At 43.9% G+C, this 72,089-nt stretch overlaps 1 protein-coding gene and 2 long non-coding RNA genes across 5 annotated transcripts; 2 read left to right on the top strand and 1 right to left on the bottom strand.

Annotated features, from left to right (window-relative positions):
• Nucleotides 1-10,075: 10,075 nt before the first annotated feature.
• Nucleotides 10,076-14,796, top strand: LOC109736476 (7-deoxyloganetin glucosyltransferase). 3 transcript variants are annotated; one of them, XM_073508684.1, is made up of 3 exons: nucleotides 10,076-12,239; nucleotides 12,373-13,560; nucleotides 13,676-14,796. In XM_073508684.1, the coding sequence occupies exons 2-3, from the start codon at nucleotides 13,044-13,046 to the stop codon at nucleotides 14,635-14,637; spliced, it is 1,479 nt and encodes a 492-aa protein (XP_073364785.1). In that variant the 5' UTR covers nucleotides 10,076-12,239; nucleotides 12,373-13,043; the 3' UTR covers nucleotides 14,638-14,796. The 3 variants fall into 3 exon arrangements, with proteins under 3 accessions (XP_073364785.1, XP_020151290.1, XP_073364786.1); XM_073508685.1 differs by having other exon boundaries at nucleotides 10,156-10,637; nucleotides 10,706-13,560; XM_020295701.4 differs by having other exon boundaries at nucleotides 10,076-13,560.
• A 4,236-nt stretch (nucleotides 14,797-19,032) lies between these two features.
• On the top strand, nucleotides 19,033-42,983 carry LOC109736486 (uncharacterized). Its single transcript, XR_002226418.4, has 4 exons — nucleotides 19,033-19,530; nucleotides 20,099-20,324; nucleotides 21,654-23,485; nucleotides 39,942-42,983. It is a non-coding gene; the product is annotated as an uncharacterized lncRNA (long non-coding RNA).
• An 894-nt stretch (nucleotides 42,984-43,877) lies between these two features.
• On the bottom strand, nucleotides 43,878-46,542 carry LOC120973500 (uncharacterized). The gene is made up of 2 exons (XR_005768471.3): nucleotides 45,980-46,542; nucleotides 43,878-44,887 (listed from the first exon to the last, which is right to left on the bottom strand). It is a non-coding gene; the product is annotated as an uncharacterized lncRNA (long non-coding RNA).
• Nucleotides 46,543-72,089: the final 25,547 nt, after the last annotated feature.

Genomic DNA, 72,089 nt, shown 5'->3' on the forward strand with positions numbered 1-72,089 from the left:
CTTTGTAGTAGAAGCACTTAGTCTCAGACTTAGGTCTAGACTTGGGCTTTTTCACTTGAGCAACAACTTGCTTGCCGTTCTTCTTGAAGTTCCCCTTCTTCCCTTTGCCCTTTTCTTGAAACTAGTGGTCTTGTCAACCATCAACACTTGATGCTTTTCTTGATTTCTACCTTCGTCGATTTCAGCATCACGAAGAGCTTGGGAATCGTTTTTGTTATCCCTTGCATATTATAGTTCATCACGAAGTTCTAGTAACTTGATGATAGTGACTAGAGAACTCTGTCAATCACTATCTTATCTGGAAGATTAACTCCCACTTGATTCAAGTGATTGTAGTACTCAGACATTCTGAGCACATGCTCACTAGCTGAGCTAATCTCCTCCATCTTGTAGGCAAAGTACTGTCAGAGGTTTCATACTACTCGACACGGGCATGAGTATGAAATACCAATTTCAACTCTTGGAACATCTTATATGCTCCGTGGCATTCAAAACATTTTTGAAGTCCCGGTTTTAAGCCGTAAAGCATGGTGCACTAAACTATCAAGTAGTCATCACACCGAGCTTTGCCAAACGTTCATAACATCTGCATCTGCTCCTGCAAAAAGGTCCGTCACCTAGCTGTGCATCAAGGACATAATTCTCAATGAGGATAATCCTCAGATCACTGATCCAATCCGCATCATTGCTACTAACATCTTTCAACTTAGTTTTCTCTAGGAACATATCAAAAATAAAACAGGGGAGCTAAACGCGAGCTATTGATCTACAACATAGATATGCAAATACTATCAGGACTAAGTTCATGATAAATTAAAGTTCAATTAATCATATTACTTAAGAACTCCCACTTAGATAGACATCCCTCTAGTTATCTAAATGATCACGTGATCCAAATCAACTAAACCATGTCCGATCATCACGTGAGATGGAGTAGTTTTCAATGGTGAACATCACCATGTTGATCATATCTACTATATGATTCACGCTCGACCTTTCGGTCTCCGGTGTTCCGAGGCCATATCTGTATATGCTAGGCTCGTCAAGTTTTACCCGAGTATTATGCATGTGCAAAACTGGCTTGCACCCGTTGTATTTGAACGTAGAGCTTATCACACCCGATCATCACGTGGTGTCTCGGCACGACAAACTGTCGCAACGGTGCATACTCAGGGAGAACACTTATGCCTTGAAATTTAGTGAGAGATCATCTTATAATGCTACCTCGAACTAAGCAAAATAAGATGCATAAAGGATAAACATCACATGCAATCAATATAAGTGATATGATATGGCCATCATCATCTTGTGCCTTTGATATCCATCTCCAAAGCACCGTCATGATCACCATCGTCACCGGCTTGACACCTTGATCTCCATCGAAGCATCGTTGTCGTCTCGCCAACTATTGCTTCTACGACTATCGCTACCGCTTAGTGATAAAGTAAAGCAATTACATGGCGATTGCATTTCATACAATAAAGCGACAACCATATGGCTCCTGCCAGTTGCCGATAACTCCATTACAAAACATGATCATCTCATACAATAAAAAATTAGCATCATGTCTTGACCATATCACATCACAAAATGCCCTGCAAAAACAAGTTAGACGTCCTCTACTTTGTTGTTGCAAGTTTTACGTGGCTGCTACGGGCTGAGCAAGAACCGTTCTTACCTATGCATCAAAACCACAACGATTTTTCGTCAAGTATGTGTTGTTTTAACCTTCAACAAGGACCGGGCGTAGCCGCACTCGATTCAACTAAAGTTGGAGAAACTGACACCCGCCAGCCACCTGTGTGCGAAGCACGTCGGTAGAACCAGTCTCGCGTAAGCGTACGCGTAATGTCGGTCTGGGCCGCTTCATCCAACAATACCGCTGAATCAAAGTATGACATGCTGGTAAGCAGTATGACTATTATCGCCCACAACTCACTTGTGTTCTACTCGTGCATATAACATCTACGCATAAACCTGGCTCTGATGCCACTGTTGGAGAACGTAGTAATTTCAAAAATTTCCTACGCATACGCAAGATCATGGTGATGCATAGAAACGAGAGGGGAGAGTGTAGTCCACGTACCCTCGTAGACTGTAAGCGAAAGCGTTATGACAACGCGGTTGATGTAGTCGTACGTCTTCACGATCGACCGATCCTAGTACCGAAAGTACGGCACCTCTGCGATCTGCACACGTTCAACTCAGTGATGTCCCACGAACTCACGATCCAGCAGAGTGTCGAGGGAGAGTTTCGTCAGCACGACGGCGTGATGACGGTGATGATGAAGCTACCGGCGCAGGGCTTCGCCTAAGCACTACGACAATATGACCGAGGTGGATTATGGTGGAGGGGGGCACCGCACACGGCTAAGAGATCAATGATCAACTTGTGTGTCTATGGGGTGCCCCCCTCCTCCGTATATAAAGGAGTGGAGGAGGGGGAGGAGGCCGGCCTCCTAGGCGCGCCCCAAGGGGAGTCCTACTCCCACCGGGAGTAGGATCCCCCTTCCCTAGTTTGATTAGGAGAGAAGGAAGGGGGAGGAAGGAGGAAGGAAAGGGGGGCCGGACCCCTTCCCAATTCGGATTGGGCTTGGGGGGGGCCCCTCCTTTGCTCCCTTCTCCTCTCTCCAACTATGGCCCAATAAGGCCCATATACCTCCCGGGGGTTTCCGGTAACCTCTCGGTGCTCCGGTATATGACCGAACTCACCTGGAACCATTTCGACGTCCAAATATAGTCGTCCAATATATCGATCTTTATGTCTCGACCATTTCGAGACTCCTCGTCATGTCCGTGATCATATCTGGGACTCCGAACTACCTTCGGTACATCAAAACACATAAACTCATAATACCGATCGTCACCGAACGTTAAGCGTGCGGACCTTACGGGTTCGAGAACTATGTAGACATGACCGAGACACGTCTCCGGTCAATAACCAATAGCGGAACCTGGATGTTCATATTGGTTCCCACATATTCTACGAAGATCTTTATCGGTCAAACCGCATAACAACATACGTTGTTCCCTTTGTCATCGGTATGTTACTTGCCCGAGATTCGATCGTCAGTATCTCAATACCTAGTTCAATCTTGTTACCAGCAAGTCTCTTTACTTGTTCCGTAATGCATCATCCTGCAACTAACTCATTAGTTACATTGCTTGCAAGGCTTATAGTGATGTGCATTACCGAGAGGGCCCAGAGATACCTCTCCGACAATCAGAGTGACAAATCCTAATCTTGATTTATGCCAACTCAACAAGTACCATCAGAGACACCTGTAGAGCACCTTTATAATCACCCAGTTACATTGTGACGTTTGGTAGCACACAAAGTGTTCCTCCGGTATTCGGGAGTTTCATAATCTCATAGTCATAGGAACATGTATAAGTCATGAAGAAAGCAATAGCAATATACTAAACGATCAAATGCTAAGCTAATGGAATGGGTCAAGTCAATCACATCATTCTCTAATGATGTGATCTCGTTAATCAAATGACAACTCATGTCTATGGTTAGGAAACATAACCATCTTTGATTCAACGAGCTAGTCAAGTAGAGGCATACTAGTGATACTCTGTTTTTTCTATGTATTCACACATGTACTAAGTTTCCGGTTAATACAATTCTAGCATGAATAATAAACATTTATCATGATATAAGGAAATATAAATAACAACTTTATTATTGCCTCTAGGGCATATTTCCTTCAGGGTCCACGAAGAAGGAACCTTGTCTATCCCACCATGGCCATCGCCCATGAAGGACTTGCCTCACTAGGGTAGATCTTCACGAAGTAGGCGATCTCCTTGCCCGTACAAACTCCTTGGTTCAACTCCACAATCTTGACGGAGGCTCCCAAGTGACACCTAACCAATCTAGGAGACACCACTCTCCAAAAGGTAATAGATGGTGTGTTGATGATGAACTCCTTGCTCTTGTGCTTCAAATGATAGTCTCCCCAACAGTCAACTTGGAGAAGGCTAGAGATCAAGATTTATGTGGTTGGAATGGAATATCTTGATCTCAACACATGAGTAGGTGGTTCTCTCTCAGAAAATGTATGCTGGAAGTGTAGGCATGTTCTTGTCGGTTTCGGGTTCTGGCAAAACCCTTGAGGTTCGAACACTGGGGTGCTCATGAAGATCTCTCCTCTCCCAAGCTCTCGCACTCCACGATCTCATGGACTAGCTCGCCGAACCCAAAGAACACGAGGACACAAGATTTATACTGGTTCGGGCCACCGTTGTGGTGTAATACCCTACTCCATAGTGGCGGTGGTGGATCGCCTCTTGGGCTGAGGATGAACAGTACAAGGGAAGAACAGCCTCCTGAGGAGAGGTGTTCTTGTGCTTGGTGAGCTGGTGCGCGGGTGAGGATTGCTCAAGAAGAGTTGCCTCCTACGGTGATGACTAGTCCTATTTATAGAGGCCCTGGTCCTCTTCCCAAATATTGAGCGGGAATGGATGCCACAACGGCCAAGTTTGAAAGGGGACAGCTAATACAGCTTATCCTGACAAAAGTGGTCTTCGCCTGCCAAAGGCTCTGGTGGTGACGCCGTCTTGGGCTCCACGGAGACCTCCGTCCTGCCGTCCTGTTGGTCTTGGTCTCGTTGCACCGATATGGAAACCTTTGCCTGATGCCTCGGTACTTTTCGTCTGTGCTTGCCTCCTTAGCACCAAAGGGGAAGCGAGGACACTGTGTGCGCTGGCGCCCGCCTGGCCTTGGTCGTCATGGCTTACGTCATGGGAAACCTCGCGAGGTACCCCCTTGCCTTGATCTCTCCGCCCCTCACGAGCCATCCTGGTGAGGCCGCTCCCGAGGAGGTCTTGTGTCGTCCGCCTCGCGAGGCTTGGCCCCTCGCGAGGGTCTTGAGTGCTTGCTCGTGAAGATGGGCCGTACGGGCCCGCTTGTGGAGCCACGCCATGGGCCGCAGGCAGGCAAGTCTGGGGACCCCCGTTCCCAGAACGCCGACAGTTCTGATGGCTTTTCTCACGAATGAAGGAAGGGTGGAGGGGTATATATAGCTTCCACACAAAATCTAACTGTTACACACAATTCACCAAACTCGGTGGGACCGAATCATGAAACTCGGTCAGACCGATTTAGTTCATAATGTGAACGTTAGGCTTTTCGGTGGGACCGACATGTCAACTCGGTGGGACCGATTTCATTAGGGTTAGGGCATAACGTAATCTCGGTGAGACTGATTACACAAACTCGGTGGGACCGACTTTGGTAATAAGCTAACCAGAGAGTTGGTCAGGCAAACTCGGTGGGACTGATTCGCTCATTTCGGTGAGGCCGAAATGTTACGAAGGGGAAAAAGAGAGTTTGCATTGTGAACTCGGTGGGACCGAAACATTACGAAGGGAAACAGAGAGTTTGCAATCCTATCTCGGTAAGACCGAGATCCCTATCGGTGAGACCGAAGTGACTAGGGTTTCTGGCAGTGGCTATGTCAAATGAACTCGGTAGCGCCGGATAATTCAAATCGGTAGGGCCGAGTTTGACTTTTGGTTTGGGACATATGTGGATATGAGAAAGTGGTTGAGGGTTTTGGAGCATATCACTAAGCATTTTGAGCAAGCAAGCCATTAAGCAACACCTCATCCCCTTTTAATAGTATTGGCTTTCCTAAGGACTCAATATGATCTTGGATCACTAAAATGAAAATGTAGAGCCTTGAGCTTGAGCCAATATGTGTCCTTAGCATTTTGAGGGGTCCACATTCCTAATCCATGCCATGCCAATCATTGAACTTCCTGAAATGATCATCTTGGAATAGCACTAGTTCAATGAGCTATATGTTGTTAGTAATTACCAAAACCACCCAGGGATAGTTGCACTTTCAGCCTGCGCGCGGGAGCCGCCGTGTTGGCCAGAAGCAGGGGGCAGTGATCGGAGCAGGCCGTTGAGGCAGCCATCAGCATGTGATTGGGGAAAAGAACATCCCATTCAGTGTTGCAAAACATCTTGTCGATGCTCACCAGGGTCGGGTCCTCCCTCTCGTTCGACCAAGTGAACCGCCCATTCTTACACTTGATTTCCTTCAGGCCAGCAATGTCGATGGCCCTTCTGAATTGCCCCATAACTCTTTTGTTCAGGTTGAGATTGCTCTTGTTGCGCGCTTCGTAGATGACGTTGAAATCGCCAGTGATCAGGCACGGCTCTCCCCTGGGCGGAGCGGCGAGTGGCAGCTTAGCCAGGAACGCATCTTTGCGGGCGTTATCTGCAGGCCCGTAAACGGTCGTGAGCCAGAACAACGAATTGCCCTGAACTGAAGAAACCTTGGCTGTGATCGAGAAATAGCCCACAGAGTGGGTGGCGACGTCAAGCAGGCGTGTGTTCCAGAGGATTGCAATGCCACCCCTTGTGCCAGCAGCAGGCAAGACCGCGCATCCCTCGAGGGAGGTACCGCCGAGCTCACGAACAATGCCGGCGGGCCAGGTTTTGATCTTCGTTTCCTGCAGGCAGAGGATGGATGGCCTGTGCGCTTCGGCGAGCTCGTGAACGGCAAAGCGTCTTGCTCGTGAGTTCAGGCCCCTAACATTCCAACTCATAGCAGAGAAATTTGTGTTAATCATTGGGCACACTTGATTTCTCCGGCAACTGCAGATTTCTATTGATTGCAGAAAAGAACAGATACACTCCCCGCATAACACTGGTGCGCCAGAGACCACCAATAGGCCCCTGAATTCTCTGGCGCGCAGCAATCCAACTAAACCTATGACAGATGCTACAAAGGACCAACATTGATCCTAACTCGAATTGGCTTATGGCCAATCACTGCCGGAGACTAATACTAATATAGAGGAGACCTAATATAACTAAACTGGGCTGTCAGCGACAACATCCGGGCCGGCCATGCCGCCTGCAATGCGGAGCGCCTCCGGGTCGAGGCGGGTGAGCTTGGCGATGATGGCAATGTCTTCGTCAGTGAGGGGCTCGTCGAAGCGCTTGATGAGGGCCTCAGCTGCTTTCGCGGTCATGGCCTCCTTTGGACCGAACATGCCTAGCTTCTTGACCAGCAACAGAGAGGGGCGCTGCGCCACGGGCACTGAGGAGCCCTCGGCCGCCTGCCGCGCGCTCTTCCTGGACGGTGCAACGCCAACGCGGGTCTTGGGGGGCGGCGGGGTGGGGATGATTGCCGTCGGTGCTTCAGAGAACATGTTGCTGCTTGGCCCTGCGTGTTCGTCCCCACTGCCCAGTTGGAGCTGCATGACCTGCTGCGTCATCGTGCCAACGTGGACAGCGATAGGGATGGACGAGGGAGGGGCACGGCAATCAGCGGCGACGGGCTCGGAGGAGAACTCGAGGGGTGCGGCGAGCGCGTCGGCGATGACCTGGTCGATCTCCTGCAGGCTGCTGTTGGTGTCATTGGCGTGCGGCGGGGGGTGGGGGGAGGGACTTGATCCGCCGAGGCGAAGAAGGCAGACACAGGCGAAGCAGGGCTGTAGGGCACCACCGGCACTGCGATGATCGGGGGCGTGCTGTTGTTGTTGAGCCCAGGGAGCAGTGGGAGCGGTGGCGTGGCCCTGAGGTTGCTGCCGCTGGGGCGGGGCTCACGACGCCCGCCCTTGTGCTGGCGCCTGCCGGCCGGCGTCCTGCTCCGGTGCCTCATGGGGGCTGAGGAGCCGCTCCCGGCCCCATGCTCCCGTGTGCGCCCGACCGAGGAGTGCGTCCTTCCAAGAGCGGCGTCCGTGCTCGCCGTCGTGGTCGTCGTGGTCGCGGCGAGGTCCAAGCTGCAGGCCGCCGCAACCCGCCGGCGAGACCACAGCCGGGTGGCGCCTGGACTGGCCTTGGCCATCTTCCACGTGCATTGCCCATGTGCCCGGCCAGACCGTCGGGCAGGGGCGGTTGTCGTCGGAGCCAGAGGAAGGGAGGCCACTCTGGCCGGAGTGGGAGGAGCGGGGCAATGGGGTGGACCAGTCCTCGACGAGGTCGACGTGGATGAGCAACTGGTGTTGCTTGACGCTGGGAGGCGGAGCCACCTCGCGGCTCGGAGGAGAGGCGCCCAGCATGGTCTCGACGCATCCGGCGCCGCGCGCAGCGCGCCAGATGGTGTGCTTGGTGGCGATGAAGGCGACGTCCCACACCCACACCTAGCACGCGAACGTCCGAGTGTGCCCGCGCTCGTGCGTGCGGGTGTCGAGGCGGTCGATGATGCAGTTGACGCCGAGCACCTCCGCCGCGCCCTCTAGCGACCACATCTGCAGCGGCATCTTCTCGATGACCACCCGCACGTGCAGCATGAAGTCTTGGTGCACCGCGTGGTCGTCCTTGTGCCATGGCTTGATGGTGAAGGCGACGCCGTCGACGTTGAGGGAGCCGAGGCGGACAACATTGCCGTGGTGGGCAGGCAGCTCGAAAAGCTCCAGGAAGTCCTCCGGATCATGGCTCGTGACCTGCAGCAGGTGCGCCGGCGTGCGGAGCGCGACGTCGAACGCGCGGCCCACCGACATGGGGTTCGCCGCGTGCCGCTCGGCATCAGTGGACAGGAGAACGGCGTGGCGACGAAGGAAGGCGATCTGGTGCTCCATTGCCGGCGTCTCGATCACCACCTTGTGGCTGTCCCTCGGGCGCCTGGATGGGTCGGTGTGGCGGCAGCGCTCCATGGCCGGTGCGAGCGTCGGTGGCGTGGGGAAGCGAAGGCGGGAGCGGACCGGGCCGCGGTCAACAGCAGGCCCGCGCCCCACCGTCGACGATCTGCCGCCCCGGGAGTTGCGTGGATCTTTTGGGCAGTCGCGGGCAATGTGGCCGGGGAGCTTGCACCCGATGCAGTGGAGGGGATCTCTACAGTCTACGCGGCGGTGCTCTGAGCTTAGACACCGGAAGCACAACCCCTTGAAGCGCCTTAAGAAGGCCTCGCGCCGGCTTGCGCATTGAATTCATGCCAGTGGCATTGACGCCGGCGCGGCCGTCCGCCGGCATGGGCGCGCGCGTTGGCCCGGCGCGCGTTGCGGGACTGGACCTCGGTCCAACCAATATCACGGCTTGAAGAGGAGGGGGGGGCGCGGGGCGACGGCCTAAGTACACTGGATTTTAGGCGGGGTTGCCCAGAAAGGCGAGGCGATGCATTGTCCGGGGCGAGGGGGGAGGTCGGCCGCGGCCTTGGAGCATTCGCCCCGCAGCAGGATTCACGGCGGAGGGCCGAGGAGAGCCGTTGGAGAGCTGGGAGGCTGACGGAGTGCCCGGATCTGCCGACAGATAGTATGATAGTCGTATCGTTTCTTGATCTTTCCAAATAGTATGCCATAACTTTTGTTGCTTCCTTGCTAACATACGCTACCAATCGGGCGTCTTTGTTGGCACGTTTCTGGATCTCTGAATGCATATTATTGTGGTCTATTTCTTTCAACTGTTTGCTGTAGTTTTCTTGGTATACAATCAGTCGACACATGTTGACACAGTTGCATCCTTCATGCTACAGTTGTAGCCACTATTTTATGAGCCATTGCCAAGAACAACACTTGCTAGGCAAGTATTCTACTCCCCCTTTTCAAATTACTCGTCGTGGTTTTAGTTCAATTCGAACGAATTGAACTAAAACCACGACGAGTAATTTGGAATGAAAGGAGTAAGAAAGAGTGGCATTCGGTTAGTTACCTACATTTTTTTCAGTTAGTATTATGGAAATATGCAATGGAGGTAACTACCGTTTAGCTGGTCCAGTAAGTATTGTCCTACTTTTAATCTTTCCATTTGGGAACAGCCAGATTTATATTTGGTGTCTTTATTAGCTTAACCCTGTGAAGATTCAGAGGAGTTGCTTTGTGTTTTTTTACGGGGAGTCGCTTTGTAGTATTATCAGAGGAAAAAAAGGGAGATGTTTTTCCTTTATTATAGTGATGATGGAGGCCTTAACAGGAAGTAGATGATAAGTGGTATGTACTCCCTCGGTATCTAAATATTGAAAAACAGTATAACTGAGCCACTTAGGCCCTTCCACAGCGATTTGGCTCTCTAAACCGTCCGATTAGCTCATTCAATGTTGTCGATTGTCCCGTTGTTTCACTGTGCATGCCCGACAGCCTTTTACCACTCCACCTCAAGCGTCCCGGCCGGCCCAACACTAAATGGGCTGCTGCTCCGATGAACGACTTGGAGGCCCTCTAATGCACTGACGTTGTGTAGCCTGCGATCGTGAATAGACGGTTGGTGTCGGCGCAGAGGCAGGGGAGCACGCGAGGGCCGCATGCCTCTCGAGAGCGATGGCGGCGGCGGCGGCCTCCTCACACCACCGCACACCTTCCCTGACCGCCATACACCTTCCCTGAGCAGCAGCAGACCACCGCATCCGCTACTTCCTCTTGTCCTCCCATCCTCCATCACTGTTCGAACAACATCGACCCCGCGACGGCAGGAAGAAGATGCCTCATGGTTTTCCGGTAGCTTCCTTTGATGCTAAGGTGCTCGCTGCAGGGGAAGAAAAAGAAGCGATGAAGAATAGATGGTGTGCAGACGCCGCTGGAACCCTCTGGCTATTAGCCCCTCCCACCACTTCCATCTGAGGCTCGGATCCAATTCTTGCAATCGACTCCAAAGGGATCTCTCTGGCGACGGCGATGTATTTCCGTTGAGCGTCATCCAGTTTCTCCAGTGTGCTCACTCCAGGAGACGAACACATGAGGTACGAGCACTGTAAATCCCTTTTTGCTTGTACTTCCTCTGAACTTGAGTCAGACGAGTGTTTTTCAGGTGGTCACTACACCATGAGGAGATACAGACTAGAGTTTTCTCTCTGATTGGGTGAATGTATTTTCTTGACTGATTCTTACGGGCACACAATTCTTATCTGCCCGTCTATTGCTGGCAGGCCTCAGCAGTCAGCATATTATGTGCTTTTCTTAATTCTGAATTTCCAATTCTATTTGGATTGGATGCAATGAGTCATATTCAAAGACATCCTAGCATTCATTAGAACTGAAGTAGTATATACCCATGATTCAAAACAATGTTACCCGTAAAGCACCTGCTAATGGTAAAAATTATTGGCAAATGGGTATGTAGTGTTAGTGTTAGTGTTAGTTCAGTGGATCGGTCAATCTAACCTGACCTTGAATTTGCAAATATGTTCTATCAGAAGGAAGGATCGCATTTCTATATATTCGTCCCTTGGGTGTTCAAATTCAAGCAGAGTTCTTGCTTAATTAAGCAATCTTTCTTCTGTCAAAATATCAAACATTCTTTCTCTATGGCTGTGGACTTGAAGCAATGTATCTCGAACCATTCAAAATATACAATTCATTTTAAATTCTCATATATCATTCAGATATTTCTAATATTATTTTTAAAATGGACGGGCGCGGCAACGCGCGCCTTAATGGTCTAGTAAAACATTTTGGTAGGCCCGTCATGAGATTTCCCGGCAGCCTGTAGCTTGTATCTTGTACATTATCGTCGACTTGGATGATTGGTGGCTGGAGATCGTAAAGGAAGCCCAGCCTCGAGTTTGCGTAGCAGTCACGATCACGGGATACAATTCTTGGCTCTGAGATCCCAAGTGATAACATATACGCCTATATATACTACAAACACTCTGGTCCTTTCTGTTCTGGATTTCAAGGTTCCCTGTCGCAAAATTATTTGCCTTCGTTCCAAAAATCGCAGGCCCAAAGCCAATTAAGCGGGCCCTACATATTGCTTGGACTGGCTTGACTGAACTCCTCTCCATCCAGATTGGTGCAGATGGCATCTCCCGTGCATTATGGGACCTCCCAATCGTGGTCTCGCAGCTTAAATTTCAGATCCGCGTGACCTGCGTGGTCTCGGTGGACATCGCTGGTTCTTCAATGCTCTCCGTGCAGGCAGCTCACATGGGACGAGTGGACCAAAATGTGATCGCTTGTTGATTGATTAACAGTTGTGCAGATCCAGGATATAATACGTTCATGCATCTAGCCAGATCATCTGTGTACTTGCGCCAATCAGCTATGTATTTGAATAAGTGCAACGCGAGTCATGCATTGAGGTTAACTACTATACTTAGTAATACTATAGTGGAGTGATATTATGACTTGCCTTGTTCAGGATGGCGACGTTCGATACATCCGTATCTATATAAATCTAAAACAACCTAATTTGGGACTGAGTAGTGACATGATCTTTGCATTGGCCGGTCGGTCGGTAAGTGTTGAAAATAACGAGCGCCAAGGCGGCGGGTCGGCCGGCACACATCAATACAGCTTTGTGGGCTTGTGGCTGCCCTGTACACAAAGGGTTGTATATATCCGTAAGACCTTGTCTCAAAAAAATAATATATATCCGTAAGACATCACCAGAAAAAGGGCTACAACTTCTAGTAATTCTTGAAAGTGTCATTTTTGAAAAATAAAATGAATATTTGTTGATAACTTTTTTTGCAGATGGGTTAGAGTCGCTCTTCATACACTAGCTCTATAAATACAGTTTAGCTTCACGCGAGTCGGTTGAATCTCAAATTTGGGTTGTCGATTTTTTGGGAAGGAAGCAGCAGCCGCGCGGAGCACCGAGGCCACAGACGGCCGCAGCGAGGCAAGCGAAGCAAGGCCCGGGGATGCCGGCAAGGCCTTGGACAGGAAGGAGCTATAGCCGGCAGCGAGCTGGTATAGGCGAGTGCAAAGGTTGATGGGTGCGGTGCAGGCTCGCCGGGAAAAAAAATCTATTGGTCACCGGTTTAGAGGGATGGTCGGGGGCGGGGCCAGCACAACGGTGGGCGGCGGCGGTGGGAGGGCGGTGCGGCAAGGCTAGCGCGGGCGATGAAAACAGGCGATTGGGCTGGTGGCACATGTGGCAGTTTGAGTTAGAAGATGAACAGGACGGCAGAAAGTTGAAGAAGGCGATCTAGCCGTTCATTTTGCATCAGACGGTTCAGAACAGATGTACTAACCAAATTTGTTTTCCAGTAGACTGACACCTCTACCTGGGTCTAGCATTACTCGTGGCCAGTCCCCTATAAATACCGGGTTCTGTTCCTCAGAGGTCAGCTCAACACAGCCATCGCAACTTGGACTTCAAGTATAGTTTTGTGACTTTGTCCAGCCACCCACGTAACGGCATGGGTTCCGCGCAGGTCGATGCGGACGTCAAGCCGCACGCCGTGTGCGTGCCGCTGCCGGCGCAGGGGCACGTCACGCCGATGCTGAAGCTGGCCAAGATCCTCCACTGCAGGGGGTTCCATGTCACCTTCGTCAACTCCGAGTTCAACCACCGGCGGCTCCTCCGCTCCCGCGGCGCTGGCGCACTCGACGGAATCAAGGGGTTTCGCTTCGCCACCATACCGGACGGCCTCCCGCCGTCCGACGCCGATGCCACGCAGGACGTGCCGTCCCTCTGCCGCTCCACCAAGGAGACCTGCCTCCCGCACTTCAAGAGCCTCCTTGCCGAGCTCAACGCCTCCACCGAGTCGCCGCCGGTCACGTGCATCGTCGGCGACAACGTCATGAGCTTCACCGTCGACGCCGCACGGGACATTGGCGTGCCGTGTGCGCTGTTCTGGACTGCCAGCGTCTGCGGCTACTTGGGCTACCGCCATTACCGCACCTTGTACGACAAGGGCATCTTCCCACTCAAAGGTAATTACTTCGACGACAGATCAATCCTACAGGTTTTCAACAACACTGCGTGCCTCAGTGACACGAGAGGAATTTTTGCGGATAAATTAATCGTGCACATCCTGTGAGCATGCAGCCGCGGAGCAACTGACCAATGGGTATCTGGACACGCCGGTGGACTGGACGGCGGGGATGAGCAAGCACATGCGGCTCAAAGACTTCCCGAACTTCATCTGGTCGACGGACCCCGACGAGTACATGGCCCACTTCGCCCTCCACGTGACGGAGAGGCTGGCGGAGGCGGACGCCGCCATCTTCAACACCTTGGAAGAGCTCGAGCCGGCGGCGCTGGACGCGGTGCGCGCCATGCTCCCGCCCACCGTGCCCGTCTACACCATCGGCCATCTCCCCTTACTCGCCGAGGAGATCGTGCCACAGGGCGGCACGTTGGACGCGCTGGGGTCAAACCTGTGGAAGGAGGACGTCTCCTGCTTCGACTTTCTGGACGGCAAGGAGCCCCGGTCGGTCGTGTACGTGAACTACGGCAGCATCACGGTGATGAGCAACGAGGAGCTCCTCGAGTTCGCATGGGGGCTAGCCAACAGCGGCCAGCCCTTCCTGTGGATCATCAGGCCGGACCTCGTCAAGGGCGACGCCGCCGTGCTGCCGCCGGAGTTCCTGGAGTCCATCGAGGGGCGCGGCGTGCTGGCTAGCTGGTGCCCGCAGGAGGCGGTGCTGCGGCACGAGGCGGTGGGCGTGTTCCTGACGCACTCCGGGTGGAACTCGACGGTGGAGAGCCTGTGCGGCGGGGTGCCGACGCTGTGCTGGCCCTTCTTCGCGGAGCAGCAGACCAACAGCCGGTACAGCTGCGTGGAGTGGGGCGTGGCCATGGAGATCGGCCACGACGTGCGGCGGGAGGCAGTGGAGGCCAAGATACGTGAGGCGATGTCCGGCGAGAAGGGGAAGGAGATGCGCCGCCGGGCCGAGGAGTGGAGGGAGGCCGGCGTCCGCGCCACGCGGCCCGGAGGGCGCTCGCGCGCCAATCTCGAGAAGCTGGTCGCCGACTCCCTCCTCTCGGGCGGCAAACCGCGTGATTAGATTACCACTTGCTACTACGCATCGTATTTCAAATTGGTTACTGAGACAAGATCTAAATTTGCAAGTGCTCTCTCATACTATACGTTCAAGTTCAACTGCATGCAGCGCATGCGGTTCGCTGTACTTTCTGATTTGATACATGGACATCTTTGTCGTCTAGATTGATGCCGGTGACGAAGTTCTATTCCTGATTGCTCCATTTCCTGAAAGCAAATAATGCTCGTCACCTAACCAGCTCGTGCGCTGGAATGGTGCCGTGCGGATCCTCCTGAGAAGGACGCGCGCAACGGATGAGATCGAGACCCTTGCGTCCGGACGGAGCTCGGCCACCCTACGCATCGCCACCACTTGTCCTTCTAGTGCATTCGTCGCTTATCCATTGTATTGTACTAGCGGACCGGGACGTGAATCCTCTGACTTTGCAATTACCCTACTTTTGAGTCACTGACGGGTGGGCCCCATGCTCCGTGGGACTCATGTGTCAGTGACTCAAAGATAGGCTAGGCCACGGCAAGGAATCCTTGTTCGTTGACACGGGACGTGGATCTGCCTTGCCGCGTCATTTTTGGTAGGTGAAGTATTTTTTAGGCGTCTTGTAGTCGACGGGAACGTCCCCTCCGGAAATTTTAAAATATGTTTTTTTATCATTTATGCCACCAGTTGTGTCCCACTACTCAGTTTTGTCACTAGGATTTTCAACTGCTCAAAAGTGCCATCGCTTTGTTAGACACATGCTCAAAAATGCCACTGGACATCATTACTGTGATCTCAAATCTCTTTTGCCATGTTATAATGACGTAAATACCTATGGATCAACATGCCGGCTTTCCCTCTATCTCACTACAATCAAGTGTGGGGCCCACTTGATCCCAACAGCGTTCTTATTTTCCTGTAAAATTATTTGCTTGCTTACTCCTGACAAGTGGGGCCACACTTATCATTGTGAGATAGAGAGAACTGATATGTGGGTCTAGGCTTATTTTTATCATATAATGTGGTAAACGGGTTTGACGTGAAAATAACAATGTCTAATGACATTTTGAGCAAACATCTAACGAAACGATGACATTTTGAGCAAGCATCTCACAGATCGATGGCATTTTTGAACAATTGAAAATCCTAATGGCAAAACTAAGTTGTGGGACACAACTGGTGGCATAAATGATAAAACCCTAAAATAAATACAGGATAAATACGAGCACCAGGACTTGAACCCTGATGGACTAGAATACGACTGTCCCCCTAACCATGTTAGTGCAACGATAAAAAAATGTAGTTCACTTTCAAGAACGCTGCAGCTCACTTTCACCCAATGGGGAGTGCAAAAATATTAGGAAAACAAAAAGTTAATGCGGTTCACTTTTGACAGTGTTCTGGTTCACTTACATCCAATGTGAAGTGCAAAAATGTTAGGGAAACGACAAAATAATAATGTGGTTCACTTTTTGACAGTTGTTGCGGTTCACTTACCCTAATGTGAAGCGCAGTCCACTTCCTCGTGTGGGAAAATTTACATGCGGTACACTTGTTCATGTTTGGAAAGTTCCTTTTTAGTTTACTGAACTCCATTCAACTGGTTCTATCTGATGCAGTTCAGTAGTTGATTCTGGTTCCGCACAGGAAAACCATGTCTGCTTTTTTGTAATTTCAAAATTGCTCTTAAATCGTAAGGATTGAGAGGGTGTTCTAGATGAAAAAGTTATCTCACGTTGTTAACTTTGCAATGTCGTATCATTTGCATCATTCCGACAAGCGTTTTGAAAAATTCCACGAAAATACGCCGCTGCTACTTGACGCGCACCACACCATTTCTGAAATTCATGTAAAACGGTAAGGAATCTCAAAAAGTGTTCTGCATGGAAAAAATTCCGCCTATTGCATAACTTTCTCGCGGTGTATCACACGCCTCATTTCGACAAATGATCAAAAATTATAACAAAACACAATATAAAAAAAACCACATGCAGTTCTCTCAGTCGTCATTGCAGTGCGATTTTCTGTCTGATGCAATTCACTTCGTCGATTTTGGGGTCCGTGAAAAACAGAGTTTTCATGTTTTGGTAAATTCAAATTTGCTCTTAAACCGTAAGGAATTAAAGAGACTATTCTACTTGAAAAAGTTGGGCCTCATTGATATCTTCCCGCAGCGTATCATTTGCAACATTCTAATGAGCTGTTTGAAAATTTTCCCGAAAATACGCTCGTCGAGTGTTGCAGTTTCAAAACTACTATTAGACCATAAGGAATCTCGAAAAGTGTTCAAACATGAAAAAGTTTTGCCTAATCAAAACTTTCCAAAGGTATGTCACGCGCATTGTTCCAACAAATAGATACAAAATTAGATAAAAACAGTAGCAAAAAACACACGTGGAGTTTTTTTTTGCTTGTAGTGTAATTTGCTTGACTTCTGTTGGAGGTATATATATACTACCCAAAAAGTAGTATACATACTACCTAAACATTTTTATATACTACGTACTACACGTACATGCTCTTCGATTTGATAGTACTACATACATCATACAAAACATAAGTGGTGGTAACTACCACTAGGTGGTAGGAAGCATTTTTATCATATATATATTGACAGGGCTATTATTTAACTGTTGGAAATATGCCCTAGAGGCAATAATAAGGATGTTATTACCATATTTCCTGTTCATGATAAATGTTTATTATCCATGCTAGAATTGTTTTGATTGGAAACTTAAATACATGTCTGGATATATAAACAACTCCGTGTCCCTAGTGAGTCTCTACTAGACTAGCTCGTTGATCAAAGATGGTTAAGGTTTCCTAACCATAGACATGGGTTTTCATTTGATAACGGGATGACATCATTAGAAGAATGATGTGATTGACAGACCCAACCGTAAGCTTTGCATCAGATCATATCACTTCATTGATTTGCTATATATTTCTTCATGTCAAGTATCTGTTCCTTAGACCATGAGATCATGCTACTCCAGAACCGCGTGCCTCCCCCCGCATCCCGGCGCCGCCATGCGCAGCCCCCACATCCCGCTGCCCTGCGCCACCACCGCTTCCCGTCCTCGCGCGCTGCAGCGGCATCCTGCCACCGCACTAGCCCTGCATCCCGCCGGCGGCCGGCTCCAGGTCAGTTCAATCTAGGCACTTGGGGTAGTGCCACCCGCATCGAGCGCCGTCGTGGCCCAGGCTCGATGGTCGGTAATTTAGTAGTAGTTCGACACAAAAATTGCATTAGTTTTGATTCTAGGGGCAGCAAATTTGCAAACAAATTTGCTAGCAGCAAAATTCAGAGGAAAAAAACAACTTAATAAATGAAAAAGATGACAAGTTCAAAACTAAGTTGTAAGTTCAAACATGGTGTCCGAGATAAGTTTGGGAAAAAAAAGCTCAAACAAAAAAAACCACGGAAATTCAAATGGTAAAAGTGCAAGTCGCAAAATGAGAGAAGTCCAAAACATCATTGCAAAAAAAATTGCGTTGAAAAAAAGAAACACACAAAACATTTTATTTTTGAAAAAATATCATTCAGCTGAACGATATAAACCATGCAGGTTCGGGGACGATGATACCGTAAACCATTGAAAAGTTATGAGGAAAACCATACGAAAAAACAGAGTAAAGTCTAGTATGTGAAAACACGCTCAGTACAAACCCATGCGGACATCAATTCAAATGCCCTGTTTCTGGAACCATTCAAAATTACTCAATTAAAAATACCTTAGTATGAACACACACATAGATCAGTTCGAGTACTCTATTTTTCTGACGGGAAACAACATGATTGGTATCACTGTATACCAAATTACTCTTCAACATTTGAGAATTTGAGAAAATGTTCAACATGACAAGTTTTGCATTTTTTGATATCCAACTATATGTTATTTGCCCAATTTTGTCAAACTTAAAAAAACCGCATTCAAAATCAACTTTGACCATATTGGAATTTGAATTTAAACCGTAAGGAATTAAGAAAAACTTCTATATGCAAAATTTGTGCATTTCCCATAGCTTTCCACCGCCGTATCATTTGGGTCAATCCGACAAACCGTTTGCGAAAAATGAAGAAAATATATTTCACGAAGAATTTCACCGTTTCTCAAATTACTTCTAAATCATATAAAATTTGGAAAAACAATCTATATATGTAACAAGCGGATTTCCGCCATCTTTCCACGGGCATATCATTTGCTCAATTCCAACAAACCGTTTGAAAATAAGGTCCAAAATATGGTTCGTGTTTTGAATTTGAAAAAATGATTTTTTTTTTTCAAAACTGCTCTAAAACCGTGAGGATTTCACAATCTAGCTGTCAAGAGCTTTCCAACGATATATTACATGCCCTATTCCGACAAAAAGATTCTCAATTTTTTCTGAACTACCACCTCGCCCGACCTTCCACCGCGCCGCCCCACCCGGCCTCCCACCGCGCCGCGCCGCCCCGCCCGACCTCCCAACGCACCGCGCCACCCCTGTTGGCGTCACCCCTGGACTCCGGCAGCGCTCCAGACCCTGCCGCTTGCTCCGTTGGCGATGCCCGGTACAACCTGGACTTCGCCGCCACTCCTCCCCTGCACTCCCTTCCCCATACTCCGTGGGTGACGCCCGGTACTGCTCTTCTCCCTACGCGCTGGTGCGTTGGTGTCGCCCCAAACATGGGAGCCATCCCAAGGCCGTAAGAGTCTCGAGCTTCCTGCAGTTCGAGGGCGAACACCGCAGGATCTCCAGCAGGAAAGTGGTCGCACCAAGTTGAACTTGCTGCAGCACCATCTTGACCAAGTCAAACTTGCAGCAGCCAGGGTACCACAGTCACTGGCAGCCGTCCACGATGAGCTCTAACCGCAGTCCAAGTCGAACTACTACCACCATCTTCACCAAGCGCTGCACTCATTGTGCACCAACACAGTGAGAATGCCATCTCATTTTGCTTTGAACATTTGCTTTGTGATGTATGCTCGCTGATCGATCAGCAATATTTATTTAGTTTGTACTCTCTGAATTGTGGAAAAGATATTGAACACTTACATGTGGTAAACACCTTTACCTTAATAATTGCCCCCAGAATAAGTTGCCAGAAAAATTCATCACCAAAATGAGCATATATAGAAGAAATAATTGAACTTACTACTGTGCAAGCAAAAGGCATGGCCTCAAAATGACAAAATCTTCTGATAAATTACTTCCGTCGTCGTGTTGCAAATGGAGCCAACATAGGCTTCTTACCTTTCTTAAGAATACAAAATTTAAAAATATAGAAGAGCAGCTATAACTTGAGAATGAACCTGGCACTTTCACGCATAATGGATGTAATCAGAGGTTGTGAAGATGGTGTTCAAGGTACCATCTTTATTTTCTTGCATCTTCCACCACCCAATTCCTTAGAGCTATACTGTTTTGTCATCTGCAGCAGTTATTGTACATTTTTGGAGTTTTAACCAACATGTAAGAGTATTGACATGTAAACATGTGGCAGGTGCTTTCCATGTCGAAAAACTATGGAAAATGGGGCAAATAATATACCGTTGCCTCGTGTCTCAAATGATCTTAGAGAAGAGATTTAGCCAGTCAGCAGCATTTGTTGCCTTCACTCTGATGGAATATGGTGGTGTTCCTCGGTACTCCACTCCAGAATCTCTTTTGAAAAAAGCTCTCCATGTCATAGGTTGTGGCTACGAGGACAAGTCTGAAGGGGAACGAAGGTAGCATAACAATCATTCCAGTAATTTTCATTCATATTTTTCTATTACACAAAATTTGTGCAAACATAGAAGTGAGGTGTCAGTATGCAAAATTGTGGATCACTTCATTCCAGTAAAAGCATAATGTTTTTTATAGCTTGATTCCAGTAAATGGGGAACTGAGGTAACATAGAAATCATTCCAGTAAAAGCAGGCATCTGTGTATTTCATCTTTAAGGGTCCACGACGGGAGTCTAGTTGTTTATTCTTATGCTTGGAGAACTTGTTCAGTTTGCATGGGAGAACTTATTCTATTCCTGTTGCTCGCAAGCTGTTTGTTGATATGCCTAGAAGAACTGAAATAATCTTTTGTGATGTTTCTTTGGTGTTAAATAAAAGCTATTTTTTATGGACATGTGGACTATAAACATTTGTTGTGGAGCAGTACACGTATTTAAACTTTTATGTGGACTATAAACATTTGCTATAGTTCACCTTCAAAAACTTTGTAAGTACAGAGATATCACCTAGATGTAAACATTTGCTATAGCTCACCTGCAATAACTTCGTAAGTACAGAGATAATATTTATATGGACATGTGCACTATAAAAATTTGCTATAGTTCACCTTCAATAACTTTGTAAGTACAGAGATATCACCTAGATGTAATATGTAACTATTTATTGCAATCCGAGGAATGGGTGTGTATATTGTAGTCTCTGCATGCACAGTCGAGATGTGTTCAGTCCAACCCCATGGCATCAGGGAGGTCGAGTTCGTCGCGAGCAGCAGTACATGGTTGTCAGCTTCAACTTTCTTCCACCTAGGTGCTTTCACTCCTTGCAGCTTATATGTTTGTGTAGTTTGAACTTAGGCTGGTCTCCCTCTCGTACTTCAGTTTTTCAGTATTGGACTAATCAGTATGGTGAAGATGAAGTTCCTTTTTGAACTTCTCCGGTTAATATACATGAACTTGGTCATCTTTTTCACATGTACTAACATCAGCTCATTCGGGAGTTGTTCGTGTACTTCTAACACAAATCATTATAAATCTCGAGAGAGGTAAGCTCAAAGAAAAATAGAGAAGTTCGAAGCCAAAATGTTTGCATATGTTTTGTTGAATCGAGTTCCTCCCAAAAAAAAGCACTAAAGGAGGTTAAAAAACATGGTTGTGTTTGCTTATGTGGTTTTCCCCTTCAATTACAGAGAAAAGTGCAACTACGTATATGACAACGTTTCAGCTACAAAAGATACATCAGTTCAATGAGAAAAGAACATCAGCTCAAAAAATATATAAAGGAGGTTGTGAGCCCAAATAACTGATTTTTTTGTTGTGTTAAATTTTTCAGCTGAAAAAAGAGAAGAATTTCTCTCATCCTTCTTCTGAGAAGATTGGGATGGGAGTCTACGGGGCAGGCAAAGTGTGTTGTTGCTTCTACAATTTCAAACATTAATTTGAGAAAAGTTATTCCTCGGCTAAGTTTGAAATATGTCATTTTGTGAAGTTTAGCTACTCAGCCATGAACTACTAAATGGTGGACTTGCATTTTGTTTCTTCAGTACATACATGAGTTGAATGTAATACATGGAACATATGTCAAATCTCCAAGATAGAGTTCATATTTATTTTCTTCCAAGTAGCAAATATTTCTGTGGATCAGTACAACTTCTGTACGACCTTTTGTTCACAAATCTTGTAGTGTTGTTTCTACATGAATCTTTTTAGTACTTTTTAAAGCAAGCATGGTCCATTTGTAAAAGCAAGCGTTTTTAGTACTTTTTAAAGCAAGCATGGTCCATTTGTAAAAGCAAGCGTTTTTAGTACTTTTTAAAGCAAGCGTTTTAGGTGGCCAAGTGTTATTGATTTGTGAGAGCTAAACAAATTTCCTATTCAAGTGGAAGCTCCCAGTATATGATGGATGTGGGAGTTATTTTTACATTCACTGTTCAGTGCTTCTCTTTGTGTAATGTTTTATGTTTTTAAGTGCTTGTTGAAAATTTATGTTCCTAGTAGTTCATGTATTACTGCGTGAGGAGTTCACGTGTTATTGCCCAGTAAGTAAACTATTAATGACTCTCAAGTGATGAAAAAAATGGGCAGTGATGAAAAAAATGGGCACTAATCTATGACTAAAAATATCATTCAGTTCAACGATATAAACCATGCAAGTTCGGGGACGATTATATAGTAACCGCTGAAAAGTTACGAGCAAAACTCTAACAAAAAACATAGTAAAGTCGAGTCTGTGAAAGTACACGTTCAGCACAAACTCATGCGGAGATCAGTTCGAGTACTGTGTTTCCGAAACAGAAAAAAAAGCACAACCAGTATCACCGTATTCAAAACTACTCTGTGAAAAATACCTCAGTACAAACATAGTCATAGATCAGTATGAATACTCTGTTTTTTAGACAGGAAAAAACAACACGATGGGTTTCACCTTATTCAAAATTACTCTTAAACGGTTGTGAAGTAGAAAAAAGTTTAACATGACTAAGTTTCACATTTTCGATAGCAGCTATCCAATGGTATATTATTTGCCCCATTTCGACAAACTTTTTAGAAAAATCGCGTTCGAAATCAAATTTGACCGTACTCGAATTCGAGTTTAAACCGTAAGGAATTAGAAAAACATTTCTACACGAAAAAGTTGTGCATTTTCCATAGCTTTCCAACGTTGTATCATTTGCGTCAATCCGACAAACCGTTTGCAAAAAAAAGCAAAAATACGTTTCGCCCAGAATTTTACCATTTTTCAAATTACTTTTAAATTGTATACAATTTTAAAAAATAATAGATATATGAAAGAAGCGGATTTTCACCAGCTTTCCAATGCCATCTTATTTGCTCAATTCCGAGAAACCGTTTGAAAATTGAGTCCGAAATACGATTCGCATTTTTGGTTTTGAAAAAACGGTTTTTTTCAAAACTGCTCTTAAACCGTGATGGTTTTGTAAAAAATTCCTATATATTTGTAATGTAGATGTCAAGAGCTTTCCAATGATATATTACACGTCCCATTCCGACGAAAAGACGAATAGTTCGACGAGATGAAAATCGTCAGTACAACCGCCTAAAACATCAGTTCAAGTAGGGTAACAGAATAATATTCTATTATGAAAACATAATAGCCCAGATATATGGTTTGCGCTATTCCTGGGTGAGGAATTCTTCTTACTAGTAGAATGCCCGTGCGTTGCCACGGGCTTTAAAAATTAAGATGCTACCCACGGAGCTGAAGTAATCGAGAATAACGCACATCTCAGCTGACACATATCATACTATCAGACACAATAATACATTATTAACAGCTTTAATAAATATATGTTATTGAAACCTGTTATTGACAACTTTAAAAAACTACATATTATTGAAACCAATTGAACGCCAAGAGGGTTGTGATACCCATCCATGGGTGAGTGCATAATTCTGGTGGTGGTGGTGATGTACCTACATTGTTATCTGTATTTCTTTATCCTTTTATCGAGGCACGGAACAATTTTACTATCTTGCTCTTTTTTAATTCAAATACAAACACAATCATAGAAATCTGGAGTTCAAGTCACTGTTCTCATTCCTCACCCGATCGATTTTCTGTGGGGAGCACATTTGAGCCACCACTGGTTTCTAATAATCTTTTATACAAATGCACACCCCCTGATATCTCAACGTCGCAACCTTCTAGTCATGGAGATTACCCAAAGAAAGTTTTTTTTTGCCATTATCACTTCTTTATCTGGTAGTAGATGCCATATTTTTACGAAAGTATGACATAATTTTTTAGACACATACAATGATATTGTTTTCATTATGAATAATGCATTTGTACATAAAGTCGTCCAAGTTTGGTTCCACATTCGCCGAACATCCTATGAATTTTCGAGATTCGGTTACACAACCAAGCATGGCATGATGTGAGAAAACCAACAATGATGTGTGCTTGAGCATCTTTCACCATGAAAAAAGGCATTTTGGGAGTCTTGATCATCACTGAGGGTAAGTTGATTGATGCATTGCGGAACCTTGAGCATTTTTAGAACCCAGAAACCTGGACAAAGAATTTGAACTGTATGGACGAAGAATTTGAACTGTATGTACCAATTTCATAAGTGAGGCCCTGATATTGGCATGTATTTGTGGTGGTTCTTCAAGTATGGCTGCAATGCAAGTTCTATTTATATGCAAAAATGTAGTTAGTCCCCTAAAATAATTACTCTATTCACATGAATTTGACAAGTTGGAAAATACCTTGGGCGGTTCTTACGATAATGTTTCCAATGGAATTGCTATCAAAATTGTGTTTCCAATATACCTCCTTCACCGCCCTCTTCATATTCTTATGTAGCAAAACTCACTACTTTATGTTAGCATAACTTAACTACTAAAGTTGGATGTATGGCATGCACAGAATTTAGATAAAAAGCAAAATAATCAGTATTAAAAAAGAGATCGACAATATGCCCTAGAAAGAAAAATAATATGGTAGGCTAACATGAATTGAGAATAAACCTTCCTCTTAGTGCTTTTACCTGTGGGGTCTATGTCTTTATTGGGCTTGGCCAAAATCTCAGTGGTCTATCTTGACTTGTCAAATGTACATGACTTGTGTCAGATTCAAGAAGCCTTATTGCCTATCCACCCTAATTGTAAACAACTTTAAATATTATTCTGCTTCATAAGTTCTAGGAGTTTAAAATGTCATAGTTCTCAAGATGCTGAAATATAAATTTCATAATAACAACAAGGACTCAAACCCTACCAAGCAAACTTTTTTCTTTGTTCAGAACAACATCAATAGTTCCATGTGAAACACAGTTCAAAAACATGACACATTTATTATATATCCCAGAACATTAAAATAAATTGATGTGTGTACTCGTATTTTTTGGGAACAAGATTAAGCCCCCATCCAACCAGATGAGGTACCAACAGTTTTAGTAACATATTAACCCACTGGTGTTCTTAATCCTGAAAATCTGGCTGTGTACTGGTCCAGAAAATTACCTAAGAAATAATTGCAAGTGATAGCAGAAACCTGTGCCCATTTAGAAATGGTAAGAAAACATTACAAAGAGGTCATGATATATATGAAAAATGATTTGTACACTACAACAGATCACCATATACGAATAAGATTAGTTGAACGTAATTCAACACCCATTATGAGATGCTAAGATTTGAATCATTAACTATGCAATTTAGTGGGAGTTTGGAGTATCACATCTCTCATGTGCTCCGCAACGAGAACATTGTACATACATATAGAAAGAATCAGATCAATTTACAAATAGAATAAAGAGTGGTCATGGGAGTTCACATGTTCGTTGTTCTCAGAACAAACAAATATGATCAGCAGTCCCTTACTAACAAATATGAAACCGAGCATAAAATCGAGATCCAGGAGGTTGTTGGACTGTAGGTGATGACAGTTAAGGCGAAGGGGGAGACAATGATGACTCCCTAGGCCTAGAAATGATCGTGAAATTGTAGCTGACAAACTGCACTAAGATCCTTGAATTTATTTTACTTGTCATCCGTCTACGTACATGCAAATAAACTAATATGTTGGATCTGATCCATGATGCATAATCAGTGTGAAAGTTTAGTCAAGAAAGAAGAAGAGTGTATCGTCTGAGATGTGCACTACTAACGTGGAGGCATTCGGCAGGCTCATGTCTCCATCAGATAAAGTATATGTAAACATGAATAGATGACAATTTTCATCGCAAAATGCCTATATCAAAGCGAGCAGTATATCAAACTGCTTACTTGCCGCAAAGATGAGATGGTCAGCACATAAAGGTGCTCACAAATGCTGATGCCGTACTTACATCAGAACTCTAGCCTCAATTTCTCAAACAGAGCTTCTTTCAAATAGTCATGTTGCATGCATTTATAATCAGAGAAGTTGTATTGGCCCCTTGATATGAGAAAAGGCAAGGACAGCAAGTGCTGCAGAGTACCCTCAACAAGAAGTAACTATTATACTGCAATAAATAAACCTCTACAATTGAGTAGAAAGTGACAAAAAAAAGGAGCGCTCCATCTGCCTGACCTTACTTTTTAGAAATGTCACAAGCTGCTTATAAAAAGTTTAAACCAACTTACGTGCTAAGAGTACAAAATAACATCTACTCCCTCTATCCCATAATATAACATCTTATTACATCAAATGTAATAAGATCTTATATTAGGGAACGAAGGGGGTACCATCTTCCGGGTGTTTGGATTATAGAGCTCACCAACATAGGCATTCGGCTTTACGGCCAGCACTGATGATAGGAGCTCCTCCTGTGCTTCAGCTCAAATCTCTAGTAGCTGAGTTTAGACCCATCTTGTTACTAAACAACTTCGTGCCACCAACCAAACATCCCTGCCACAATCATGGCCTCATATGACACAGTCATAATTCACACCCTAGCCTTGATCGTGCATGGAGCTGCGAATTGGATTTGATTACTCACAACCATAGAAAAGAAAGGGAAGACTAAAGATCAAATCCACTGGAGCAAACAATAGATTCTTCAGCAAAAGGTCGTCCATGGTTGTCGGATGGTTTATATGCGAGGAATCATTGTCGATGGACATAAAAAGTCGGGGCATCGTCTATGGTGTACGAGATTGATTGGACTGACCTTGCGACACCCTCAGGCCTCAGGTATGGCGATGTGCCGATGTCGATGGCCAGCTCGGAGCCCATATCATGTTACAGCAGCGCCGAGTACCTGGGCACGATGTCCCGGCGTTGCGGCCGCGAAGGCCGCAGTGACGTCAAACAGCTTCTTGAAGCCGGCTGCACCCAGTCGTGGGCTGTCGAACGCAAACACCATGACCGGCCATTCTCGGCGATGTACAACGCATTCAGGGTGGCCAGCTCCGCCCCGAGGCTGTGCCCCATTACCGTGATGCTCACCTCCTCGTCCTTGTACGTATCCAGCAGTTTCTGCACCTCAGTTATCAATGAATCCTAGCTTTCCCTCCTTCAAGAGGTACCACACTCAATAGAAAACACGAAGTACAATAATAAGTACAAAGAATCTGTAATCCAAATATAAATATATGACTTGTAAATAGCAATGACAAGTGGATAAAGCATATGTGCAAATTCTAAGACACTAATATACTTATGCTCCAACTCAAATACTCAATCAATGGGACACACAAGAAATACATCGATTGTAATAAATAAATGAGCATTGTTTCTAGACAACACCAACAATATCCCTCTACCTCCCCTTCAATTTTTAGATTCTGAATTAAGTTTGTGGTCTGGAATTAGAAGCCATATATTCAAAAATCCTCAGCAATGAATCAAGCTGAATAATATGCACCTTTAACTTGACGTCCGTTCCTCCATCATTATGCTTGTTACTCAGTAAGATTTTATTATCTCCATTAAGGTGAATGCAACAAACTGTCTGGCACAAAGGTCTCTAAATTAGAAAGCTGGAATAAATCCATGCATGAAACTATTGTCTTAAGACATTGGCACCGAATAAACACCAGAACTTAATCAAGGTGCACACGAAGGCCTCAAGTAGGAAGGAACAAAAGATAAAGAAGTTTAACCGCGCTAACACATAAAGAAAAGATAATTATGAGGTGAAAAGAACTGAAAATCTAAGTAAATTGTACTGACAGAACCATCGGCATGCATCTTCCAGTTTGTACCACTCATGACCCCATGCCGGGAAAATCCTCCCTCTCTCATGCGAACCAGACAAAAATAGTAAAGACAAAAGTTTGACCTTCATTACATTAAGTACTAATTTGACTTTAATTGTAAATCTTAGCAAAAAAGGAACTAACCTGGTTGATTTTTCCTGTTTTTTTTGTTATCGTTTTCGATAGTAGAACCCGATCCGTTTTTGGATTGAATGGACAAAAGGCACTAACCACACCCTTGTTGAACTTGAGAAATTGTACAATTGGACAAAAGCAGATTATAGATTCTATTGGGGAACGTAGCAGAAATTCAAAATTTTCTACGCATCACCAAGATCAATCTATGGAGTAATCTAGCAACGAGGGGAAGGGGAGTGCATCTACATACCCTTGTAGATCGCGATGCGGAAGCGTTGCAAGAACGCGGATGAGGGAGTCGTACTCGTAGCGATTCAGATCGCGGTTGATTCCGATCTAAGCACCGAAGAACGGTGCCTCCGCGTTCAACACACGTGCAGCCCGGTGATGTCTCCCATGCCTTGATCCAGCAAGGAGAGAGGGAGAGGTTGGGGAAGACTCCATCCAGCAGCAGCACGACGGCGTGGTGGTGGTGGAGGAGCGTGGCAATCCCGCAGGGCTTCGCCAAGCACCGCGGGAGAGGAGGAGGAGGGAGAGGGGTAGGGCTGCACCGAAAGAGAGACGTTCTCGTGTGTCTTGGGAAGCCCAAACCTCAACTATATATAGGGGGGAGGGGGCTGCGCCCCCCTTAGGGTTTCCACCCCCAAGAGGAGGCGGCCAGCCCTAGATCCCATCAAGGGGGGCGGCCAAGGGGAGGAGAGGGGGGCGCCCCACTAGATGGGCCCTAAGGCCCATCTGGACCTAGGGTTTGCCCCCTCCCACTCTCCCATGCGCCTTGGGCCTTGGTGGGGGGGCGCACCAGCCTACCTGGGGCTGGTCCCCTCCCACACTTGGCCCACGCAGCCTTCTGGGGCTGGTGGCCCCACTTGGTGGACCCCCGGGACCCTCCCGGTGGTCCCGGTACATTACCGATTTCACCCGAAACTTTTCCGGTGACCAAAACAGGACTTCCCATATATAAATCTTTACCTCCGGACCATTCCGGAACTCCTCGTGACGTCCGGGATCTCATCCGGGACTCCGAACAACATTCGGTAACCACGTACATACTTTCCCTATAACCCTAGCGTCATCGAACCTTAAGCGTGTAGACCCTACGGGTTCGGGAACCATGCAGACATGACCGAGACGTTCTCCGGTCAATAACAAACAGCGGGATCTGGATACCCATGTTGGCTCCCACATGTTCCACGATGATCTCATCAGATGAACCACGATGTCGGGGATTCAATCAATCCCGTATGCAATTCCCTTTGTCTAACGGTATGTTACTTGCCCGAGATTCGATCGTCGGTATCCCTATACCTTGTTCAATCTCGTTACCGACAAGTCTCTTTACTCGTTCCGTAACTCACATCATCCCGTGATCAACTCCTTGGTCACATTGTGTACATTATGATGATGTCCTACCGAGTGGGCCCAGAGATACCTCTCCGTTTACACGGAGTGACAAATCCCAGTCTCGATTCGTGCCAACCCAACAGACACTTTCGGAGATACCCGTAGTGCACCTTTATAGCCACCCAGTTACGTTGTGACGTTTGGCACACCCAAAGCATTCCTACGGTATCCGGGAGTTGCACAATCTCATGGTCTAAGGAAATGATACTTGACATTAGAAAAGCTCTGAGCAAACGAACTACACGATCTTGTGCTAGGCTTAGGATTGGGTCTTGTCCATCACATCATTCTCCTAATGATGTGATCCCGTTATCAACGACATCCAATGTCCATGGTCAGGAAACCGTAACCATCTATTGATCAACGAGCTAGTCAACTAGAGGCTTACTAGGGACATGGTGTTGTCTATGTATCCACACATGTATCTGAGTTTCCTATCAATACAATTCTAGCATGGATAATAAACGATTATCATGAACAAGGAAATATAATAATAACCAATTTATTATTGCCTCTAGGGCATATTTCTAACAGTCTCCCACTTGCACTAGAGTCAATAATCTAGTCCACATCACCATGTGATTAACAGTCATAGGTCACATCACCATGTGGCCAACATCCAAAGAGTTCACTAGAGTCAACAATCTAGTTCACATCACTATGTGATTAACACTCAATGAGTTCTGGTTTGATCATGTTATGCTTGTGAGAGAGGTTATTAGTCAACGGGTCTGAACCTTTCAGATCCGTGTGTGCTTTACGAATATCTATGTCATCTTTGTGGATGCTACCACGCGCTACTTGGAGCCATTTCAAGTATCTGCTCTACTATACGAATCCGGTTTACTACTCAGAGTCATCCGGATTAGTGTCAAAGTTCGCATCGACGTAACCCTTTACGACGAACTCCTTTTCACCTCCATAATCGAGAAAATTCCTTAGTCCACTACATACTAAGGATAAATTCGACCGCTGTTATGTGATCCATTCCCGGATCACTATTGTACCCCTTGACCAACTCATGGCAAGGCACACTTCATGTGTGGTACACAGCATAGCATACTGTAGAGCCTACGTCTAAAGCATAGGGGACGACCTTTGTCCTTTCTCTCTCTTCTGTTGTGGTCAGGTCTTGAGTCTTACTCAATACTCACACCTTGCAACACAGCCAAGAACTCCTTCTTTGCTGATCTATTTTGAACTCTTTCAAAATCATGCCAAGTGTGCGTTCTTTGAAAGTATCATCAGGCATCTTGATCTATAGATCTTGATGCCCAATATGTAAGCAGCTTTATCCAGGTCTTCCTTTGAAAAACTCCTTTCAAACAACCCTTTATGCTTTCCAGAAATTTTACATCATTTCGGATCAACAATATGTCATTCACATATACTTATCAGAAATGTTGTAGCGCTCCCACTCACTTTATTGTAAATACAAGTTTCTAACAAACTTTGTATAAACCCAAAAACTTTGATCACTCCATCAAAGCGTATATTCTGACTCCGAGATGCTTGCTCTTAGTCCATGGAAGGATCGCTGGAGCTAGCATACCTTTTAGCATCCTTAGGATCGACAAAACCTTTCTGATTGTATCACATACAACCTTTCCTTACGAAAACTGGTAAGGAAACTTGTTTTGACATCCATTTGCCAGATTTCATAAATGCAGCTAATGCTAACATGATTCCGACGGACTTAAGCATCGCTACGGATGAGAAAATCTCATCGTAGTCAACTCCTTGAACTTGTGAAAATACCTTTTTTTCACAAGTCGAGCTTCATAGACGGTAACATTACCGTCCACGTCCGTCTTCTTCTCAAAGATCCATTTATCTCGGATTTCATGGCTTCTAACCATTTGTCGGAATATGGGCCCACCATCGCTTCTCCATAGCCCGTAGGTTCAGTATTGTCCAACAACATGATATCTCAGACAGGATCACGTACCACTCTGAAGTAGCACGCATCCTCGTCGTCCTACGAGGTTTGGTAGTGACTTGATCCGAAGTTTCATGATCACTATCATAAGCTTCCACTTCAATTGGTGTAGGTGCCACAGCAACAACTTCCTGTGCCCTGCTACACACTAGTTGAAGCGACAGTTCAATAACCTTATCAATTCTCCACCATCCTCCCACTCAATTCTTTCGAGAGAAACTTTTCCTTGAGAAAGGACTCGTTTCTAGAAGCAATTACTTTTGCTTCCAGATCTGAAATAGGAGGTATACCCAACTGTTTTTGGGTATTCTATGAAGATGCATTTATCCGCTTTGGGTTCGAGCTTATCAGCCTGAAACTTTTTCACATAAGCTTCACAGCCCCAAACTTTTAAGAAACGACAACTTAGGTTTCTCTAAACGGTGTCGTCTCAACGGAATTGCGTGGAGCCCCTTTTAAAGTGAATGCGGTTGTCTCTAATGCCTAACCCATAAACGATAGTGGTAATTCGATAAGAGACATCATGGTATGCACCATATCCAATAGGGTGCAGTTATGATGTTCGGACACACCATCACACTATGGTGTTCCAGGCGGTATTAATTGTGAAACACTTTCCACAATGTCTTAATTGTGTGCCAAACTCGTAACTCAGATACTCATCTCTATGATCATATCACAGACATTTTATCCTCTTGTCACGACGATCTTCAACTTCACTCTGAAATTACTTGAACCTTTCAATAATTCAGACTTGTGTTTCATCAAGTAAACACACTCAGCATCTACTCAAATCATCTGTGAAGTAAGAACATAACGATATCCACTGCATGCCTCAGCACTCATTGGACTGCATACATCAAAATGTATTACTTCCAACAAGTTGCTCTCTTGTTCCATCTTACTGAAAACGAGGCCTTTCAGTCATCTTGCCCATGTGGTATGATTTGCATGTCTCGAGTGATTCAAAATCAAGTGAGTCCAAACAATCCATCAGCATGGAGTTTCTTCATGCATATATACCAATAGACATGGTTCGCATGTCTCAATCTTTTCAAAAACGACTGAGTCCAAAGATCCATCTACATGGAGCTTCTTCATGCGTTCTATACCAATATGACTCAAATGTCAGTGCCACAAGTATGTGGAACTATCATTACTATTTTATATCTTTTGGCACGAACATGTGTATCACTACGATCGAGATTCATTTTAGGTGCAAGACCATTGAAGGTATTATTCAAATAAACAGAGTAACCATTATTCTCCTTAGATGAATAACCGTATTGCGATAAACATAATCCAATCATGCTCAACGCAAACACCAAATCTCGATGGTAGAGGGAGCATGCGATGCTTGATCACATCAACCTTGGAAACACTTCCAACTCATATCGTCATCTCACCTTTAGCTAGTCTCCGTTTATTCCGCAGCTTTTATTTCGAGTTACTAACACTTAGCAACCGAACCGGTATCTAATACCCTGGTGCTGCTAGGAGTACTAGTAAAGTACACATTCATATAATGTATATCCAATATACTTCTGTCGACATTGCCTGCCTTCTCATCTACCAAGTATCTAGGGTAGTACTGCTTCAGTGACCGTTCCTCTCATTACAGAAGCACTTAGTCTCGGGTTTGGGTTCAACCTTGGGATTCTTCACTAGAGCAGCAAACGACTTGCTGTTTCATGAAGTATCCCTTTTTGCCCTTGCCCTTCTTAAACTAGTGGTTTTACTTAACCATCAACAATTGATGCTCCTTCTCGATTTCTACTCTCGCGGTGTCAAACATCGCGAATAGCTCAAGGATCATCATAACCATCCTTGATATGTTATAGTTCATCACGAAGCTCTACTAGATTGGTGGCAGTGACTATGGAGAACTATCACTATCTCATCTGGGAGATTAACTCCCACTCGATTCAAGCGATTGTGGCACTCACACAATCTGAGCACACGCTCAACGATTGAGCTTTTCTCCCTTAGTTTGCAGGCTTAAGAAACTTGTCAGAGGTCTCATACCTCCTGACGTGGGCACTAGTCTGAAATCCCAATTTCAGTCTTCGGAACATCTCATATGTTCTGCGACGTTTCACAAACGTCTTTGGTGCCACAATTCTAAACCATTAGAACTATCACGTAGTCATCAAAACGTGTATGTCAGATGTTTCGCAACATCTACAGACGACGCTGAGGTTCAGCACACCGAGCGGTGCATTAAGGACATAAGCCTTCTGTGCAGCAATGAGGACAATCCTCAGTTTACGGACCCAGCCCGCATAATTGCTACTACCAACTTTCAAATAAATTTTCTCTAGGACCATATCTTAACCAGTAGAACTAAAGCGCAATGACATAATTTGTAAAGACCTTTTGACCATGTTCATGATAATGAAGCTCATCTGATTATGAACTCCCACTCAGATAGACATCCCTCTAGTCATCTAAGTGATACATGATCCGAGTCAAACTAGGCCGTGTCCGATCATCACGTGAGACGGACTAGTCATCATCGGTGAACATCTCCATGTTGATCGCATCTACTATACGACTCATGTTCGACCTTTCGGTCTCCTGTGTTCCGAGGCCATGTCTGTACATGCTAGGCTCGTCAAGTCAACCTAAGTGTTTGCATGTGTTCCGAGGCCATGTCTGTACATGCTAGGCTCGTCAACACCCGTTGTATTCGAACGTTAGAATCTATCACACCCGATCATCACGTGGTGCTTCGAAACAACGAACCTTCGCAACGGGGCACAGTTAGGGGGAACACGTCTCTTGAAATTTTAGTGAGGGATCATCTTACTTACTACCGTCGTTCTAAGCAAATAAGATGCATAACATGATAAATATCACATGCAATCAAATAGTGACATGATATGGCCAATATCATTTTGCTCCTTTGATCTCCATCTTCGGGGCACCATGATCATCTTTGTCACCGGCATGACACCATGATCTCCATCATTGTGTCTTTATGAAGTTGTCACGCCAACGATTACTTCTACTTCTATGGCTAACGCGCTTAGCAATAAAGTAAAGTAATTTACATGGCGTTATTCAATGACACGCAGGTCATACAAAAAATAAAGACAACTCCTATGGCTCCTGCCGGTTGTCATACTCATCGACATGCAAGTCGTGATTCCTATTACAAGAACATGATCAAACTCATACATCACATATATCATTCATCACATCCTTTTGGCCATATCACATCACATAGCATACCCTGCAAAAACAAGTTAGACGTCCTCTAATTGTTGTTGCATGTTTTACATGGCTGCTATGGGTTTCTAGCAAGAACGTTTCTTACCTACGCAAAAACCACAACGTGATATGCCAATTTCTATTTACCCTTCATAAGGACCCTTTTTGTCGAATCCGTTCCGACTAAAGTGGGAGAGACAGACACCCGCTAGCCACCTTATGCAACTAGTGCATGTCAATCGGTGGAACCTGTCTCACGTAAGCGTACGTGTAAGGTCGGTCCGGGCCGCTTCATCCCACAATGCCGCCGAAACAAGATAAGACTAGTAGCGGCAAGAAGAATTGACAACATCGACGCCCACAACTACTTTGTGTTCTACTCGTGCATAGAAACTACGCATAGACCTAGCTCATGATGCCACTATTGGGGAACGTAGCAGAAATTCAAAATTTTCTACGCATCACCAAGATCAATCTATGGAGTAATCTAGCAACGAGGGGAAGGGGAGTGCATCTACATACCCTTGTAGATCGCGATGCGGAAGCGTTGCAAGAACGCGGATGAGGGAGTCGTACTCGTAGCGATTCAGATCGCGGTTGATTCCGATCTAAGCACCGAAGAACGGTGCCTCCGCGTTCAACACACGTGCAGCCCGGTGATGTCTCCCATGCCTTGATCCAGCAAGGAGAGAGGGAGAGGTTGGGGAAGACTCCATCCAGCAGCAGCACGACGGCGTGGTGGTGGTGGAGGAGCGTGGCAATCCCGCAGGGCTTCGCCAAGCACCGCGGGAGAGGAGGAGGAGGGAGAGGGGTAGGGCTGCACCGAAAGAGAGACGTTCTCGTGTGTCTTGGGCAGCCCAAACCTCAACTATATATAGGGGGGAGGGGGCTGCGCCCCCCTTAGGGTTTCCACCCCCAAGAGGAGGCGGCCAGCCCTAGATCCCATCAAGGGGGGCGGCCAAGGGGAGGAGAGGGGGGCGCCCCACTAGATGGGCCCTAAGGCCCATCTGGACCTAGGGTTTGCCCCCTCCCACTCTCCCATGCGCCTTGGGCCTTGGTGGGGGGGCGCACCAGCCTACCTGGGGCTGGTCCCCTCCCACACTTGGCCCACGCAGCCTTCTGGGGCTGGTGGCCCCACTTTGTGGACCCCCGGGACCCTCCCGGTGGTCCCGGTACATTACCGATTTCACCCGAAACTTTTCCGGTGACCAAAACAGGACTTCCCATATATAAATCTTTACCTCCGGACCATTCCGGAACTCCTCGTGACGTCCGGGATCTCATCCGGGACTCCGAACAACATTCGGTAACCACGTACATACTTTCCCTATAACCCTAGCGTCATCGAACCTTAAGCGTGTAGACCCTACGGGTTCGGGAACCATGCAGACATGACCGAGACGTTCTCCGGTCAATAACAAACAGCGGGATCTGGATACCCATGTTGGCTCCCACATGTTCCACGATGATCTCATCGGATGAACCACGATGTCGGGGATTCAATCAATCCCGTATGCAATTCCCTTTGTCTAACGGTATGTTACTTGCCCGAGATTCGATCGTCGGTATCCCTATACCTTGTTCAATCTCGTTACCGGCAAGTCTCTTTACTCGTTCCGTAACTCACATCATCCCGTGATCAACTCCTTGGTCACATTGTGTACATTATGATGATGTCCTACCGAGTGGGCCCAGAGATACCTCTCCGTTTACACGGAGTGACAAATCCCAGTCTCGATTCGTGCCAACCCAACAGACACTTTCGGAGATACCCGTAGTGCACCTTTATAGCCACCCAGTTACGTTGTGACGTTTGGCACACCCAAAGCATTCCTACGGTATCCGGGAGTTGCACAATATCATGATCTAAGGAAATGATACTTGACATTAGAAAAGCTCTGAGCAAACGAACTACACGATCTTGTGCTAGGCTTAGGATTGGGTCTTGTCCATCACATCATTCTCCTAATGATGTGATCCCGTTATCAACGACATCCAATGTCCATGGTCAGGAAACCGTAACCATCTATTGATCAACGAGCTAGTCAACTAGAGGCTTACTAGGGACATGGTGTTGTCTATGTATCCACACATGTATCTGAGTTTCCTATCAATACAATTCTAGCATGGATAATAAACGATTATCATGAACAAGGAAATATAATAATAACCAATTTATTATTGCCTCTAGGGCATATTTCTAACAGATTCATATATAAGAGAAAAGGAAGACTCAGTCTAGTTGGAGCTATATGCATTAATGCATGGATGTCCTCCACAGAATCTTTGCACCTTTTAATTTAGAGTATTTTTTCTTTAAGATGTCAACCATAAAGTAGACATGAACTATATACACACTCGATATTCATTACATGAATTAGAAGTAGAAGCGCTACTTTAGGGCAAAAAAAAGATATAGTACAACCGGTTCTTCTATCTATATCTAACCATGCGTCATTAAGCTAAAAGTTTGGTTCATATCGGTTTCATCAGATGACTCATGAGATTGCCATTTGAGGATATGTGGTCTGCTGGGAATACCGGCGGCAGCGGTGAAGCGCACGGTAATAGAATAGTCCCGTGTGACATATGTTTTCTTGAATTGTCCTGTGTAACAGGTTGATATTTCTCTAGGAATGGTAGTAGAAAGATTGTGTGGTGCTGATATTGAACTTATAATAAAATTGAGTTCTAGAAACAATTCCCTACATTGTCTCATTAGTAATCACACCAAGAATACTTATCCTCCTATAGATCTGAGTTGACTCTGTGTTTTGGTGTGCAGAAATTGGTTACCGGTAGGAAATAATATAACTAATCGGTATCTTGAGTTGCAAAGAGATCACTCAGAATGGTGCCTGATATTATGCCATAAAGAACTCACATTTTTTATTGTCCCTCAGGATATGTACGCACCTTTCTCTGCTGGATGCATGCAAAATTCTGAATTAAGAACAAATGACATGTTAATTAGCTATCGTACAAATGCTTTTCCGAGGGAAGTCGATTATGCATTAAAAAAGCACTCTATGATGCTGTATAAATAAAGTCATGGACGGGAAAGCAATTTTTGACCCCGTGATTTCTCTGTACATTAGGCAATGCCATGAAGTAATTTTTTTACAAAGAGGGGAGCCCATCAATTTCCCTACTGGATTTTCTGGTGTCCCGTTTTATAATAAGTTCTTTGCTGGAAAAAACATACAAATAATTAGTTACTCTATTTGTCCCGACGTCGTGGACTATGTCTATAGTTTAATTTAATTTCTAAATGGAACCGAACGACGATTTCTATTTTCTGCAGATAAAACATGGTGGCTTTAGACCAACATAAATATGTATACCTTCATTTAGGTTTCAGTTCAAAGGTCTCAATGCTCCAATTTCTCATTTTGAAACCTGAAACTGAAAGGAATTTAACAAATCAACATAGCCTTGTGGAACCTTGATCTTAGTTGCATTAAGCCAATCAGAGTAAGAATGTAGCTTTGTATCCTAGCTGTGTACATCTTCTCTAAAAGTAATAATAAAGGCTACCATGTTCATTCAAGAATAAAAATTCCCATGTCAGGATAATCTTTCAGTACAAAAGCTTGGTGCATTTCCTTTAGACACACTAAAAACCGACCACTGTTATGAACTTCAGAGATGAACACTTGATTCATAATTTGGTTTGCCATAAACTATAAACCAAAAGATTTACACATTAAAGCAGTAGTGGGTAAGCATATGCTGGGTTCTAATAGGAGAGGAGTGCTTAGGAAAGAAAGAAATCGTAGCCATATTCAGATTCTTCCATGACTGTTAAATTTGAAGGAATAACTTACTGTATCAAAGACTATAATTTCATACAGAAGACATATCATGTGGAAACAGAAATATATGAGTATGGCAGGTGGGAACCATAGATCACAAGAAACAAATATTAGTTTAGTTGCACTCATATCATCAAGGGCATTGAGAGGTAACCTAACCTTGGAGATTGCATTTTGCTTCACCCAGTCCTTATGACTTCTCAATCAACCTTCCACAACTCTTCTGCATGTGCCGCCTGCAAACCGAGGAGAAGACAATGTTGGGTGGCCATGTGTTAGAGTGAAGGCGGATTAGGGAGAAGCATTGATATGAAGAAAGCTCGTGAAACACAAACCTGATTGCCATTGTATCTCATGAAAATATACTTCTGATGAAAACAAATATTTGCCATCGTTGTACCTGCCTCTCAAACAAAATATGATATGTTCTAATGAAAACGAAAGAAGATGATATGCATACCCCACAGAGGAAAATCATCTTGATTGTAGAAAAAATAGGGGGGCAACGTATTCATCAAAATGATACAGTACGAATTAAGCCTATAAGATGAACTGAGTCTGGAACTCTGGATCCACCATTACCGAGAGATCCATCCATCCCCATGACCCGAGTCATAGACCAGTACTTCTCTCCTTCCGCTCCTCTTTTGCCTGGATCCAAGCCGCCAAAAAGGGATCCTGCCAAGGCGGCTGCGGCGTTTACCCGGATGGACCCGAGTTGGGATGTCTTGCACTGTGAGTCAGGGAGTCTGCAGGAAGTGGCGGCGGCGACGGGGGCGCAACAATGCAATCCTCGTCTCCACGTCGTCACATCCACGACATCCTCAATGCATGGAGAGGCAGCCCCATCGGGCGTGTAGGAGCCGACGGCCAGGCACGGAGGCATCGTCCTCCGCGGGTGGTGTGGTGATCCGATCATGGGCGGCGGCATAGAGGGCGCTAGGCATATCCATGAGGCGCTGGCGGCGGCCGACGTGGCGACCCCATGTCCCGATCAGGCGCCCACGGCCGAGGCCGAGGGTCCCTTCTTGTCGGCCATGGATGCCATGGCGTTCATGGCCCATGGCACACGAGCTCCACGCCCGAGCAATTGCGATGGGAGATGGCGGCGGCATGCGGGAGGGGTGCACCGTGCGAGCGGAATGGCGGCAGCGGCGTACGAGCGGAATGGCGGCGGGGCGGAGGATTCAGTGGCGGTGGTGGCAACGATCGATGGGAGTGGGCAAGGATGGGATCGATGGAGTTTTCTCGCGGCGGCGGCGGAAACGATAGATGGGATCGATGGGAGTGGGCAACGAAGGATGGGGTCGATGGATTTTTTTGTTGGGTGTGGGTTTTTTTGGTGGCTGCGTGGGATGGGGTGGGGTGGGGGAGGTGACGAAAAAAACCAGTCGAAAAAAACCATGCGAAAAAAACCAGACGAAAGTGGGGGACTATTCAACTAACTCGTCCATTAGGAGTAGAGATTCCTCACCCAGCCGAACCACACACTCCAGGGAAAAAAGAAAGGTTGCGATGTAAATTTACCTCACGCATGGGCCTAACAAAAGAAAGAGATCGGACTTGCTAGATAAATTTACCTCACGCATGGGCCTGGCAAAAGAAAGAGATCGGACTTGCTAGGTAAATTTACCTCGCACGTCTCTACTGCTAAACTAATAGGGAGAAATGGATCGTGGGACGGTGGGAGGTCTCTGCCACTTTCCAAACCGTCTCCGTCAGACGGACTGTTCACCGCCGCTACCCCCGACCTGCTCCGCAGTCCGCACCAGCCATGGCGGTTCCTTTTCCTCGGAGGCCAGCGGAGCATGTCAATCTATCCCTGCGGCGGCGAACTAGCTACGGTGGCTTTGCAGAAGGAGAATAGGTCGTCACGCCAGCGGGATCCAATTGAGCGGAAGCGGCAGCGCCAAGTCTGACCTCGACCTCAACGCCAGGGCGGCGCTCGGTCGTGTCGATGCGCTCCGCGAGCTCAGGACGGTGTTTCTCTCCTCTCCCACCCTCGTCTCCTTGGTTGAAAAGGATCCAGAGATCTCGCCGGCCACCGTTGAGTCATCATGGTATATGTATCATCGACCTCCTCTTCTATTTGTTCACTTCTCCTAATTCATGCGCCCATGAGCTCAAGCTCCGCGCCTTGCCTCTCTCGAACATGACTGCTTCCACCCCTCTGGTGAATTTACCTATTTTTGATAGACTATTTTTTTTTGTGTCGTCAAGAGTGCATCAGATTATTTGTGTTATGAGTTTGGCATCTAAACGGGGTTGGTAAGTTGTGATGGGCAATCACTTGTGAAGGATTTACTCGTGCAAGTTGTGATGATAGCAGGACGAAATTACCATGCTATGTGAAATTAAAATACTTATTATGCTAAGGTCACATAATATGAGAATTTGTCCTGTGGCGTCTGCGACAACACTAGCATGGCTGCGATCTCAGTATCTAGCTGGTTGCAATTTTCCTCAGCTTGTAGTTTGGGTACTGGCTAGATTTTAATTTTGTTGTAAGTTCTTCTGTTGTTTCCTGATTCTCAAGGAGATGCCAATATCCAATCCCAAAGAAAGGTATATGTCTCTAACTAGTGTTGTTTCTAGATGTTGTTTCCTTAGATTGAAGCACGACTCGTTCTTTAGTTCAAGAGTTCAATATTTTTGTTGTAGGGATCCAGGTGAGGCCTCACCAGATCTACCTACTGTCATCAATGATGATGAACTCCATCAAAATATACTACTTTTTCCTCTGCAGAATTCTCCTTTTGTGAATCAACTTTGGCCTGATAGCCTTATCAAACCCATTGGATTTTCCTTGCCCTTTTTTTGGGAAGCAATGGGAGAAAGAATTTGTTCCAGAATATAGGTTTGTACCACATTGCATGATGTGTAAATCTCGCTGCAAATACGCTTGTATTGTTCAGAAAAGTCCGTGTTCTATTACTCAGAGTCATACCTATAGCTAGTGCTCCTCCAAATATTATTGTAATGTTAGTACTCAATGTAGATTCTGGAGGTGCTGCTAAAATTTCCTACTAGAGATAAAATAAATTATTTTTGGGATTTCTGTCTGTTTAGAGTGCACATGTGACTTTCCTATAATCCAGGTATGGATTTAAAGTAGATATACCTCATGTTGGAGTTGAAGTAAATACTTCACATACTTCTTGTAGAGTTTCCTATCAATTTTCAGCTGCTTGTGTGCCACCATTGATTTTTATGTAAAAATTATGAAATTATGTTATTAATTCTCAGGTAGAAATTAGATGATAATCTTTAGTCAACAATTAGTAATGCAAATTAGCAGCTGCTTCACTTTTCTTGTTTTCTTTTGCAATCTGCAAGGAACTCAAAAGACAGTTGTACATTTGCTCATCTGGATCCTGGTCCATATATAGTTTGGGCAATGTAGAATGTTAGAACTTGCAGTATGCAGGTTTGGATAGAAATTCATGAATGCATGTTTTGAGGACTAAAAGCTTATCAATCAATTGGATGCTGAATTTTGTTTTTCAGGAATAGATGACTCTCTCCATGCAAAAGAAAGTGAAGTAGTTAGCTCTCATATGAACGTGTTTCTAGATCTTCCGGCTCTGTTATGCATGGATCTAACAAGAAGATTCGTTTAGTTAGGAGGACATTGTCTTCAGTTTGAGCTTCATGATGTTACTACTTGTTCTATACAGATAGAAGAAATTTATGTTTATATGGGTATTTCCAATTTTTACCTTAAATATTACTTTTCTTTTCAAACATTGGGAATACCCTCTTATGGAGAGCTAGATTCCGTAGTGGAGTTGACTTAGCTAAATCAGCACCTTAGAAGTTAGAACTTAGAATAATCCTTATTTCCTTGTTTTCTGGCTGGGTTGTTGTCTTCAGAATAACATTTTCTGTTTACAATGTTTTCACTGAAGGAAATTTTAATGGAAAACCCCACAGTTTCATTTCTTACTCAGTTTATCTATGTGTTGATTTCTTGTTTAAAACTGTTGGGCGTTCATATTACCAAAGCTTCATATGTTCGGCCCATCAACATTGTGTTACTTAGCATAAGATGAGATAAGAACCCTTTAGTTTTAGGTGGTAACTAAATAATGTAACTCAGTATGAACTAATAGAGTGCAAGGGGGTTCTACAGATGCAGCAGCTGCAAGGACCGTGAGGAAGCACATGGTGCTGTATTGCGGTAATGCCGGGATGCTCATGTCACCTATGAGAACGAGCACAACCAGAAGAACGTTCAGCTGCTCAACCTGTTGATGATCGCCGTGAATTCAGAAGCCCAACTGAAGCTGCCAGTTCCATAATAAGTTGAAGAACTCTAAATTTTTATGCCATGGATTGAACATGTCATTCAGCTAACTTTGGTTATCCAGTCTGACAAAAAGCAAAATTTGTAACAAAAGGGCAAAGATTTCACCGGCATATTTTTCATGATGTATAGTGAATACTTGATTGGGGTGCAATGCATTTACCTTTCAAAATATTCTATCGATAAAATCGTTCCATGTGAGAGCTTGTCAAATTTACTTGTAGAAGTACCACTGGAAGTTTGTTCTAATTTGTGTGTGCTTTTCAGCAGACTGTGATAGGCTTGTCAACAAGTATCTTTGTTGAGTGTATCCGAGAAAAATTGTGTTTATTTCTTGGTTTCGGATATTCTTCATGTCTGTATATTCCTCTAGTATTTTGCCTGACGGTTGTCTATCGGATCATTTTGATAGTTATAGACCACAAACAAAAAGATTCCTGATGTGCCAAATCAGAATGCACTATTTCTCTGAATACTATCAATGCGAAGGAAACCCTTTCTTCTCAGTTCTCGTCTTCAGCGTGTTCTCCGTGAAGTAAGTTCTATCTGTTCGATTCCGTGGCTCTATAGGAGGCAAAATAATAGTATGTGTCTTAGTTCTTCTATGACACAAAAACTCAATTATACAAGATTCATGAGCTCTGATTAGAGGGACAATATGTTGTATTAGATGAAGGATGTAGGAAGTCTTGTTTTTTAGTGTCAACTAAAATATGAAGGATGCAGGAAGTCGCAAGCCAATGGTGTACTGATGAAATTGTAGATGCTGACATGTTTTGTATTGAGAGGATCTAGTGTCTGTATGATCAGTGTACAATGTATTTTTTTTTCTATACGAAATACACATGGATGTTTTGAAAGGAGGTATATAATACTTGATTGATTATTATAAAGAATTCAAATATGTGATTGTTTTTCTGATTCCTTTCAAAATATAATGTGAAATATTGTGTAATATGAAACTTTGAAGGTCAAATCTCGAATGTGGCGTATGGAGTCTAAAATACAATTAAAGTGTGCAATCTGGAAACAAAAAGGAGAAAAAACCCTCTGAAATTCTCGGATTCCAACAAAAATTCAGTGAAACACAGTGCAGGCCAAAATAAGATGCGGTACGCTATGTTAAGAAGTAAAGTTCTTGCATACACCAAAATCCATCCAAATAAAATCGGAAATTCTCTGAATTTTTAGTATACAACATACACCACTGGTATGCAAATAACTTAACTAATTTCTTTGAGCTGCAAAATAACTCAACTAATCAGGATCTCCTCTAGCTCAGAAACCTTCCATCTGACAAAAGAATCATCGGCAGCCCCAATATCAATCACCTCTTCTGTCCTGGTGGGATCATCTTCGGAATTCTTCGCTCCTGCAGCAGAGGGGTCATCTTTAGTCGTTTCACATACACATACAGCAGGGTTGGCATAGAATTCAGTTCTTTCTGGCATGACTTCCATGCAATCTCAAATAGATCCTTTCTGGACTACTCGCACCTGCGATGAGAATTTATAAATAAGGTGTAGAGTTATTTAAAATTTTATTGTGACCAATATATCTCATGAGAAAAGTAGTGTTACAATTCACAATGAACTAAGAGATATAGCTAACAAGGATGTGCAACGAAACAACAGAAGCAGCAGAGCATAGCAAGTATCCTGACCATGTTGCCATTATTGTCATAATCAATTCCACCGCAGATAATCAAATCAATTGAAGTCATGAGAATGAATGTGCCAAAAATTGAGTCAACTCATCTTTGCTTGACAATGATCCTTTTGTATGGAAATATGGAAAGAGCGCTTTGAGGGCTTGTAACGTGTCTTCTTCGCCTCGCTACAAGCAGCATAAATATGGACATTGCTTCTGTGGCCTAATGCTCCCAACAACAGCCCTACCTCCTTAGGAGTTTAGTGGGCACATACCTTGCCTTCTTCCTTTCTCTTGGTTATTTCTCTCAGATCTGAACACAAAAAGTTGGCGACAGGTAGCTTTACCTCACTATCAAAGTATTGTGACCTGAAATTGCGCATACATGCAAGGTTTGCATCGCTTCAAAATGGCACCTTGATCTCAGCTCTCCTTTTCTCTACCATAGTAACACCCTAAAAGGCAAGCATATCACTTTCAAATCTGCCATAAAGCCATGGAACATATATTGATAAAAAAACAAAAGCATAATGATGCATGCTGCAATATTTTACAAAGAAAATATTATTCATTTCTTCTTTCCTTTTGATTAATTAGCCAATTAGCCTTCATAAGTTTGGTGCTCCAGTATCTTTAGTTATAAACTCGCAGGCTCTCAAAGGCAACTAAATAGTAATCACTAAATTGTACTGGCATTAGCTAACAACAGTATACCTATAACATATTTTAAATAACAATATAAAGAAGAGAAGGTTGCTGTTTTTGCATGACATGGAAAGAAGATCATTCTATGATTAAATTCAGCTAACAACAGTACACCTAAGTTCTGAGAGTAATGCACCATTGAACCAACAAAAATAAAGGAAGAAATTGGATTTAGACAGACAGCCAAGCACAAATGCAGATTTAGGCCAACATGTATATGCCGAGCCTATGAGAAACATTACATGGCATTTGAAAAATGGAAACATCTAGGTTTGCAACCATCAAATCAACGAATTTTGTTCGATGATTCTCCAATTATGTCATAAATTAAATGATTAATATGGGATTTCTAAAATACATTCCAGATTCAGAATGAGATAAATGCAACTGTGGTACAGTACCTGATTCCTAATTGGGAATAAACTTATACACAGGATAAAGCAAAATCATAAACCTAACTAATAAGGAAATATCTAAGATGGTCAGATAAGATGTAAATTGACCTCTGGTCTTTATACATTATACTTACTAGTGGGGGGTTTCTAAAATACGTTTCAGATTCAGAATGAGATAAATGCTACTGTGGTATAGTAGCTGATTCCTAATTGGGAATAAACTTATACAAAGGACAAAGGAAATATCTCAGATGGTCAGATGATAATATGTAAATTGACTCCAGGTTTGTATACTTTACTAATGGGGCATCCTGCACAATACTCGTCCTACATAACATGCCAATTAATCTGAACACCAGTAGTGACTAATAAGAAGAACACAGACGCACGCATGCACACACATACGGAGTACAACAGAGGGAGATAAGGAAAGAGGAAAAGATAAACCTGTCCAGAGAGTAGAAGCTGGACACGAAGGCCATGGAGCCTCGTCCAGCTGGTTGAAGTAGGGGCGTGGAATAGATGTTGCTGCTGCAACCGCGCACGGCGCATCTTACGCGGGGTCTGCTTTCGCTGGTCGTAGGAAGGGGGCCGCGACCGTCGCAGAGACCTCCTGCTGCTGTGCGCAACAAAAAAGGAAGAAGGATGGGTTCCGTCGCCGGTGTGATGATGACAGGATATGGAAGGAGCTCGGGGGCGGGGAATAGAAAAGCAAGCCGGGCCATCGCCGGCGCAACGAAGGGAGCGGAGGGTGGAGGCGGGTCGTGGCACTGCCGCCGGCCGACGAGGCCTCTCGAAACGCTGCTCGCCTCGACGCTGCAGCCAGCCAAAGGGGACACCCCCAGAGTCGCACACACCCAAATCCACCCGCAGCTGCCGTCGGATCGCCGCCGAAACCTACCGCCGCTCACCTCCGAACCGCTCGCCGCTTCCGCTCCCACTAGTTTCAGAAATTGCGGGGAGTGGGGTCCGCTCCTAAATTGCTAAAGCCCACCGTAAAAAAACAATTGGTAGGGAATAAATTACCTGGGCTGGACCGCTGGAGAGAGCGGTGCGGGCGGGTGCGATGCAGAAGTTGCGTGCCGGCTGGCTGGGTCGTGCGACCGGGGTGGAAAATAACTTATTCTTCATCCTGGGTTTTAAATAGACTTTCTATATATATTTTTATCTTTACCTAATATTAAAAGGAGGAGCATTTCTTCACTTTTTTCGTCATAGAGTCAAACGAGCAATACCATCATGCCAAGCTACTGTCTTTAGTGGAGATGCACAAGTTCATTTATTATTGAGGTCCGCGGAAGCTCGCCTCGCTGCAGGCAGCAGTTTTGTGGGCCGGCCCATTCGAAAGTATGACGTCTCACATATTTATATTTTTTTGTTTGTACTTTCTGTTTCTATTTTTTCTCTTATGTTTTTTTTTCAATTTTCTTTTTCCTATTTAGGTTGTAAAGTATTCATCACACTTTAAGAATAATTAAATCATGTATTTAAAAAATGTTAAACATGTATAAAAAATATTTTTGATGTATAAGAAAAATGTACAGTGTGTATGAAAAAATAGTGATCAAAACATGTATTTGAAGAAAATGTTAATCATCAATTAAAATAATGTTAAACATACATAAATATGTTTCACATGTATATGAAAATTTTACAATATGTATGAAAAAAAGGGACATCAAAATATATATTTCACGAAATTTCAACCATGTATTTTTAAAAAATAATAACCTGTGTAATCAATATTTCATATGTACGCAAAAGATGTACAATATGTAGAGTAAACTAGACATCAAAACATATATATGAAAAGATGTTAATCATATATTATAAAAATGTTAAACATATATAAAAGTATGTACAATGTGTATTACAAAATGTAGACATGTGTTGAAAAAAAGTAGACATCAAACATTTATTTCAAAAAAAATGCAATTATTTATTCAAAAAATGTTAAACATGTATAAAGAAATGTTCCTAATATATACAAACAAATGTATAATGTGTAAGAAAAAACATAGACAGTAAAACCTATATTAAAATAATGTTAACCATGTACCTCCCGCTAGATGTCCAAATACAGATAGATGCGCTAATTATCGTGACAATTTTCATTTTTCAATGAAAGTTCTCATTGATAACCTAGACATATGAAATTGTCCAGGAGTCATGTCCAAGGCGGTAGCATTAGATAGGCGGGTGTGGATGTGTACAAGGTGCGCGCATGCACACGACATGGCATCTGCGTCAACTAGCCGACTCCCGCACCGATGCACTTTTGCCTTGGGCGCCATCGGGAAGAAGCCCACCTCATTTGCCCCACTACCATCCTTGGGTGGCATTGTCCAGAGGCTGGTGTGTCGCGCTGGTGAATGTTCTGAAGGACTACCTATATATGGAATACAAGCCTATGATATTTTGAGAAGATGAGCTCTTGTGTCGAATCAATAAATTAGGTTATTACTTCCCATCAAAGACAATTGCAATTCCCTAGACTTGTGGGTCATCATCCCCCTACTCGGTTTTGAAACACTATTGTACTCCTCCACATTAGTATAAATAGGGTAATTAAGATAAAGAGACTGGACCAACGCCTTAAGCGATGTTGCTTTGCATTTTGCTCCTGTCACCTTTGACTCTCTTTGATACCAATACCTAATACATGAAGGTAGTGTAATTGCTTGGCAATATGTGCTTAGCCATGTTAGCATTTAGATCATATCACCTTTGCCTTTAAATTAGACAACAAGCAATTCGTACGCCATAGGTAAACAACTGCACAACTAAATTTCAAATTAATCACATAAATGTCAAATAAGCATTATGAAAAATCATATTTTATTAATGCCCTACATATCCCACTCCCGAGGGGGACTATGTGCTCACTAGAGAGGGATCATAGTCAACGACAATGATCAAGAAAAGGAATTCATCTCTATTATATCATAAATAGTCACTACCGAATGGATGATTGACCGATTCTTGATATAGGGGACAGAGTATGCACTACTAGGGAAAACACTAGTAGTAGCGCGGGTTTAATGCCCACTAGTAGCGCGGGCACCGCGCTACTAGTAAGGCGCTACAACTATTCCTTAGCAGTAGCGCGTGCGACAAGCGCTACTGCTAAGACATATAGCCGCGGCGTTTGTTCACTACCGCGCTACTGCTAATATAGCTAGTAGTAGCGTGTTTACTCTACATCGCTACTAGTATTCTTTTTCTTATTTTTTAATTTTTGGTGTATTTATACGCCGTTATACAAATTTTGGTACAATATCAATTATGAGGATGTTATATCAATATGTCCATAACAGTGTGTCAAATGAAGGTGGATTAGGTTCAAGTGGAGGCAACATGTGGTGCATGTCAAAAGTATAGTACTAATCCAAACTTGATCTAGTTTGGACTAGTAGTACTTTCGATGTGCACCACATGTTGCCTCCACTTGAATCTAATCCGCCAACACAAGCTATTTAATCATCATCATAGTCATTACCACCAACAGTAGCTATTTAATCATCATAGTCATAGTGTAGCACACATCATCATCTTCAAACTCATTCTAGCTAGCTAATCAGCGCCATCACTAGCTGCGGTAGCTATCTAATCACCACCAACACTAGCTAATAATAATCATCATAGTCATTACCACCAACACTAGCTATTTAATCATCATAACTCATTTCTAGCTAGCTAATCACTCCTGCTGCTCTCTCTCAGGGAAAATAACATAAAACATGTGTAGCACTCCTGCTTCATCAAGTTGGAGCATGCAGATGAACCTGTCTCCTAATCGTGGGCTGCGCTTCTGATTGCCGCCCCCTAGTACTTCTATTCGATCGTTCACAATTTTGCTCCAGTTTTTCACTATTAAGCATTCCTCGCTATTAGAAATCATGAATGCACTAAAGTGCATTGTAGTATATCTTGGCCGTAAGCTAATAATTCTCATGCGACCTTTGATCTCGATCCAATGAGGCACAACATTCATTGGGAGTCCCTGTTGAAGAACATCGTATAGTAACATACTTAGCAATGAAGTTTAGCTTAAAAAATAATGTATGCAAAAGATGCACTGAGGACAAATAGTAAAAATCTTACCATCTTTCCTAAATAGATGTTACCGTAGTTCAGTACGAACACTATTGGTCGCACGTTTTGAGTACTAAGATTTTTAAGTCCGGAAAAATAATTTGTCTTGACAGTATGAAGATCCTCAAGCCATGAAACATAATGACCTATCTCCTCGCAGTTTAGTTCAGCCCCGGGACAGTGGACGGTCATGTCTACCAAGCGCCAGACATGTTTGCTTGAATGGAAATAAGTTGTCAATAGAAATTAGTTATCAACTATTTTTGAATAAACAATATCGAAGACATAAATATGGTTGAGAAACTCACATAATGGTATAACTGGAGGCGTCTGCACATCGACCCAGATGTCTCCATTACCTTCAATATCATCTTTGGGACGAATATCAAAGGTGATAAACATATCAGGCTCAAATGCATAAGCCTTGCATAGTGCTTGCCAAGTTTTGCATTCTAAATAGGTGTAGGTGTCTGCGTTGTATAATTTTGCGTGGAAAGTATAACCATGCTCGGTCTTCAAGTAAACTCTATTTACCTCCATAGTAGTTTTCATAGGACTGAAACCTATCTTATCCAAGACAAAAACTCTTGCATGGCAGGGGATACACTAGTAGAATAGTAAAAGATTTAAATTATAAGTTGAAGCAAATGAAGCAGATGTCATGCTTAATTATGAAAAAAGACTTGTTGTTGTGACTTATTGTATCCACTTCGAAGTTCTCGTGCAGCTTGATGCTGAAGCGCCTATCATCATCTTGGAAGATTCTGTCGCACAGGCCGCGCCCGTCTTCGCAGTATTTGCAAATACCGAAATCCTTTTTCGTCGTCAAACATTTCCTATGTTCATAGTTGAAACATTAATTGAAAATCGATCGAAGGCAACTACCAGGATACTCAACACACAAATCCGGGGCACTCGATATTTCCTACATATTCTGGCACAAGTCATGCGAAAATTCACAGAAAAATCCGGCATGACCTTTGCTAAAATAGGACATATCGAGCGCCTGAAATTTGCTGGAACGGAAATGAATCAACAGTCCGGCAAAACATAGGCCACTCGGAGGTATAACCTGCAAACATGACCGGCCACTTGGGCAAGCACATATCCTATTTGAGCAACACAAGATATACATTTCAAAATATCTTATAGGACTCATATTGACATGAGCATTAGCAAAATCAAATCATAAAATAAATAAGTATTCAAATTAGTGAGCATTGAATAAGCAAAAGTAAATCATCTCATGCGTCCGTACATCGTCGAATATTATCACTAATACATCCCGAATAGTATCATACATATAACATCACTAATACAACTAAAACCCTAGCGCACGACGGGTATTGGCGCGTGCGGTGTACACCCAAAGAGAAGGAACCATCACAGGATCATAGCTCCAGTGAGATCCCTGGAGAACCTGCCAGGTATTGGAGAACCTGTGCTCCAACGCAAACAAGTAGTGACGGACGTGCGCGTCCTCCTCCCTGACACGGTGACGTACCACCTCCGCGGGGTCCTCGAGTCTCTGGACCGTCACTGGCCCACACGAACGCCACCAAAGAAGGTTCGGGTCAACGACGGGCTGACTCCTCACCAAGCTGCGCCCCCGGTAGGTAGCGCCTCCCAGTACCAGCCCGGCGGAGCCCAGTCCCGGACATGGCCCATCTAGTCAAGCAGGTGTCCTCCGCCGAGTCAACGACGACGAGGATGCGGGATAGGCATCATCGACGTCGATGCGGGAATAATTGCTTTAACTAAAAAAATAACTACAAATGTGACATGTTCAACTAGTTCTATTAATTCAACTAGTTCTTACTAAAAATAAACTTATTATAAATAAAAACAAACTAGTACCTAATTAGTACCTAGTTCTTACTAACTAATTAGTACCTAGGAACTACTGCCCTAATTACCATCTAATTTGATGAACCTAGGGGTGGAAAGTGGTAGCGAATATTCCAATTATCCAACTTAAAAGTGAAATAAGTGGTTAAATTTTACTCGTTTTATTATGCATTACAATAGTGTTTATTCATCATCTAAGAAAACATCCGAGCCGCATCCGTATCCGATAACATCCGCATCTGATTCGTTTCCACCCATAGATGAACCCTAACTAATTTGATGCAACTAAAATTTGAAGAACCCTAGGCAGAGGTAGGGGAGGGGGAGGAGCAGGCGTGCTCACCTCGGGTGCCTGCGGCGAGGGAGGGGCAGGCGGCATCGAGGTCGGGGCTCGGGCGCGCGTCGGAGGGCGACGTTGAGGTCGGGGTCGGGGGCGGCGTCGAATCCGGGGTCGGGGGCGGCATCGAGGGTGTGCGGAGAGTGACGGGAGAGCGCGCAGCGGCCGATGGGCTGACGGCAGGAGGAGTTTGGATTTGGGGGAAGTGGCCGGGGAGGAACAAACCGCGTGGTTAAATCAAAAGTAGCAGTAGCGCATTCCAGGAAGTGCGCTACTACTAAAATAGCTATAACGCGTTTCCTTATATGCGCTACTGCTATTCCTTTCTCTTTTTCCCCCTTTTTTCATTTATTTTTATTTACATTTTATTCTTTTCCTTTCTCCTTTTTCTATTTCTTTCATTTTCATTTACTTTTCTATTTGCTTTCCATTTAATTTTATTTCCTTTAGTAGTAGCGCCTTTCTTCGTAAACGCGCTGCTACAAACCAACTAGCAGTAGTGCTGTTCGCAGTAGATCGCTACTACTATGTGTAGCCTATCGGCTTAGCAGTGGGAATTTTAGTAGTAGCGCTTTTATCTTCAGGCGCGCTACTGCTACAATCGTATCTGTAGCGCGGTTTACGCCAACGCGCTACTGCTACTTAGCACTAGCGTGCTTTTTTAACACGTGCTACTGTAAAGTTCTGTGTATAAGGTTTTCCCTAGTATTGATGGAATGCAGAACTCAAACCTCTATCTCACAAATGTGGATCTCTCTTTCTCCCTCTATCATGGTGTAGTTCTATGATTATTGGCTGGTGGATCCACATATATTGAGGGACCCAGGATAGATCTAAGTGAAGCAACTCCCTCTAGATCTCATCTCTCTTCTCTCCAAGTTTTGTGGTGGTTGTGTTCGTCGAATGATTTACCTTCCTTCACAAATTTTGTTGTGGTTGAAGCGATGAAGGTGAGATTGGGTAATATGGTCAAGTGCAATTGAACTAGTGCCTGGTTAGGAGTTTGGATAGGTCCTTAACTCCATCTTTGAAATAAAATTCTTAAACTTCACTACCTTCATGCTATTGTGGTGTTGGTTTCCATAAATTACCTAAAAACTTGCAATCATATTTAACAACCAATGTTTCTATGATTTTGGAAATAATATGACCAAAGGAGAACAAGAACACGCATATGCCAAATGTGTGCAAGGGAAAAATCCGAGAAAACTTGATGCATTTTTAGAGGAATCAACCACTAACGGGTGGTTCAAACATCTGTCATTTGTATGTTATACTTGTCCCCTTGGTCGACATACCGGTGATGGGAAAGATGTTACCCACACCCTAACGACCCACAAGTATAGGGGATCAATCATAGTCCTTTCGATAAGTAAGAGTGTCGAACCCAATGAGGAGCAAAAGAAAATGACAAGTGGTTTTCAGTAAGGTAATTTCTACAAGCACTAAAATAGTCGGTAACAGGTAGTTTGATAGCAAGATAATTTGTAACAAGGAAGAAACGATAACGGTAAATAAAGTGCAGCAAGGTAGCCCAATCCTTTTGTGGCAAATGACAGGCCAAAACGGTCTCTTATAATAAGCAAAGCGTTCTTGAGGGCACATGGGAATTTCATCTAGTCACTTTTATCATGTTGGTTTGATTTTGCGTTCGCTACTTTGATAATTTGATATGTGGGTGGATCGGTGATTGGGAGCTGTTCTTACTTGAGCAAACCTCTCACTTATGATTGACCCCCTCGCAAGCATCCGCAACTAGAGAAAATTATTAAGATAAAATCTAACATAGCATTAAACATTTGGATCCAAATCGGTCCCTTACGAAGTAGCGCATAAACTAGGGTTTAAGCTTCTATCACTCTAGCAACCCATCATCTAATAACTACTCCACAATGCATTCCCTTAGGCCCAAAGATGGTGAAGTGCCATGTAGTCGACGTTCACATGACACCATTCATCAAAATATCGAACACATATCAAGTTCACATGATTACTTGCAACACGACTTCTCCCGTGACCTCAAGAACAAAAGCAACTACTCACAAATGATAATCATGCTCAAGATCAGAGGGGTATTAAATAGCATAATGGATCTGAACATATAATCTTCCACCAAATAAACCATATCTCTACCTAATATTAAAGGACCGATTGTTTCTCCACTTTTTTCGTCCAACTATTGTTTTTCGTACGTTTAGTCCGTTCAAGGCCGACAAAAAAAATTATGCTGTGGCAAGGACTCGAACCTTGGTCTACTGGTATAAGACTCACCACAACAACCAACTTATCTACGACACAATTGTTGACATATTGATATTGTCTTCGTGATAATGATTGTGAATTAAAAAAGGTTCATGCATTTCAGAAAAATCATCAAACAAAGATATTCATGAATTTCAAAAAAAAATCGTTTCAAAAATTGTTCAGCTATTCTAAGAATGTTCGCCGATTTAAATAATATTTTCACATGTTTTATAAAAATTGCATCCATTCGAAAAATCTGCATTGACTATTTTTTTTGGCGATTCATAACAATGTTCAGAAGTTTCAAAAACAATGTTTGCAATAATTGGAAAAATGTTCGCGAATTTGAAAATGTTCATGGTTTCATAAAAAATATTCATGAATTCAAAATATGTTCAGGATTTTTAAAAAAATGTTCAGGATCTGAAAAAATTTCTTGAATTGGAAAATGATGTTCGCAAAAATTTAAAAGAAAAAACTAAAAATAAATAAATAATGAAGTTGAAAAAGACGTAAATGGAGCAAAATGTGAAAATAAAAAAGGGGGAAAGGGTAAAACAAAAAATATAGAAAGAATGGAATATCAGAAGAAATAACAAGAAAAATAAGAAGAAAACCAGTTCATGGAAGCATTCTAGAACCTTCCCAAACGGGGTGTGAAGAAACTAGACTGGGTCGGCCTATACTGTTGACAGGCGCGCAAGAGGGCACACACTAGCTAGGTTGCTAGACATCGACCTACGCACCGAATAGGAACGGACGTGACCATTGGCGAAGACTCGCCCAAGCGGCTCAACGGTTGTCCGAGTGCAGTGTTGCACTAGGGCCTCTACGTCTGATTAATCGATCATTTGCTGGATGCTTGCTGGTACGTTGCAAAGTTCCATCGGTAAACATTATGGGGCTACAATCTTTTGTCATGTAATACATGAACACGAATAGGCCACCCTACCCTCCACCTAAAATACAATACAACGGTAACCACGCCTTTCCCCGTACTCCTCCTATACTTCTTTCTCAGGCATATAGCCATTGCTCTCAGCCGCCACAGGAACATGATGCCACCGTCGTCATCTCGGAGCATCTAGCCGCTGTTATTATCAGCAACACATCAGAGCTCCCTCGGCCGAATCCACACGCCACCAGGATTGCATCGGCAAGGAAAATCTATTCAAATGAAGAAAATCTCGAAGAGTGCATCTTGAAGGATTTTTTGTCATTTAATCTACATCGACTAGTACAATCCTACATCGCGCTCGGTGATGTTTTTTAGTACCCATATGTTCATCTAGATGTCTCCAATCTCCTAGACATTGTTCCTTTTCCTATTGTTGTTATTGGTTGTGTCACATGATCCGTGCCACCTGTGGACGTGAACCAGATGTTGGCAATTTCGGCATCACCTTGCCACGGTCATTGGTATGTCATTCCAATGTCAATTTTTCGTGTAAATTTGTTTAGGAGTTAGAACAGGTAGCTTAGAAGCAACTTTAGACTAAAAATGACAACAACATTCTTAGGAAATTGGATCTTCAAATTTATTATTTTCTGAATGGCCTTTTAAAAGTACTTATCTCATTCTCATATATGTTCAAAATTTTCATTTATGCCTACCCTATTTCTGTAGCCCTATCCTCGAGCCTTGCATGATGTATTCTTTTACTAGAAGGGTGTTGTCGTGCCAGGATATTCTTTCTCCTGTTGCAACGCACGGGCATATTTGCTAGTAGTAATCAACTACATGATGTAATCAACACTACTAGTCACCCACAGTAACCAATCTGAGGTTCCGGTACAAAGATTGAACACAAGAGGTGAACTAGGGTTTGAGAGGAGATGGTGCTGGTGAAGATGTTGATGGAGATTGGCCTCCCAAAGATGAGAGGGTTGTTGGTGATGACGATGGCTTCGATTTCCCCCTCCAGGAGGGAAGTTCCCCGATGGAATCGCTCCGCCGGAGGGCAAAAGTGCTCCTGCCCAAGTTCCGCCTCAAGACGGCGGTGCTCCGTCCCTAAAGTCGTCTCTTTATTTTTTCTACGTCAAAGTGACCTATATACTAGAAGATGGGCACCGGAGGTGGGCTGGGCTGGCCACAACCCACTAGGGCGCGCCCTGGTGTCTTGTTGTCACGAGGTGGCCCCCCTCCGGTAGTTATTTGCTCCAGTATTTTTCATACATTCCAAAATAATTCTCCGTAAATTTTCAGCTCATTTGGAGTTGTGCAGAATAGGTGTCTTGACATAGCTTTTTCAGGTCCAGAATTCCAGCTACCGGTATTCTCCCTCTTTGTGTAAACCTTGCATATTATGAGAGAAAAGGCATTTGAATCACTCCATAAAGCATTATTACGCATAAAAACATTGTAAATAACAGTAGGAAAACATGATGCAAAATGGACGTATTAAACTCCGCCAAGCTTAGAACTCGCTTGTCCTCGAGCGAAAAATCGATATCGAAAAACATGTCCACATGCTTAGAGAGAGAGGGAGAGGGAGAGAGAGAAAGAGAGGTGTCGATAAAAACAAAATACAGACATAGTAGCATAATTCTTATTATTATAACAACAACAAAATTTAACATAAAACTTTATCATATAACTTCTCATGAACAAGTAACAATTCATCACAACATTGAAGTAAAAATCATAAACTCTATTGAAAACCAATGAAGTGTTGTCAGTCAACTTCGCAACTACAATTCATCATCTTTTCAGGAAGGGTCTCGTATCGGAGCCTTTTGGCAAGTCCACATACTCAACCATCATTTAGTCTTCTATGATTGCTAACACTCACCGCGTACACATGAGCAAAAAGTTTCACCAGACACATAGAAAGATAGGGGCTTATAATTTCGCCTCCTAACTCATTCACCTCAAGGGTGATGTCAACAATAATAACTCATGCTCACTCATATCCAACTGGATATATGTGCCTAGATCTTTCCTCACCACATGATGCTTGCCAAAGAGAAAAATAAAAAGGAATAGAGGAAAACACTTTGACTCTTGCATAAAAGTAAATACATAAAGTAAAAGATAGACCCTTTGAAGGAAATATGCCCTAGAGGCAATAATAAAGTTGTTATTTATATTTCCTTATATCATGATAAATGTTTATTATTCAGGCTAGAATTGTATTAACCGGAAACTTAGTACATGTGTGAATACATAGACAAAACAGGGTGTCCGTAGTATGCCTCTACTTGACTAGCTCGTTTATCAAAGATGGTTAAGTTTCCTGACCATAGACATGTGTTGTCATTTGATGAACGGGATCACATCATTAGAGAATGATGTGATGGACAAGACCCATCCGTTAGCTTAGCATTATGATCGATTAGTTTTATTGCTATTGCTTTCATCATGACTTATAAATGTTCCTCTGACTACGAGATTATGCAACTCCCGGATACTGGAGGAACACCTTGTGTGCTATCAAATGTCACAACATAATTGGGTGATTATAAAGATGCTCTACAGGTGTCTTCGATGGTGTTTTTTGAGTTGGCATAGATCGAGATTAGGATTTGTCACTCCGTGTTTTGGAGAGGTATCTCTGGCCCCTCTCGGTAATGATCATCACTATAAGCCTTGCAAGCAATGTGAATAATGAGTTTGTTACGGGATGATGCATTACGGAACGAGTAAAGTGACTTGCCGGTAACGAGATTGAACTAGGTATGATGATACCGACGATCGAATCTCGGGCAAGTAACATACCGATGACAAAGGGAACAACGTATGTTGTTATGCAGTTTGACCGATAAAGATCTTCGTAGAACATGTAGGAGCCAATATGAGCATCCAGGTTCCGCTATTGGTTATTGACCGAAGATGTGTCTCGGTCATGTCTACATAGTTCTCGAACCCGTAGGGTCCGCACGCTTAATGTTCGATGATGATTTGTATTATGAGTTTTGTATTTTGATGAACAGAAGTTTGTTCAGAGTCCCGGATGAGATCACGAACATGACAAGGAGTCTCTAAATGGTCTAGAGGTAAAGATTCATATATTGGAAGGTTGCATTTGGACATCGGAATGGTTCCGAGTGATTCAGGCATTTTTCCGGAGTACCGGGAGGTTACCGGACCCCCCCGGGAGAAGTTATGGGCCTTATGGGCCATAAGAGGGAAGCACACCAGCCCACAAGGGGCTGGTGCGCCCCCTTGGGCAGGAGGTCGATTAGGACTAGGAGAAGGGGGCCGACCCCCCTTTCCTTGTCCTTCTTCCCTCCCCCTTTCCTACTCCGTGTGGGAGGTGGAATCCTACTAGGACTAGGGAGTCCTAGTAGGACTCCACACCTTGGCACGCCTCCCTAGGGTCGGCTGCCTCTCCCTCTCCCTCCTTTATATACGTGGGGAGGGGCACCCTAGAACACACAAGTTGATCTTTTAGCCGTGTGCGGTGCCCCCCTCCACAGAAACACACCTCGGTCAAATCGTCGTAGTGCTTAGGCGAAGCCCTGCGCCGGTAACTGCATCATCACCGTCACCACGCCGTCGTGCTGATGAAACTCTCCCTCGGCCTCAACTAGATCAAGAGTTCGAGGGACGTCACCGAGCTGAACGTGTGCAGATCGCGGAGGTGCCGTGTGTTCGGTACTTGGATCGGTTGGATCACGAAGACGTTCGACTACATCAACCGCGTTACTAAACGCTTCCGCTTTCGGTCTACGAGGGTACGTGGACACACTCTTCCCGCTCATTGCTATGCTTCTCCTAGATAGATCTTGCGTGATCGTAGGCAATTTTTTTTGAAATACTACGTTCCCCAACAGTGGCATCCGAGCCAGGTCTATGCGTAGATGTTATATGCACGAGTAGAACACAATGAGTTGTGCGCGATAATAGTCATACTGCTTACCAGCAACGTCTTACTTTGATTCGGCGGTATTGTTGGATGAAGCGGCCCGGACCGACATTACATGACCACGTTCATGAGACTGGTTCTACCGACGTGCTTCGCGCACAGGTGGCTAGCGGGTGTCTGTTTCTCCAACTTTAGTTGAATCGAGTTTGACTACGCCCAGTCCTTGTTGAAGGTTAAAACAACACACTTGACAAAAAATCATTGTGGTTTTGATGCGTAGGTAAGAACGGTTCTTGCTAGAAGCCCGTAGCAGCCACGTAAAACTTGCAACAACAAAGTAGAGGACGTCTAACTTGTTTTTGCAGGGCATGTTGTGATGTGATATGGTCAAGACGTGATGAGATATAATTTGTTGTATGAGATGATCATGTTTTGTAACAGTTATCGGCAACTGGCAGGAGCCTTATGGTTGTCTCTTTATTGCATAAGATGCAACCGCCATATAATTGCTTTACTTTATCGCTATGCGATAGCAATAGTTGAAAAAGCAATAGTTGTCGAGACGACCATGTGACGACACGTTGATAGAGATCAAGATGATGGAGATCATGGTGTCATGCCGATGACGATGGAGATCATGACGGTACTTTGGAGATAGAGATCAAAGGCACAAGATGCCATATCATGTCACATTTTTTGATTGCATGTGATGTTTGTCTTTTATGCATCTTATTTTGCTTAGTACGACGGTAGCATTATGAGATGATCCCTTACTAAAATTTCAAGGTATAAGTGTTCTCCCTGAGTATGCACCGTTGCGACAGTTCTTCGTGCTAAGACACTGCGTGATGATCGGGATGTGATAAGCTCTATGTTCACATACAACGGGTGCAAGCCAGTTTTGCACATGCATAATACTCGGGTTAAACTTGACGGGCCTAGCATATGCAGATATGGCCTCGGAACACTGAGACCAAAAGGTCGAATGTGAATCATATAGTAGATATGATCAACATAGTGATGTTCACCATTGAAAGCTACTCCATCTCACGTGATGATCGGACATGGTTTAGTTGATATAGATCACGTGATCATTTAGATGACTAGAGGGATGTCTATCTAAGTGGGAGTTCTTAAGTAATATGATTAATTGAACTTAAATTTATCATGAACTTAGTCCTAATAGTATTTGCATATCTATGTTGTAGATCAATTGCTCGCGTATAGCTTCCCCGTTTTATTTATGACATGTTCCTAGAGAAAACTAAGTTGAAAGTTGATAGTAGCAATGATGTGGACTAGGTCCGTGATCTGAGGGTTATCCTCATTGCTGCACAGAAGAATTATGTCCTTGATGCACCGCTAGGTGACAGAACTATTGCAGGAGCAAATGTAGACGTTATGAACGTTTGACAAGCTCCGTATGATGACTACTTGATAGTTTAGTGCACCATGCTTTACGGCTTAGAACCGGGACTTCAAAAATGTTTTGAAACGCCATGGAGCATATGAGATGTTCCAAGAGTTGAAATTGGTATTGCAGACTCATGCCCGAGTCGGGAGGTATGAGACCTCTGACAAGTATTTTTGCCTACAAGATGGAGGAGAATAGCTCAACCAGTGAGCATGTGCTCAGAATGTTTGAGTACTACAATCGCTTGAATCAAGTGGGAGTTAATCTTCCAGATAAGATAGTGATTGACAGAGTTCTCTAATCACTATCACCAAGTTACTGGAACTTCGTGATGAACTATATATGCAAGGGATGACGAAAACGATTCCCCGAGATCTTCGCGATGCTGAAATCGACGAAGGTAGAAATCCAGAAAAACATCAAGTGTTGATGGTTGACAAGACCACTAGTTTCAAGTAAAAGGGCAAGGGAAAGAAAGGGAACTTCAATAAGAATGACAAGCAAGTTGCCACTCCCATGAAGAAGCCCAAAGCTAGACCCAAGCCTGAAACTGAGTGCTTATACTGCAAAGGAAATGGTCACTGGAAGCGGAACTGCCCCAAATACTTGGCGGATAAGAAGGATGGCAAAGTGAACAAAGGTATATTTGATATACATATTATTGATGTGTACTTTACTAGTGTTTATAGCAACCCCTCAGTATTTGATACTGGTTCAGTTGCTAAAAGTAGTAACTTTAAATAGGAGTTGCAAGATAAACAGAGACTAGTTAAGGACGAGGTGACGATGTGTGTTGGAAGTAATTCCAAGGTTGACAAGATCACCATCGCACACTCCTTTTACCTTCGGGATTAGTGTTGAACCTAAAATAAATGTTATTTGGTGTTTGCGTTGAGCATAATATGATTGGATCATGTTTATTGCAATACGGTTATTCATTTAGGTCAAAGAATAATTGTTATTCTGTTTACATGAATAAAACCTTTTGTGGTCATACACCCAAGGTGAATGGTTTATTGAACCTCGATCGTAGTGATACACATATTCATGATATTGATGCCAAAAGATGCAAAGTTGATAATGATAGTGCAACATACTGGTGGCACTGCCGTTTAGGTCATATTGGTGTAAAGCGCATGAAGAAACTCCATGCAGATGGACTTTTGGAATCACTTGATTATGAATCATTTGATGCTTGCGAACCATGCCTCATGGGCATGATGACTAAGACTCCGTTCTCCGGAACAATGGAGCGAGCCACTGACTTATTGGAAATAATACATACTGATGTATGCGATCCGATGAGTGTTGAGGCTCGCGGCGGGTACCGTTATTTTCTGACCTTCACAGATGATTTGAGAAGTATGGGTATATCTACTTAATGAAATACAAGTTTGAAACATTCGAAAAGTTCAAAGAATTTCAGAGTGAAGTTGAGAATCATCGTAACAAGAAAATAAAGTTTCTATGATCTGATCGCGGAGGCGAATATTTGAGTTACGAGTTTGGCCTTCATTTGAAACAATGTGGAATAGTTTCACAACTCACGCCACCTGGAACATCACAGCGTAATGGTGTGTTCGAACATCGTAACCGTACTTTATTTGATATGGTGCGATCTATGATGTCTCTTACCGATTTACCACTATCGTTTTGGGCCTATGCATTAGAGACAGCTACATTCACGTTAAATAGGGCACCGTCTAAAAATCCGTTGAGGCGACACCGTCTGAACTATGGTTTAGCAAGAAACCTAAGCTGTCGTTTCTTAAAGTTTGGGGTTGCGATGCTTATGTGAAAAGTTTTAGCCTAATCAGCTCAAACCCAAATCGAAGAAGTGCGTCTTCATAGGATACCCAAAAGAAACTGTTGGGTACACCTTCTATCGCAGATCCGAAGGCAAGATCTTTGTTGCTAAGAGTGGATCCTTTCTAGAGAAGGAGTTTCTCTCGAAAGAAGTGTGTGGGAGGAAAGTAGAACTTGATGAGGTAATTGTACCTTCTCTTGAATTGGAAAGTAGTTCATCACAGAAAACCGTTCCCGTGATGCCTACATCAATTGGTGAGGAAGCTAATAATGATGATCATGAAACTTCAGATCAAGTTACTACCGAACCTCGTAGGTCAACCAGAGTACATTCCGCACCAAAGTGGTACGATAATCCTTTCTGGAAGTCATGTTACTAGACCATGACGAACCTACGAACTATGAGGAAGCGATGATGAGCCCAGATTCTGCGAAATGGCTTGAGTCCATGAAATCTGAGATGGGATCCATGTATAAGAACAAAGTGTTGGGGAACGTAGTAATTTCAAAAAATTTCCTATGCACACGCAAGATCATGGTGATGCATAGCAACGAGAGGGGAGAGTGTTGTCTACGTACCCTCGTAGACCGAAAGCGGAAGCGTTAACACAACACGGTTGATGTAGTCATACGTCTTCACGATCCGACCGATCAAGTACCGAACGCACGACACCTCCGAGTTCAGCACACATTCAGCTCGATGACGTCCCTCGAACTTTGATCCAGCCGAGTGTTGAGGGAGAGTTTTGTCAGCACGACGGCGTGGTGACGATGATGATGTTCTACCGACGCAGGGCTTCGCCTAAGCACCGCTACGATATTATCGAGGTGTAATATGGTGGAGGGGGGCACCGCACACGGCTAAAAGATCGTTGTTCAATTGTTGTGTCTTTGGGGTGCCCCTGCCCCCGTATATAAAGGAGCAAGGGGGAGGCCGCCGGCCAAGGAGGAGGGCGCGCCAAGGGGGGAGTCCTCCCACCGGGAGTAGGACTCCTCCTTTCCTTGTTGGAATAGGAGAAGGGAAGGGAGAAGGAGAAAGAAGGAAGGGGGCGCCCCCCTCCCTAGTCCAATTCGGACTAGTCCATGGGGAGGGGTGCGGCCACCCTTTGGGGCCTTTCTCTCCTTTCCCGTATGGCCCATTAAGGCCCAATACGAATTCCCGTAACTCTCCGGTACTCCGAAAAATACCCGAATCACTCGGAACCTTTCCGAAGTCCGAATATAGTCGTCCAATATATCGATCTTTACGTCTCGGCCATTTCGAGACTCCTCGTCATGTCCCCGATCTCATCCGGGACTCCAAACTCCTTCGGTACATCAAAACTCATAAACTCATAATAAAACTGTCATCGTAACGTTAAGCGTGCGGACCCTACGGGTTCGAGAACTATGTAGACATGACCGAGACACCTCTCCGCCCAATAACCAATAGCGGAACCTGGATGCTCATATTGGTTCCCACATATTCTACGAAGATCTTTATCGGTCAGACCGCATAACAACATACGTTGTTCCCTTTGTCATCGGTATGTTACTTGCCCGAGATTCGATTGTCGGTATCTCGATACCTAGTTCAATCTTGTTACCGGCAAGTCTCTTTACTCGTTCCGTAATACATCATCCCGCAACTAACTCATTAGTTACAATGCTTGCAAGGCTTATAGTGATGTGCATTACCGAGTGGGCCCAGAGATACCTCTCCGACAATCGGAGTGACAAATCCTAATCTCGAAATACGCCAACCCAACAAGTACCTTTGGAGACACCTGTAGAGCACCTTTATAATCACCCAGTTACATTGTGACGTTTGGTAGCACACAAAGTGTTCCTCCAGTAAACGGGAGTTGCATAATCTCATAGTCATAGGAACATGTATAAGTCATGAAGAAAGCAATAGCAACATACTAAACGATCGAGTGCTAAGCTAACGGAATGGGTCAAGTCAATCACATCATTCTCCTAATGATGTGATCCCGTTAATCAAATGACAACTCATGTCTATGGCTAGGAAACATAACCATCTTTGATCAACGAGCAAGTCAAGTAGAGGCATACTAGTGACACTCTGTTTGTCTATGTATTCACACATGTATTATGTTTCCGGTTAATACAATTCTAGCATGAATAATAAACATTTATCATGATATAAGGAAATAAATAATAACTTTATTATTGCCTCTAGGGCATATTCCCTTCACAAAGTATGGACTTTGATTGACTTGCCCGATGATCAGCGAGCCATTGAGATTAAATGGATTTTCAAGAGGAAGACGGACACTGATAGTAGTGTTACTATCTACAAAGCTCGAATTGTCGCAAAAGGTTTTTGACCAGTTCAAAGTGTTGACTATGATGAGAGTTTCTCACTCGTATCTATGCTTAAAGTCTGTCCAAATCATGTTAGCAATTGCCGCATTTTATAAAATTTGGCAAATGGATGTCAAAACTGCATTCCTTAATGGATTTATTAAATAAGAGTTGTATATGATGCAACTAGAAGGTTTTGTTAATCCGAAAGGTTCTAACAAAGTGTGTAAGCTCCAGTGATTCATTTATGGACTGGTGCAAGCATCTCGGAGTTGGAATGTACACTTTGATAGTGTGATCAAAGCATATAGTTTTATACAGACTTTTGGAAAAGCCTGTATTTACAAGAAAGTGGTGGGAGCTCTGTAGCATTTCTGATATTATATGTGGATGACATATTGTTGATTGGAAATAATACAGAATTTCTGGATAGCATAAAAGGATACTTGAATGAGAATATTTCAATGAAAGACCTCAGTGAAGCTACTTACATATTGGGCATCAAGATCTATAAAAGATAGATCAAGACGCTTGATAAGACTTTCAATGAATGCATACCTTGATAAGATTTTGAAGGAGTTCAAAATGGATCAGTCAAAGAAGGAGTTCTTGCCTGAGTTGTGAGGTGTGAAGTTGAGTAAAGACTCAAAAACCCGACCACAGAAAATAGAAAGAGAATGAAAAGTCATTCCCCATGCCTCAGTCATGGGTTCTATAAAGTATGCTATGCTGTGTACCAGACCTATTGTGTACCTCACCATGAGTTTGGCAAGAGGGTACAATAGTGATCCAGGAGTGGATCACTGGACAACGGTCAAAATTATCCTTAGTAGAATAATGACATGTTTCTCAGTTATGGAGATGACAAAAAGTTCGTCGTAAAGGGTTAGGTCGATGCAAGCTTTAAGACTGATCCGGATGACTCTAAGTCTCAATCTGGATACATATTGAAAGTGGGAGCGATTAGCTAGAGTAGCTCCGTGCAGAGCATTGTAGACATAGAAAAATTTGCAAAATACATACGGCTCTGAATGTGGCAGACCCATTGACTAAACTTCTCTCACAAAGCAAAACATGATCACTCTTTGGGTGTTAATCACATAGCAAAGTGAACTAGATTATTGACTCTGGTAAACCCTTTGGATATTAGTCACATGGAGATGTGAACTAATCACATAAAGATGTGAACTATTGGTGTTAAATCACATGACGATGTGAACTAGATTATTGACTCTAGTGCAAGTGGGAGACTGAAGGAAATAAGCCCTAGAGGCAATAATAAAGTTGTTATTTATATTTCTTTATATCATGATAAATGTTTATTATTCATGCTAGAATTGTATTAACCGGAAACTTAGTACATGTGTGAATACATAGACAAAACAGAGTGTCCCTAGTATGCCTCTACTTGACTAGCTCGTTTATCAAAGATGGTTAAGTTTCCTGACCATAGACATGTGTTGTTATTTGTTGAACGGGATCACATCATTAGAGAATGATGTGATGGACAAGACCCATCCGTTAGCTTAGCATTATGATCGATTAGTTTTATTGCTATTGCTTTCATCATGACTTATAAATGTTCCTCTGACTACGAGATTATGCAACTCCCGAATACCTAAGGAACACCTTGTGTGATATCAAACGTCACAATGTAATGGGTGATTATAAAGATGCTCTACAGGTGTCTCTGATGGTGTTTGTTGAGTTGGCATAGATCAATATTAGGATTTGTCACTCCGTGTTTCGGTGAGGTATCTCTGGGCCCTCTCGGTAATGATCATCCCTATAAGCCTTGCAAGTAATGTGACTAATGAGTTAGTTACAAGATGATGCATTACGGAATGAGTAAAGAGACTTGCCGATAATGAGGTTGAACTAGGTATGATGATACCGACGATCGAATCTCGGGCAAGTAACATACCGATGACAAAGGGAACAACGTATATTGTTATGCGGTTTGACTGATAAAGATCTTCATAGAATATGTAGGAGCCAATATGAGCATCCAGGTTCCGTTATTGGTTATTGACCGGAGATGTGTCTCGGTCGTGTCTACATAGTTCTCGAACCGGTAGGGTCCGCACGCTTAACGTTCGATGACAATTTGTATTATGAGTTTCGTGTTTTGATGAACCGAAGTTTGTTCGGAGTCCCGTATGAGATCACAGACATGACGAGGAGTCTCGAAATGGTCGAGAGGTAAAGATTCATATATTGGAAGGTTGCATTCGGACATCTGAATGGTTCCGAGTGATTCAGGCATTTTTCCGGAGTACCGGGAGGTTACCGGAACCCCTCGGGAGAAGTTATGGGCCTTATGGGCCATAAGAGGGAAGCACACCAGCCACAAGGGGCTGGTGTGCCCCCCTTGGGCAGGAGGCTGATTAGGACTAGGAGAAGGGGGCCGGCCCCCCTTTCCTTCTCCTTATCCCTTCCCCCTTTCCTACTCCGTGTGGGAGGTGGAATCCTACTAGGACTAGGGAGTCCTAGTAGGACTCCACACCTTGGCGCGCCCCCTAGGGCCGGCTGCCTCTCCCTCTCCCTCCTTTATATACGTGGGGAGGGGGCACCCTAGAACACACAAGTTGATCTTTTAGCCGTGTGCGGTGCCCCCCTCCACAGAAACACACCTCGGTCATATCGTCATAGTGCTTAGGCGAAGCCCTGCGCCGGTAACTTCATCATCACCGTCACCACGCCGGCGTGCTAACGAAACTCTCCATCGGCCTCAACTGGATCAAGAGTTCGAGGGACACAACCGAACTGAACTTGTGCAGATCGCAGAGGTGCCGTGCGTTCGGTACTTGAATCGGTTGGATTGTGAAGACGTTCGACTACATCAACCGCGTTACTAAACGCTTCCGCTTTCGGTCTACGAGGGTACGTGGACACACTCTTCCCGCTCGTTGCTATGCTTCTCCTAGATAGATCTTGCGTGATCGTAGGCAATTTTTTTGAAATACTACGTTCCCCAACACCCTTCGCAGAGGGAAGCAGAGGTTGTCATGCGCTTTTTGGTTTGTATGCTCAATCTCTTAATGCAAAAGAATGTCACGTTATATTTCCCCTTATGATAGCAACCTTTATTATGCATTCCGTCACTTTCATTACTTTGCCATGACAAGTTCGTACAATGCTCAATTTTCTCTTACATTAAACGATCAAACACATTTAGAAGCAACTTTTATTGCCTTTTTGTACCGATGACAACTTACTTGAAGGATCTTGCTCAATCCATAGGTAGGTATGGTGGACTCTCAAAACAAGGTTTTGGGTTTAATGGTTTTTGGATGCACAAGTAGTATCTCTACTTATGCGGAATTTTGGCTAGCAAAGATATTGGGCAAGCGCCACATGTTGAAGGATCTATGACAATATAACTTCTATGTGAATATGAACAAACATAAATCATTACGCTATCTTCTTTGTCCAACGTCAAATTTTTTGGCATATAATATTTAATAGGGGATCACAATCATAAAAGATGTCCAAGATAGTGTATTTGCATGTGAATCTTCTCTTCCCTTATTAATTCTTTCATGAATTGCATCATTGACCAATGCTATGTTTGTCAACTTTCAACAAATTCTACCACTTGTACTTTTCCTTATGTGATGTCATTACTCACCATAAGATTAACATATGATCTTTTTAATTATTTTCATTGAAACATAAAAGTAAAGAATCAAGATCTCAAACTAAACTTTATTATATAACTCTCACTCGATTACATAGATAGATATATCACGAAACTAACACTGGTACAACAAGGTGCTATACAAACGGTTTTTAACCCCTTTCCGCGACGTCATTTGGAACCGTCGCCAAGTGAGTGACTGCGATAGGGGGGGGTCCTTCCCACACGACCCACAAACCGTCGAGGATAGGGAGCCACCCAGACGTTGCATCCTTGCAAATCATTTTTGCTCGCATTGCCATTGCAGTCGGTATTTTGTGGTGCTACGTTTATGATGCGTGGCCCATCACAAATGGTTCATGATTATAGAACGTGTATGATAAGAAGACAATCACACACATTCACTTTTCCCAAACCGTATGCGATAACTAATTAAGAAGATTAGCTAATCATCGTACGGGTGTCGGATAGGATTACGAAATGTCGGACCGTCATAACATCGTCGTACATGACAACTATTGCACACGTTATTCTATGGTGCAACATTTATGATGCATACCACATCAGAAATAGTTCATGGCTGTGAATCATGTACGATAAGGCAACTATCACAAACGTTTAGTTTGCCCGCACCGTTTGTGATATTGTCTGACATCGCACACGTTTTGCAAACGGCAACTGTGTGCATGCTTGCACACATTTCCTCTCTGTGAACCATGTCGGATTATGGTGTATATCGCAAATGTTTGTGTTTTACCAACCGTGTGTGCCCTAATGACCCGGAGAGCGTAATTTCATCGTAATTTAACTGCTGCTATGAAATTGTACTGGATTTGAATTTGAATGTATGCTATAGCTTTATTCATATCCTTCGGGTTCAAACAACCAATGCATTATTCGATTCATAGGTACATATGTTCAAGAATTACATAAGAACCAAATAAAGAATGATGAACCACAGTTGTATACTTGTACTATTAAAGACGGTATAGAAAGAGGCAAAATACATTCTGGTTGGTGAACAAGGTGAAGCGGAATGCCCATATTGTGCCCTCTTCCATGCAGAAGGCACGACGACTCTAGTCCAACCCCTTGTGATGGTCTTCATGAAAACATCTAGATAATCATCGTGTTTTGGTAGAAATACTCTAACCTTTGCATGCCCACCAATCATGTAGTTTGAGAGGTAATCTTGAGTAAACTGCTTTGGGAACCACTGCAAAGGAACAAGATTCATATATTCTCATCTAACACAACTTATTATGGGCAGTAAAAAGAAGGCTGCAGAGTTCTTACTTACCATCCTGCAGTTCGCTGTTGTCTTGGATAAAGTGTAAACAAATATTTTAATTTCCATCTTCTGACCCATTTTACTAACAATCTTTATCAGCTTCCTCGCTTGATGCTGGTTCATCGATATCTCATTGCCCCATACGCAGAAAGGGTCGAAGCGCGGATCTTTATCAATGACATACGTACCTAAAAGCACCAAGTTAATATTAGAAGCTAAGTAGCAATTGCACAATGATGTAGTACAACACTCTTTTATAATATCTTATAACATCCAATATACTCACATATTAGATGAATTAAAATCTTATATTATGGGTCAGAAGGAGTTTATTGCATTTTTACAAATTATCGACTGATTAGCTGCTGCTGTATCCATGGGTTAGAGTTAGTTTGAGCTAGTTCAGGCTCAAATAGCCCTAAAGTATATCCAAACATGAGGGCTAGTTTGAGCTAGTTGCATCTAACCCACCCAAAAACTATCCCACCCAAGAGGTCCTGATTGGAGCTTGTTCTCCTAGTGCATTTATTTTCAATCTAACCCTATCATCCAAACACCTCTTTGGATGGAGTTAGTTCAGGGTTAGTCATGAGCTAGAAACTAACTCTAACCTCTAGCTAAGTTCAGGGTTAGAGTTGTTGTTGTTGTTGTTGGTGCTGCTGCTCTTCTACGTATATCTAGACATCATCAGAACATTAAGGTAAAACTCTTCTTTGTTACTATGTAGCCTCAGATATATTACATATGGCCCTAGTTAACCTAACAATAAATGGGTTATAGATATATTCAGTTAAAAATCTTATTCACCGATTAGTCCCTTATCAGCCCCGACCTATATGGTACCAGCTACCAATATCCTAAACAGTGAGTATATATAAACCATGGGATGAAACTAACCTCGATGGAAAATAGTAGTCGTTCCCAAAATTGTCCTGTGTAGGTACATTGAGAGGCATGTTAAGCACAACAGGCTAAACATCAACCAAATATATCCATGGCAGACAAAATAATCTCCAAAATATAGCTTCAGTGTGCAGGTTTAAGCATGCTAGTAAAGCAAAACAAGTGGAAAGGTGTGTTAACTGCAACAGGCCTAACATTTAACAACAAGCAAACATAGTCATTCAAACTGGTATTGTGCCGGTCTAAGTACACGGGTTATTGTTAAATAAAAATGGAAAGGCATGTTAACTACAAGATGCAGCAACCAAATGTAGTTATTCATAGTGGTATTGTTGAAACTGGTATTGATGAAATTGAACTGCACAGTTCATACTTGCACATATAGAAGATCACATTGTGAATAACTGGAATAAACAAGGCATACTACGAACAACCAAAGATAGCATTTGAAACTGGACATATGCTAACTACAAACAACTGAACAATCAGAAAACTTTAAAAGAGGCATATGCTAGCTATAACAGGCTTAACAACAAGCAAATATATGCTTTCCTATCGGTATGTTTAAAACTGGATTGATGAAATGTACTGCACAGTATATAGTTGCACATATAGAGCATCACATTGTGAACAACTGTAATAAACAAGGCATACTGCAAGCAACCAAATATAGCAACTAAAACTGGACATATTCTCACTACACTACAAAAGGGACTCGACAAAACAAATCATGGGTTCCCCCCTGTGAAGAGGCACGACAAAACAAATCATGGGTTTCCTCACTTGTCACAGATGGGCTCGATCCCGTGGGAAGAGCACGAACCCTGGATGCGCTCCATGTTGTCGCAGATGAGCTCCTTCCCCTTGGAAGAGCATGGTCGTAGGGTGCCCTCCCTGATATCGCCAGACATGCTCTTTCCCCTTGGAAGAGCCGGAGAAGGTGCCCTCCCTGATATCGCCAGACAGGCTCTTTCCCCTTGGAAGAGCCGGAGAGGGTGCCCTCCTCGTGGTTGCCGTCGATGAGGTCTGACTTGAAAGCTGTGGATCCCAAGCCAGCGTCGCAGAATGTGTCCTTCAGAAATGACAAAAGGGGCTCGATGGCGATGTAGGATGGCACATTCTTGACAGCGAGCCAGAGGAGATCAGCGGCGTGGTCATGGATGAGATTGACAGCGGTTGAACCTGAGGGGTTGGGGGTGGGCCACTTATAGCCCGCGTCAGGCCGTCGCTGTCGATGACCTCGATGCCGTAGCCGGCATCCGTGACATACCCGCATACTCTAGCCTACTGATTGAATGCCTGCAGCCAGTAATGGTCGTCAGCTTCCTCGGCAACATCGGGCGAAGAGACCAAGATACACCTCTTTTGGGCCGGTCGCTCCTTGTGCTCCACGGGAAGCGTAGCCGGGCTTAGGTTGCGATGCTCTGGAGTAGGGGATGGGGATGGGGATCTGTGGGAAAGGGGGCATTTGGTAGGCGTCATCTAAGAAACTCAGGGCGGCCTGGGTATGGAGATCGGTGGGTAAGCTGCATGGTCAAACCGGTAGATGTTGACAATGGAAGCCTTGTGGCGGCGGCGACCTTGCTAGGCTTTCGAGCGAGGGAGGGTGTGTGTGCGCGTGCGCGCACGCCCGAGGAGGTTTTGGTGTGTGTGTGTGTGTGTGTGTGTGTGGAGAAGGGGGGCTGGGGGTGTGTTTGAGGAAATGACGCGGCTACTAAATTTTTTACTATGCGGGAGTCAAACGCGGGAGTGAAATGCCCAGGCTATTGAAAATTTGGATGATGGTGCATCACAGACGGTTCGGAAATAACAACAGTGTGTTATGAAACAGAAAAACCCTCGAGGCGGGCAGATATTTTCGAGG

This window comes from Aegilops tauschii, chromosome 2 (assembly GCF_002575655.3).
Source record: "Aegilops tauschii subsp. strangulata cultivar AL8/78 chromosome 2, Aet v6.0, whole genome shotgun sequence".
Lineage (NCBI taxonomy): Eukaryota > Viridiplantae > Streptophyta > Magnoliopsida > Poales > Poaceae > Aegilops > Aegilops tauschii.

Bases quoted from the DNA above. Each gene is read 5' to 3' on its own strand.
- LOC109736476 (XM_020295701.4), top strand. From the start codon at position 13,044: ATGGGTTCCGCGCAGGTCGATGCGGACGTCAAGCCGCACGCCGTGTGC. The intron at 13,561-13,675 runs GTAATTACTTCG...GTGAGCATGCAG, and splicing joins GGGCATCTTCCCACTCAAAG to CCGCGGAGCAACTGACCAAT.